At 37.4% G+C, this 72089-nt stretch overlaps 4 protein-coding genes across 7 annotated transcripts in view; 1 reads left to right on the forward strand and 3 right to left on the reverse strand.

Annotated features, from left to right (window-relative positions):
- The first annotated feature begins 14359 nt into the window (after window positions 1-14359).
- LOC141617669 (uncharacterized) lies at window positions 14360-17698 on the forward strand. Of its 4 annotated transcripts, none has more exons than XM_074434834.1 (2): window positions 14360-14572; window positions 16191-17698. In XM_074434834.1, exon 2 carries the CDS (start codon window positions 16214-16216, stop codon window positions 17375-17377), a length of 1164 nt encoding a protein of 387 aa, XP_074290935.1. In that variant the 5' UTR covers window positions 14360-14572; window positions 16191-16213; the 3' UTR covers window positions 17378-17698. The 4 variants fall into 4 exon arrangements, with proteins under 4 accessions (XP_074290935.1, XP_074290934.1, XP_074290936.1 ...); XM_074434833.1 differs by having other exon boundaries at window positions 14361-14553; XM_074434835.1 differs by lacking the exon at window positions 14360-14572 and adding an exon at window positions 14587-14911.
- Window positions 17699-18548: 850 nt separating this feature from the next.
- LOC141617668 (protein TORNADO 1) lies at window positions 18549-24739 on the reverse strand. Its single transcript, XM_074434832.1, has 4 exons — window positions 23191-24739; window positions 21375-22615; window positions 19818-20753; window positions 18549-19308 (listed from the first exon to the last, which is right to left on the reverse strand). Exons 1-4 carry the CDS (start codon window positions 24698-24700, stop codon window positions 18868-18870), a joined length of 4128 nt encoding a protein of 1375 aa, XP_074290933.1. The 5' UTR covers window positions 24701-24739; the 3' UTR covers window positions 18549-18867.
- Window positions 24740-62073: 37334 nt separating this feature from the next.
- LOC141621971 (replication protein A 70 kDa DNA-binding subunit B-like) lies at window positions 62074-67979 on the reverse strand. Its single transcript, XM_074438068.1, has 9 exons — window positions 67915-67979; window positions 65648-66163; window positions 65455-65557; window positions 65233-65360; window positions 65079-65157; window positions 64862-64973; window positions 64590-64768; window positions 64387-64507; window positions 62074-62840 (listed from the first exon to the last, which is right to left on the reverse strand). Exons 2-9 carry the CDS (start codon window positions 65904-65906, stop codon window positions 62370-62372), a joined length of 1452 nt encoding a protein of 483 aa, XP_074294169.1. The 5' UTR covers window positions 65907-66163; window positions 67915-67979; the 3' UTR covers window positions 62074-62369.
- Window positions 67980-70653: 2674 nt separating this feature from the next.
- Window positions 70654-72089, reverse strand: part of LOC141620583 (uncharacterized) — a 4313-nt gene continuing 2877 nt past the window's right edge. The window contains exons 2-4 of the mRNA XM_074437417.1: window positions 71918-72089; window positions 70936-70961; window positions 70654-70684 (exon numbers count right to left, since the gene is read on the reverse strand). The exon at window positions 71918-72089 is cut by the window's right edge and continues 2653 nt beyond it. Coding sequence (XP_074293518.1) covers window positions 70654-70684; window positions 70936-70961; window positions 71918-72089 — 229 coding nt within the window. The remainder of the gene's footprint in view (window positions 70685-70935; window positions 70962-71917) is intronic.

Here is a 72089-nt window from a genome sequence, read left to right on the forward strand (position 1 = left end):
TAGCTGAGCATTCATGACATCTCTGTTGTTATCATTGTTGTTGCTGTTGACAGACGAAGTTGAAGAAGGGGCCATGGCTCTGAGGCAGAAAAACGGCTCACATTACAACTCAATCTGACACGGTTCAAAGACTGAACGCAGAAAACACAAAGGACGAGACAAAGATCAGACTCAACAAGACGAGGATGACCGTGTGTGGTACCTCGGTGCTGACTCGATTTATGACGTGACGGTGTTGACCGAACCTTTGACACGTGTCCAACGTAGCGGCGTGACGCCATTGAACGAGTCTCGTGGTGAGACGACTCATAAGTAAAGACCCATAAGTACGTTTGCTTCGACTCGATAGACACGAGGCGGAATTGGAATGGTGGGCTGAAGTTTTCGAAAATAGAAATTTTCAAAAAGATTCATTTGTCGCTTTATGGTCGGCTTCCGAAGATAGAGATCCCCGCAAGTCGGTCAGTTGAAGGGGTTGTCTTAATTTTATTTGCAAAAGACGGTTTGAGTTTGAATCGGCTCGGAAAACAATGTACTGTTTCCCAAGACGATTTTTGAAATTCAAAATTGTATGTTTTGAAAATCGAGTTTGAAATGTTTGAAGAGGTCTCGGGGACGGTGCATGGTCCTCGGGATCTCGAAAGTGTCTTGAGAAAAGGGTGTGTGCTTTTCTCAGGTTTTAAAAGAGCCATTGTCGGCGCGAGACGGGTTAAAATCCGTGTCTAGATGCGGCGATTATAACGGCGTAAAAAGGTGATTTGAAATGGTTGTAAAAAACCGGGTTTGAAAATCGTCATTACGACGGCCTAGAAAGGCGTGTTGAAATGGTTATAAAAATCGGGTTTGAAAATCGTCATTACGACGGCCTAGAAAGGCGTGTTAAAATGGTTATAAAAACCGGGTTTGAAAATCGTCATTACGAAGGCCTATAAAGGCGTGTTGAAATGGTTATAAAAACCGGGTTTGAAAATCGTCATTACGACGGCCTAGAAAGGCGTGTTGAAATGGTTATAAAAACCGTGTTTGAAAATCATCATTACGATGGCCTAGAAAGGTGTGTTGAAATGGTTATAAAAACCGGGTTTGAAAATCGTCATTACGACGGCCTAGAAAGGCGTGTTGAAATGGTTATAAAAACCGGGTTTGAAAATCGTCATTACGACGGTCTAGAAAGGCGTGTTGGAATGGTTATAAAAACCGGGTTTGAAAATCGTCATTACGACGGCCTAGAAAGGCGTGCAACGGTCGGCAAAAGACCGAGGTTTTAAATGGCCATTATAACGGCGCAAAAGGGTGTTTTTGAAAGTTTGAAAATGACGCGGAAGGACTTATGATCAAGTAGCACATAAGCACTCACAGTTCATTATATTATGCATTATACTAACACAGGTTTTGGCTTAGAAGGGTGGGTTACACACCAAGCAATCAAACCCCGATTTGCGAGAGGGATACCAATCCAAACAAAATGTGTAAGGAGGGTGCCCTAGCCTCGTGCTCGAAAGTGATTAAAGCTCTTTGACGAAATAGAAATGTGTGACGTCAATGGTATGCTTGACTCAATCGGGATTCAAGACGCGGGGATGATAAAACTAACGCCGACGAGACGAGCTAATTGGTCGATGAAGGTTAGGTTGTGGGCCCGGACAAGGAACCCGACCGTGACCGTAATATCAATTAATGCATTCCAGCCAAGACCTCGTTCGAGTCTCACCATCTAGGGATCACAAAGACGTAAGTGTCCTAGTTCTCCCCAGCGGAGTCGCCAATCTATGGACATGGCCCACCTGTAAGCCCAGCCGATATGTGGACATACAGCGGTCTTTTGAAAGCCACGCTCGGTGGCGTAAAAGTGCTTTCGATCGGATCGTTTTAGATCGGTCGGTTTCGTCTCGGTAAGGGTCTCAAAACGATTAGAGATGTTCGGAGTCGCCACCAAGCATTTGTAGGATGCTTGGAACCCGTTCGAATCCACTTTATACCTCGATCAACCGAAGCACAAAGCAGTGTTTGACATAGGTACTAAAGATAAGGAATCGTCCCTCTTTAGCATCCTATCTCTAGAATGACTCTCGTACGCCCTGGATAAGGTCGTCCACTATTCAAAGTTTCTGAGTAAGAGGTGAAGGTACGTATTGGGAAGCCCTTTAATCAGACACCCAATCCCGCCCGCGGTAGGGGCCTCTACTGATCGATCTTGGTTGGTTGAATGCAAATGTTGATAAAACGGTTTAAATGCATGAATACGCATCCAATAATTTAAACCTAACATGTGAGAGCTTTCTAAGTCGGTGATTTAATCCAAGTATCAAGTGTAAGATGTCGAGTTGGATTAATGGTTGATTTGCATGCAAGACGGAAATTAAACATCCATTTACCGTATTAGGTTTATGGTGCATAACGTGATCCATTTGTCTTAATAAAGCATTTTGCAAATATGATCTTTGAATGAGCAAATAGTCATCTGATCCGTCCTATATTCGGGCTAACCGGAGCCGGGATCGTCCTAGACTAATGCTGGAAAGGGAACAGGCTCTGTGTCAGGCGGCCATATGAGGCGCGAGCATGCCGGCGATGTAAGGGGGCCTCCTCTGGTTTTGGAAATAAGAGAAAAGGGGCCTGCTTAGGCGCGGGTCAACCAACAGTTATATGCCGTGTTCTGACCATTTGGAAAACGTTTATAAAACGTATTGAAAAATGGGTATTTGACCCGATTTGGTTTGAAAGGGTCGTTTAGACCGCATTTGTTAATTTGAGGAACGAGACTCGAATAATCATCATTATTTTGATGATATTCGGTGTCGGGTTCGACTTGACAAGCTTGACATGAATATTTTTGAAAATAATTATGAACTAATTATTTTAAGTTCATTTGAATATAATTAGTCAATACTCATCATCGTACCCAGGTTAAAATCCGGCATGGAATGTGGAACCAAGGATGACTTTGTGTTGATGACTAATATGTTTATTTTGAAAATATAAAGAAATGATAAAAGGCTTTAAAATACCTCCCAAAATGTAAAGAAATGAAATAAAAGGTTTTAAAATACCTTTTAAATGTAATTAACCAAATATTATCACCGAAACACGGATTTAACCGTCATGGTATGAGGAACCAAGGGTGAAAAATGTTTTATAGTTAAAAACAAATAAACTAAAATAAAAAAAGTTTGAAAATATTTGAAATGGTAAAAACCGATTACAAATATGAAAATGAATTAAAGGGGAAAGATGAGAACAAACACGGTTGAGTTCTGACCTGGGCACCCCATTGAGGCGCGAGCCTTTGTGCACAATAAGGGGCTTCTGCCTCAGGCCAAAACTCAGTTTTGGCTCGTTTATCCCATGTTTTGGATCGTGTTATCCATGTTTTAGCATGTTATAGCCATAAAAAAAATGAAGACATGATAAAAGAAGGATTTTTACACCCTCATACTTACATGTTTGGTTATGGCGAGAAACCGACGTAAGTGTAACAACTCGTTTGGTCGGAAAAGATTCAGTTTAAAACCGTTTTGGTAAGTAAAAAGAGTGTTTTATTAAGATTAGTGACGATGTAGTGGTCGAAGTGGTCGGTCAAATGATTTAATGCATGATGACGGTACCAAACAATGTGTAAGGCTTGTATTTACGATCGGTAGGTCGTAAATACGCGTCGGATTGTGACTTAAGAAGTCGAGTCGAGAATTTTAAGGGAGAAAAAAGGGGGCGGACACTCGCGTAAGTTCTCAAATGGGGGCATTTGAGGGGTATTTATAGTAAAATGAGTGGTTGTGTGAGTTTGAGCGACGTGGCCACCTGGGCTGCTCAAAGAGGCGCGAGCCACGACGCGGGTCTTCGAGTTGTCCTGTCACTTTCACACAAGTGTAATCATGATTTTTTCTATCCTAGGATTTGTAGTCACATGTTTGGTACTTGACCATTCATGAATCCGGTAAATCTTAGTATAGAAGGCTTTGAATGTTTTGTTTTTGGTGGTTGATTCGGTTTGACTCGTTGTTGGAGTTGGGATTTGAATTTTTGAGTCGGTTTTTGGTTCGGTGTCGGTTTTGATTCTAGTTAGTGTCATTGCGACCCCGTCGTCGTGCATTAAACACTCCAGGTACTTTTCAAAAGTTTTGAAATGTTTTATTTTCGAAATCGTTTTAAGTTTTCCGACGTAAAGTTGTACACAAACTGTCGATCAAACGCCGCGATTCCAAAGCATGTTGTAGTCCGATAATCATCGGGTGTTTGTTGGAGTCTCAGCAGATACTGGGTATCTACACAATCGACCACGTAAGCTCAGATCATTCTGAGTTCCAGTCACGTTGTATGACCGACCAATTTGACCACTACACATCAATCAATTTAATCTAAATCCTCTAATGAGAGCACTTTCTACATACATTCGAGTCGAGCAATTACTCTACGTTAACTTAGTTAATCTCGTTTCGTCAAACATGTAAGTCTGAGGGTGTAAATCCCATCTTTTTATTGTATTTTATTTATTGTACTAATTAATGTAAGATTTACGTCGAAAGCATGCTTAAAACCGATTTCTAAAACCCTTTCATTGAACTGTTTTTACGGATTAACAGTGGGCAGATGTCGAGAAGAAACGCACCAACTGTTGCGCCTCTTCCAAGAGTCGCAGCATCTGCTGCGCCTCTTCCAGAGACTGCCGTAGTTCCTGCTTTTCTTCTTCCTCCTCGGTTCTCTGTTAGTTCATCCCTTTTGCTTCCTTTTCTTGTTTTCTTCCTTTTTCTTCATACATAATAATCTTTTAACATATTCTTAATAATTACCGTGTGTTATTTACGGTTTAAATCCCTTATAATAAATATTTACGGGTTTTCGCCATTACATCAAACCCGGATTTTTAGATACTCGATTTGTTCATATCAGGTTTCAGAGATTTGCCTTTGTACATATTTTTACCGTTTATTTCTAGTTTGTCACTCCTTTCGATTCGTTTCCGTCTTCATAATTTAACCTAGTTTGACATAATTCGTTTTAATTCGTTTTTTAATTCGTTTTAACCCATTTTAATTCGTTTGATTGCTTTTATGACGGTTTCACATGTTAATAATACACTAAAACACCTTCACTTGAGTATAATATCAATAATCAACCATTAAATTGCCAACGAACAATTAACAACCCGCAGTTCTGACTTCACAGCCAGAACTCGCCTCAGGAACAGACGCAGTGACCACTGCGCCTCTTCCAAGGGACGCAGCAATGTTGCGCCTGTTCCTGGGTGATTTCTGTCCCTGAACTTCCGTTCTTGCTTTGACCTTAATCCCTTAATTGTATAATTAATCGACTATTAGCTGTAATATCACCTTTAATCTATCTATATCTTATTTTCCTTTCATTTTCTCAATTTGTCCGTCTTAAGTATATTTTTGACGTAAATCAATCGGATCATTGTAATTTATTGTAACTTTTACTTATCGCAATTTACTCATTTATTTTATTTTATCATGGATGATTTATTTTCACATGTAATTAATTTTAAACCCTAATTCGACATTAATAAATGCTAATTATTTGTTCACCGACTTAGTTAATTTTCACATGTTAGGATCAAAACGTTGGATGTGGCATTGCATGCATATAATCGACAACATATCAAGTATGAATAACTTCCCTAATCATTAGTAGAGGTCGCTATCGAGGCGGGCGGGATTAGGTGTTCAGTAAAAGGACTTCCTAATACGTACCCTCACCCCTTACTCCAGATCTCTGTGAATATCCGTGTTCATTGGCATCCACGAGAGTCATTCTAGACATAGAATGCTAAGGGTAACGAGTTCTTAGTGTCTATGTTATTACTTTGTGTCTTGACATGACACGAGGTATTCGAACGGTTCCAATTTCCCACAAAAATTGGTGGCGACTCCACAAATGCAAACACTTGTTCCCAAGCGCCCCCGTGGCCCGTGTCTACAAGGATTGCATTAGAATTTAAATTCATGTAATATATTGTCACATATAGGTTCGCATTCATGTATTTGCATCGTACTTCAATTTTTGCATGTAGTTAAGATCATGCATTCCATCCATATTTAAAAACACACACAAAAGAAAATGTATTTAATTTCCGAAATTTTCTTTACACATTTATTTCCATTGAAAATTATGTAAATAAATAAGTGTGGGGAGGAAATTCTATTATTTAAAAATACAAAAACATATTTATTTTCAAATATTCAAAAATCCAAAAATATGTTCTTTTATTTCAAAAATTGCCTCTTAACCATACTTTATCCATCATCGGATGTTGTAAATATCAAGTGTGGGGAGGAGGCCCAAAAAAAAAGTTATTTTATTTTAAGAAAATTTTAAAAATAACAAAAACAAGTTTTTAATTTCAAGAAAATTTTCAAAAATACAAAAACATGTCTTTTATTTTTCCTATTTCTTCCCTACATTTAGTTCCATGGAGGACGATGTAAATTTTAAGTGTGGGGAGAAAAATATCTACCTTGCGTATATTTGTATATATTTACTTGTTAATTTGAGAAAAATTACAAAAAATGCCTAAAAATTACAAATTTTCAAATTTTTTGCATTGTTTATATTATATATATTGCTTTGTCCTAATCCATTTTGATAGGCAATGCACGCAATGCATCGGAGAAGACGCTTGGTAAAATTCTTCCAATCTTTTCTCCTTTATCCTTCCTTTTATTTTTGTATATATTAGCATGGAGGAGGACGAGATATTTGATGTGGGTGTTCCCTTTGGGAACCGTTTTGGATATGCGTGTGTTGTTAGGACTAGATATTATGTGCATTTAGAGTAGATATGTATATATGTGTTCACCCTTGCATTCACGTAGATTGTTCATATGTTTAGTTGCATCTCATACACGTTGCATCTTGTTTGTGAATAGTTGCATAGAGGGTCTAAAAATATGGAGGGTCCATGTAGCCAATGATGATAATTATTTTGTCTGTGTCATTCCCCTCTTGATAGCTTGTGCCTTTTAATGACACATGGTTAGGGTTCTTGCTTGCAAAAACCCGGAAGTCTAGCTTAACAATCAAGTTGCGACCACCTTGTGAGACCGTATTAGGCCAGAGACTCGACCTAGGACCTATTTAACTACTCAAATATGAGGATATGACCTCCATATGGCTGGTCCATCAAACCGGTCCCGTTAGGTATTTGTGAGTAGTTCTCCTTGCGTGGTGTGTCATGTCAAAACGCATAAGTATAGAGCTTGTTCCTTGATTCTGTAGAAGTGTTGATGTGCATATTGAGACAATTTTGTTCAAATAAAGTAAGCTCACATTTAGCCAAATTAGCCTATTTTTCACCTTTGAGTCGGGATTCCCTTTTGTTAACCCATTTTGAGCTTAGCCATGTCATTTCACTTGCCAACCAAAAACTACATTCCATAAACAACTCACCTTGGTTGAGTAGTTCGTCATTGTGGTTCTTTTGTGGAGTATATTTAGGTTGAAATTTTGACTCCCCTCGAGGTGTATGATCTTAATGCCACATGAGTGAAATTGTGCTTCAACTTTGACTACTTTTGCTTAATAATAGGTGAACAAGTCACGAAAAATGCAGGAAAGAAAAAAAAAGAAAAAAAAAAGAAAAAAGAAATGAAAAAGAAAAGAAAAGAAAAGAAGGAAAAATTCGCGTCTAATAAAGCTTGGAGTCATTTGCAATTGGGTCTTGATTTGGAAAGAATTGAGTTTTGAAAAATGGTGTCCATATTAACTAATTTGTGGAGAATTCTTTTGCTCTTGATGAAGTTAAGTGAATTGGCTAGATGTGGCGACTACTCGATCCTTAGCCCCACATGTCCTAAAATGGTGCTTGCACCAACCCCTTTTCACCTAACCCAAGCCCTGTTACAACCTGGTTGTCTCTCTTGTATGTGCATAATTTTGACATTTCTCTTGCGGATATTAGATAGAGTACCATATTAGAATGCAGGCATACTTCGCAAGTCGATTTAGGGGAGTGATTTTGGTTACTTTTGTCACAAAAATCACCCGGTTCTTCAATGAGTGACTAGTGAAACCCGTGAGAGTCAGACTTGGGTCTCCTTTGGTCAAGGATTTGATATGGAGTTGAATCTTGTGTGTGTCATGTCATTCTTGGGAGTATAGCAACGTACTTCCCCTTTCCCGCCTAGAATTTGTTTCTTAGGCACTCCATGTTGTCAATGTTGGCTACTTGAGCTAGAGTTAGGGGATATACACCTCGGTCAGAACTTGAGATGACATCCTCCACTAATGACCTTCTTTGTTCGATTTTTGAAATCCCGCTTAGATGAGAAAATTAAAGCGGCTCGACTTTTTGTGATGCATATTATATGTTGACTCGTGCTTAAATGTTATATGTGTCAAAAAAATTCCGCAAGCCCCCACTTGCCTTGCAAAGGAGTACATACCTCATTGTGTTCATTGTGAGTTGAAGGGACGAAGAAGGCCCGTTAATTGCCTTTCATCGGATATTATTAGCTTAAGTTAGGTAGATGGGTGAATATGAGTCAAAAATTTTGCTCACTTACTCGGGAAGAGTAAGACTTAAGTGTGGGGAATTTTGATATGTGTTTATTTGGTCATAATTCTCCCTTCTTTTCTATGCATTCAGATCAATTTTGAGACGGTTTTTATACCTATTACTTGCAATTTGTTTCCCTATTTTTCGATCTATGAATTTATGTCTCATGTTGTAGGATTTGAGACGGAAAGGAAGAAATGGGAGCGAGCTAGGTCATTTTGAAGATTGCATATGAAAGAAGAGGAGAAGAAGCTGAGAAGAGTGTCCCAGGCGGTGGCTGGCCGGCAGCCGCCGGTCTACCGGCTGGGCATCCACCCCAACGAGCCAAGGGAAGAAAAGAGAAGAAAAGAAGCAGGGGACTCTTAGCCGGTAGCCCGGCTGTGCACACCTGATGACTTCAAAGATTGAAGGAAAACTACATAAGACTCCCAGCCGGCCAGCCCACCGACAGCCGGCTCACCGACAACTGGCCCACTGACAGCCGACCCACCTGCTGGGAACATTTGATGACCAAGAAATTGAAGTGAAACTTATAGGGATCTCCCAGCCGGGTGGTCCACTAGCAGCCGGTCAGCCGGCTCAGACTCCTCGGCCGAATATTTCCTTCCTTTGTAATTTTTGACCTAAAATTTGGTGTAAACTATAAATACCCTCTCCCTAATTCATTTTAGACATTATACCCTAGATCTGAATTTCCTCCTAATTTTATGCAAGTTTCCTTAGTCTAAGTTTTAATCTTTCCCTAATCCTCTATTTACTAAGTGAATAGGTGATTCTACGTTTTTTCCCGCCTAAACAATATTAATTTCTAATTGGGCCTTTAATTTTGAATTCTACTAAACACGCTCTGGGCCAAATTTGCAAGCTCAAAAAATATAAATGTAAAAAGTAAGTATAACGTGAATCATTGCTATAATTATCTCATTAATTCATAATATATTAACAAGGCCAAATATGCAAACTCATACGACAATCATTGCTATATTTAAATTATCTCATCTCTCTTATACTAAAAGAATAAAGATTATAAAATGTTTTCCCTTCAAAAGCACTTCCTTAATTAAGGAAACAAATAAGATTGATTTTCTTCTATTAAACCATTATCCTTTTATCATATTTTTTTCTTTTCATCAAAGTATAATTTTGTTACTAAACTATAAAATATAACATTATTGATTGAAATAAAATAAATTTGATATAAACCCATAAATTAAAGTATTGCTAAATACTTCATTTGGAGCTATCATTAATGATTGGACACAAAATTATCTGTAGAAAATAAAACTATAAGCTCCTATTATTAGCTAATATGATGATTTTTTTTTTTTTGAGAAAATTTATAAATAGACATCATTAGTTTCGAGTTAAAAAAAAATCATTAAAACACACATTTAATTTTTTTTTCCTCAAATCAAAATACTTTGGCGTGAAATATGAAAATTAATAACATGTCGATTTAACCTATAACTAAACACACTAATAATAACTACCTTATTTATACCGCGTATGCATTGCGCGGGATTTAGGCTAGTTAAACCTTAATTACTTAGCAATTTAGCCTAGATATAGTTTACTTGAATAGTTTACATTTGGGTATTTGGCTTGTAATAGAAGATTGTTGAAGAACTTCTCCCAATTATTAATCAAAGACTCAATCTTTCCTCATTGTTGGTACAATTTCCTATCTTTTTAGTTTAATTCTCAATTGTTTACATTTTCGTTTCCTTTTTAGTTGTTGTTCCAATTAGTATCATGTTTATTACCGTGTCTGCATGTGTTTCTCCAATTGTTTACATTTGTCCATTAACTATGTGTGAGTAGACCCTTTTAGGGTTTAGGGGGATCTTGAGTAGGTTTCAGGTGATGATTATGGGTAGTTGACATTTAGGTTTTGGGTAAAGATTTGGGTTTCACATGTATGCACTTAAGGTGTTTGATAAAATGTGTGAGTGAAAGCTCATTCCTTTTGTTGATTTTTGCTTGATGTTTCCTTACATGAAAGTGATAGGAGATGTTGACAATGTATATGTAAAGGGTTGGAAGCAAAGTGAAGATTTTGTGGAGGATTCTTGGATGCTAAGAAATTGGCATCTAAACCTAGACCGAACCACTACCCAAGACCTAGTCAGCCCCAATTTCTCACCTATCCTACTCGGGTGAACCCAAAGACCCTGTTTTTCCCTTAATAGATTGCACATCCTTTGTTTGCTTTGCTCTAGTTTATCTTAGTTGTTAGCAAAAACCTCCACTTTTATTTACTTGGCTAAACTTCGACTTAAACAAATTAAGTACAAATCCACTCCATCCTCGTGGTTCGACCCCGATTATACTACTATAATTGGGAGTTTTATAAATTATTTTTAATTTGGAATTGACGACTAAATTCAAACATCAATTCCCTTTTAGCTATTAATGCGAAATGCTCAATAATTCTTAATTGTACCCCTGATATTGCTCATCAAGAGCAAATGACTCTTGTTGTACATGTGTGAATATGTCAACAAAAAAATTACAAATTGAGGAGTACTTTTTAGAGTTTTTGGAAGTGAATGATACATCGGGATTACGACTTTTTAATGTATTACAAAATGTTTTAAAGTCTCTTGATGTAACATTCCGTTTGATGTTTATGAGTGTCTTGATAGTGGATTTTCTAGTGGATAATAGGTTAGTGAAACGGAGCTAGCAGCGTTAGTGGACGGTAGTTGGTAGTGTATGGAGTTGGTGTCGGGAGAGTCTATGACGTAGTTGATACGATATCGTGAGCCATGTTGTGGAGGTAGGAATAGTTGGTGGAGTTGGTGTTGAGAGTTCATGTTTTATAGGTTGGGGTTTTGTTTTGAGTTCTTAGTTGCGTTGTTGTGTCTTGATCGAGTCAGTATGTTTGTTTTATGTATGGGTTGAACTTCGGGGACGAAGTTCTTTTTAAGGAGGGAAGACTGTAATACTACGGTTTTATGAGTCTCGGGGTACTCTATCGAGTAGGCCTTACTCTGTCGAATAAGGGTGAGTTGCGTTTTTAAAATAGTTTCTGACCTGTTGGGTACTCGATCGAGTAACTATGATACTCGATCGAGTAAGGGGGCACTCGATCGAGTACCTTAGCTACTCGATCGAGTAAGCAGGTTCTGGGAGTTATTTCTCGGGTTTCGTTAATTATGCGATTAAGGTATATAATCTTTTCCGTCATCATTCTAAACACTTTTCAAAACCTAATTTATTGTCAAAGAGAGAAAGCAAGTAAGTTCATCCCTTTAATCGCATTGTTAGCAAATCCGGAGTTTGGAAGGTCGGTTTTCATCGTTTGTTATACCGTTGAGATCCTTGCGTCGAGGGTAAGATCTATGTACCCTTTTTACTGTTTTTCCTTTAAGTTGGTTAAACCCTAATATGGGGATTTGAGGGTTTTTGTGTAGATTGTGACTTGGTAGTGTTTATATGTTATATGATAGGAGGAGGTTTTGTAGAAGAGGCTTTTTGATACAGCTGTAGAGACCGTCTGATAGTTGTGCTTTCCAGGTAAGATTTCCAACTCAGTATTAGTCCCATAATGGGATGATTGTTGATGTGTTGAGATTGATTGTTTAATATCGTAATTGTATTGTGATGACTGTGATTGTGATTGTGATTGTTTGTCTCTGGTTCTCGAGATGCGTTCTCGGCTGAGTGGAGTCACTTGCGGGAGTGGCTTCACGCCCTAGTTTCGCATCCTGTGGAACCCGCCACAGGAGGGATGTGCACATTAATGGGACAGGGTTATCGCTCGGTATGATGAGCGGGGCTTAGGTGGGAAGCAGCTCACGGTCCCCCCCGCGCGAGGATCGGTCCAAAGGGATGGACGATCTATGACGGAGATTGATTGGAGTGGGTGTGATTGTGTGTGTGACCGTTTGAGTTGTGTTGTTTGTTGTGTTGTTGGATTATATAAATTGTGTGATTAATCTTGACCCGTTTAAATGTTTTAAAACTGTGGTGATCCATTCGGGGGTGGTGGCGATTTTGACGGTATATCTTGGATACGCGTGGGATCTAGCAGGGGATGGAGTCATCACATATCAGAGTCTTTAGTCTTTCGCTGTGTTTGTTAAGACAGTTCCATTCAGTTGGTCTATAGTTTGAGAACAGTTGTATTTTGAGAACAGTTGGTTTTGTTATGTAATCACTTAAACTTATTTAATAAAGTACGTTTCTTTATTGTCTTATGATTATCATTGCCTCGGGTAACCGAGATGGTAGTATCCTTATACCTGAGTGGTCCTGGTAAGGCACTTGGAGTTTGGGGGTGTTACACTTGATCTTAATGTTGATGATATAAGGGGTTAAGGTTATGATAATGGTTCCAATATGAAAGGGAAACATCAAGATGCACTCAAGCGTCTACTAGAAGTAAATCCAAGCGCATTATATATGCCTTGTGCTTGTCAGAGTTTGAATCTTGATCTTAGTGACATGGCACACTCTTGCATAAGAGCTACTTCATTTTTTGGAATTGTTCAACGCTTATATACTTTGTTTTCTAGTTCTACAAAAAGATGGAAAATTTTGCATGCTAATGTCTCTGAACTTACTTTAAAATGTTTATCTAATACTCGTTGGGAGAGTCGGATTAAAATTGTAAAAGCTATTAGATTTCAAGCTTCACAATTAAGGTTGACTTTGTCTATTTTATATGATTCTTGTGCTAATGATGCAAAGTCAAAGAGTGAGGTTGAGTCTTTGTATAATGCACTTGGGAGTTTTGAATTTTTGCTTGGTATAGTTATTTGGTATGACATTTTGTTTGTTATAAATATGGCAAGCAAGAAATTGCAATCTAAGTCTATGTGTATTGACATCACCATAGAACAAATCGAAAGTATATTGTCATATTTTGAAAAGTTTTGAGATGAAGAATTCACTTCTAATATGAACATTGTTAAAAGTATTGCACTTGAGATGGATGTAGAGCCTACACTTCCGACAAAGCGTCGTGTTATTAGAAAAAAGACATTTTGATGAAACTAATCAAGACGATGAACAAAATCAGTCTCCCGAAGAGTTATTTAGACATGATTATTTTTTGTTGTTGTTGATATGACAATTAGTTCTTTTAAAAAACAGATTTGAGCAACTAAAAACCTTTGAAAGTATTTTTGGATTTTTGTTTGATTAAAACAAGTTAAAATCACTGGATGGAAATGAATTAAGAGGAAGTTGTGTTACTTTTCACTCTACTTACACGTTCGATGTTGATTTAAATGATCTTTACTCTGAATTGAAAGTGTTACAATCTACCTTGCCAAATAAATTAATGTCAGCCACTGAAATTCTTGAGTTTGTTATAAGTGCAGATTGTTATCCTAATGCTTCAATAGCTTATAGAATTTTTTTAACAGTTCCCGTGACAGTGGCTTCAGCGTAAAGAAGTTCTTCAAAGTTGAAATTGATTAAAACCTAGTTAAGCTCATCAATGTCACAAGAACAGTTGAATGGTCTTGCGATTTTGTCAATCGGGAAGGAGCTTTTGAAAGATTGATATTGATGTAATCATCAATGATTTTGCATATAAGAATGCTCATAGAACTCGTTTTCTATGATTGCAACGGAGTTTTAATAGAAGTATTATCGTATGTTTTAATATACATTGTTATTTTTTTTCACAGGGGTCCCAATTCTTGATTTTGCCTAGGGTCCCAAGAACCGGACCCGGTGGGCGGTGTGCGCGATGGGTGATGAGTTGTATTCAGTTTTGAGTGAGAGGATTAGTGAAAAGGACGAGGATAAAATTGTGAAAACCGTGTGTAAAAAAGAAAATTTTGTATGTGAAAAAGAACGACCCATTATTAAAAGTTATTCTCTATTTTATCGGGTCTTACCAGCATCTCTTGCCCCATACCTTCCTTCTCAATTTTCAATATTGAATTTTCTCCGACTCCATATTCTTGCGTAATTCATAGACACACAAAAATCTAACTTTGATATCAACTTTTTTCACCTCCAATTTTCTGGGTTGTTCAATATCCTTTCAGACTTTGACCTTTCCACGTAGCGGTAGAAAAAAGGCAAGAACTTTATTATACAGTTAATACTCCCCTCCTTTACATTTTTTCTAAGCATAATTAATTCTCTCTATAGTTAAATTTTGCATTCTTTATTATGAATTGAAGTGGGGTTTTGATCTCCTTATGTTTGTTTTCAATGGGTGATCTTGGATTCTGGTGTTAGTGCTTTTGAATTTAATTCAGTGGCGGAACCGATTTCTAGTTACGGGGATAGAATAAGATAAACTAGAAAAAGTTCCAAAGTTTTAACTGCAAGTTTCAAATTTTCCGCTGCTAACCCCCTTAGCTCCGCCACTGATTTAAACTGTTATTTGTGATGTTTGGTATTGTTAAACGTTGATTAGCTTAACATATTGTGGTATGCCAAATTACTTTTTGCCTTTTTTTCAATTGAATTTATTAGTACTGCTTATGTTGTTAGCTCTTTTGTAAGTTCATGATCAGATTATTTCATTGAGTTGTACTGTAAATTGAATAAGTGGGTTATTGATTTGGGTGAAGTTGTGATTTTTCGGGTTTAAAGAAGCCGAATTTTTAGTATACATTAGCTGAAGTGCTTAATGAAGGTTGTGTGTATTGCACTATTGCCTGATTAGGAATTTGTGGTTAAGGGTTTTGGTTGAGATTTAGTGTATGTATTTAAAAACAACATAATTTCGACAAGATTAGGCTGTGGGCCTGGCTTGATGTAAGCAATTAGGAAAGCACAAAATCTCATTGAAGACGGCACATATCCGTCACTTTGGAGTGACGGATACCATTTCCTCTCACAAATGACCCAAATAGAGGAGAGAGGGAAGCACATGAGGGTGCCCCACCTTGTCCCCCTATCCGTTTTGTGAGTGGCATTATCCGTCACTTGCTCCGACCCGTCTTCAGCAAGACTAACTAGAAAGCACAAAGTATTATGGATTTAAGCTGGATAATAATTGTAAGGAGTCAATAATTGAATTTTGGGTTAATGATGGATTAGGTGAGCATGTCACAGTTCTTCAAATAATAATTGATCATTAGTTAATAAATATTATCTTAATTTTTACCGCTATGCTTCTGGTTTGTGATCAGTGGAATCCTGCTTGTTGGTTTTGTCTGTTCTTCCGTCTTAAATTTTGTTAATCTTATTTATATGCTTGTGGGTCTGCTATCTTTGAAATTTGAAGAGCTTGTTTAGCTACTTGAGCATGTACTAGGTATGCCGTATCCATTCTCAAAATTGCAGCTTTGATCTTTCTAGAGTTCATTGAACCCAAAATTTGATTTTTAACCTAATCAGATCATTTGTGGCAGTCCGCAGTCTATCTGTCTCATTATATACCGAAAATGATGGGGAGTCTGAGGTGTTTTATTAGTCTTCTTAGATCTTCAGTTGACAGAGTCTTACAAACTTCATCTGAAACATTTTTTTTGGTCTTATAATATGGAACTTCTTGTTGCAATGTAATTATTTGTTTTGCCCTTTTGCCTCAAGTTTGGTGTAGATTTTTAAATTCATTGGTTGTGTGAGTCTCGTATAATTGAGTTTGCTTTTATGTAACAAGGCTTTTGTGGATTTGTTATGGATTCATCTGAGCTTTCTTTGTATGATCTCATGAATGTCTTATTTAGCTTGTCGTAATGCGTTTACTAATGATTTTCAGGTGTGAGTGTTGTAACTTACATAATGGACTCCCCACAATCTGTGGTTTCACCATTTAAGAACCTCGGTGTTAGTGGTATCAGCATCCCTAATGGAACGGAGAATCCAGAAGACTTCATTGGTGTCCTTGATGTCTACGTACATCAGGCTCGAGACATTAAAAACATATGTATTTACCATAAGCAAGACGTTTATGCCAAGCTTTGCCTGACAAGTCATCCCCAAACTACTGTATCTACTCACACCATCAATGGTGGTGGGCAAAATCCGGTCATCAATGACAATGTTCGCCTCGATGTGAGGTCTTCGGAGGGTTCGTTAAGATGTGAGATCTGGATGTTTAGTCGTGTCAAAAATTACCTTGAAGACCAGCTCCTTGGGTTTACTCTTGTGCCATTATCAGAAATCCTTTTCAAGAACGGGAAGGTTGAAAGGGAATTATCTCTCACTTCGACGGATCTCTTCCATTCTCCAGCTGGGTTTGTCCAATTGTCTCTTGCCTACTCCGGGTCTTTCCCTGAAATTGTGACAATCCCGAAGATCCCCTCTGAAACTGACAAAAATGTGGTAAAATCAGAAGCTGTGGGGTCCGACTTTGACAATATCGAGTTTCCTGACCCTAAACTCATGAACGAAAACGAAATGATGGTTTCTGAGTACACCGGCGTGGAGTGTAGCCTTGATTCTCAGACCACTGAGAGTTTAGTTTCATCAGATACTGAGAGTTATGAACTCGGTGTTCGTGTTGTGGAGAGCTTCTCACAAGCCGATTCTTCTCCTAGCAGTGTATTGACCAATGAGACGCCATCTATTTGCTTTCCTACTAGCTCTCAGTCCTCTGAAACCCAAGTTACTTCTGAATCTCCAAATCAGGAGCATATTTCCCCTGCAAAAGACATAAACAAAGACTCGGGAGAAGGAGAGGGTGAGTCCTACGATGGCCAAACACCTTCAAAGGAGACATTGCTAAAGCCACTTGTGACGGTGAATATTGAGCCTGAGAAGCAGATGGTGCAACAGGACATTGTGGATATGTACATGAAGAGCATGCAACAGTTTACTGATTCTTTGGCCAAAATGAAGCTACCAATGGATACTACTCCCAAACCAGCCAAGTCTGATCATACGTCCGAGACTCTGAAGAATAATGGATCACGGGTCTTTTATGGTAGCAGGGCGTTTTTCTAATGATCAACTGGCCGTGGAGAAAAATGTTACAGGTGACTTTTAGATTTTAGAATCAAAAGTCAATATAAATAGGAGATTGATGTATGCTGTATTACTTTACCCTTTTGGTATTATGTACATCATGAACTAAGGTTATGGCTGGGGAGAACGATAATTGACTCTCCTAGCTTCAATCTTTGTTCTGTAGCTTTCGTGTCAAATATATCAACGCAGTTGTTCTTGTATGAGTTGTATACTTGTATGCCTTCCAAAGTTCTATGCTTTGAGGTTGCATTAGTAAAAGAAATCTTGACCGCTTCAAAGAGACGGATTTCAGTTGAACCGTGGCAAAAATTATGGCACAAGGAATCGTTTGTTTCATGAAAAAGGAAGCGCTACGAGTTTCGACTTTTGAAAGAAAAGGAAAAAAAAATTTCCATGATTTAGTAAGTAGATGTGGCGCTGTAGAATCATGACTTTATTACTCCTTGTTATAGTGTTGCTTTCGTTTTGGATTTCAGCTTTCCTGATATCATGAGATCTAATACCAGTGTCCCACAAATTCATGCATTTTGGTCCTGTATTCGTAGGGAGTGACTTCGAGATTCACTTAACGTTTTAATTCTGTGATCATGGTTGGGGTTCTGTAATGGTATTTTATAATCGAGTTTATTTCATTATGTCAGTAACATACATAAGAAAAACAGGATATGCAGGTTCTGTCTTTTTTATCCCTTTTTTCTTAGCATTCATAATTGTAGCTGTTATATTAATGCAAGTTTTACATTCTGCACTGATTTATGTTGCAGCACAGTTTCTACTGTAATGATTATGACGCATTGTTATGGGCAGTAATTTTAGCAAGGCTAAAGGTAATGTAGAACAGAACATATCTCATATGGTGGTATGGCTGTTTTATGTTTACTATACAGCTTACAATTTCTTCCTGAAGATTTTGCCATCATATATCTGATTGCATGTATATGGCATTGAGTTATTGTGAGGATTCCATTTTAAAATAGCACCATATTTGATTTCAGTGGTCTTCGTCTCCTTCTTGCAGGCGTGGACACACGCATTTTATGAGGTTCACACATGGTAGCTAAAGCTCAGGCATACATTATGGTTAGGGCTAGGACTTTCAACCCTGACTAGTTCTGTCAAATATACAATATGGTTCCTGGGCGCTGGATTAAATTAGCACCAGCAAATGATATAGTCATTCAATGTCATTCATAGTAAAAAAAATAAAAATAAAAAATAATAATAATAATAGATCTACAGTAGTGTATAAGCGAAGATAACATGGATTTAATTCAGGAAAAGCAGTTGCAAATCTTGCAATACAAGCTACACTGATTACTTTCATTTGCTTGCAGTACCTGGTGTCCTTGTCCATCAGTGTTTGATGCTCGGTACTTGGACATGAGCACTTCACTTTGACACTCCTTTTAGCTAAAAACACGGGTCGGGTACATTTAATGCATTGAGCCATTGATTAAATAGTGGCTTTAGAAGGGTAACTGAACTACATCATTGGCTCTTAAACTCATGTGTCTTCTGCAAATCCATGCAACTTGACCATTATCTCTATACTTGACTCTCCACAGACCAAACTTTTCGGCAATATCTCTTCCAGTAGAGCATCCCCGATCCCTCATGAAATCCAGAAGCCATTGCTGTGCTGCGCCTTGATCCTGCTGGATGTCTCGGGACCTGTGTCTTGCCGTAGAGGCCCCTACCGCCATTACACCAAATGCCCCTACAGTTGCTGCGCCAGCTGCACCTGTCAAAGCTGAAGAGCCTAACAGATGCGCTACTTCCCTGCTCAAATCAGGTATCATTGCTCCCATTCCTGTTGCTAAATGGGCACCTATTTTCAGTGCAAATGTTATCAGTGTCATGAACTTTGTCATGTAGGGAGCCAAGCATTTGACAGCCACGTTGTCGACCTGCATTATGTCGTATCCCAAATTTTATGAATTAGTAAAGATAAGTGTCAAGTGTCAATATAAAATGTAAACACTAAGTGTCCCCATAGATGGTCCGTCATATTGTGAGACCAACCTAAATTCTCATTGATATTTATCCTGAAGTCATATGGGAAAATTGGTTTTGCCTTTACAAAAAGACAGTCTTATACAGGCTTCATCCCAACTTTATAGTACCCAACTTCGGTGGTCGAGTGATGTTAATTTCGAGAATAATTTCTTCAGGTATATGTGGAACAACAACATTACCCCAAAGTTGTAACTATTTTACATCAGGAGTAAATTTTGGTTAAAAAAATTGACATCATTCGACCACCAAAGCTAACTGAGGATAACATGGGAGTGATGGAGTACAAGCATTTGTGCAAGGTAAATTGCATTTTTTGGAAGATCAAGTAATTTTGTTTCTCTTTTATTTGGTGATCAGTTGACAATTGATAGTACTTAGTAATAAATAATACACCTCTAACCTGCATCATTTCAACACCCATTTGATCTTCAACAACGTGCATCTCCCTTCTGTACTCACATAGCATGTGCAGTCGCAGTGCTGTCATTCCTGTTATAATGTTGGTTACCAGTCTCCTAGAGTAGTTTTCTGTTCTGACAAAGAAGAACATGTTTGGTACTTTCCTTTCATCAATTTGGACATTGTAGTTTACCAAGTGGTCAACTTTTCGATGAAGTTCTATTAAGAGCCTGTGCTCATAGTATCGTAGCCCTTGGATCTCTTGCTTCAGATCTCTTATTTCTTGTTGAATGATTTTTAGCCTCTGTAGGACCTGCTCCACTCCCTTAGCTATCCCACCTAATGAAGCTTCTACCTGGGGATCGATTTCTTCATGGGTTGGTCCATTTGGGTTGGGATCATCTTCAGGCGGAACTTGAAGCTCACTGGCAAGGTTATACAGGTCGTGATATCTTCGTTCAAGTACCTCTTTGAAATCATCATCTGAAATAAGGTCTCTTGCAAAATCAAAACCTTGTTTTAGGACCGGCTTGCCTAGATCAGACACTGAACTCCATGTATGCTGATAATCATACATGCCATCAGCTGGGCCTGAGAGAAGGGCTTGTTTAAGATTCTGCAGTTTGAGATATTGGGTTTTTCTGTTCCTTGGTGGGATCAGGTTTCTGACACATTCTGGTCGAATGATGTTTTCAATCAGTACTGTGCCTTGGGAGAGGGTCTGGATTGTGGGGATTATGAGATGGTGGATAAGTCGGAGTGTTTCTGTTAGATTCTTGGTTGAGCAACACAAAATATCGATGTAATAGTTTAACTGTCCTCCGAGCTCAACTCTGATATCCATGCCATTGATGTTGATCGAGATCAGCTGCTTTTCAAGTCGGTAAGTTGCTCCATGCTGATCCTTTAGTGCCATGAATTTGTTGTGAAGATGAACCTAATTTACAAAATAACAGAGCAAGTTGTCATCTTTTGAATCATTGAATTCTGTCAAAGTAAAGTTAGTCTTGCATCCATGAAGATGTTGCCTTTTGTCCTTGTTCATATTTTCACAATATAAAAGGATGATTGAACATCCTCATTAACAACACAACAACAATAAAGCCTTCGTCCCAAAATGATTTGGGGTCGGTTAACACAAATCGTCTTTGAATAAAGAGAAAAGGGAAAACACCTGATATTCTAACGGATTTGTAACATGCATATATTTCCTAGAAACTACTTTGATATACAAACAAATGCAGATGTCAGTTGTGTTGCTGATAAAGTCATTGAGCAATGATACTCCCGAGTCATGACGTAGTCGAAACCCACTGACATTTAAGAGTTCTAATTTTGCATGACCAAGTACATGGAGAAGGAATTTGTGAAAATACATGTGGTTTTAGACAGGCTGACCTGTATTTAATTTTAGTTGAACTTCTGTAAACATTCTAGAATATTCTGTCCAGAAGATTATGGATTATGGCTAAATTTTTCAGACACCATTCTTCTAGTTGTGAAATATACTCCATATGTATTTTTCCTGCAGCAATACAAAAGAGGAGGCATATCTTACCTGCAGACGAGCAAAGAATCCTGGAGTCAAAATCACGCGGCCTGATTCCTCACATTCAAGATGTCGTCCTGCATACACACAGTCAGGGGAACTGAACTCCCACTTTTGTGGTTTTAACCTTCCGTCTTCAAGAAACGAAGGAACCAATAACTCAGAGTTTGAGTCAGATGGATCTTTCTCATAACCCAGTTCCAATTTGATCATCATCCTAACAAGGTCACTAACCTCTAAGCTCTCAAAAACTTTAGCCTTCACCCCTGGAATTTGATTATGTAAATTTCCATGCAAAATTTTCTCCAAGTCTTTCCTGCTAACAAGCCCGTTCTTTATTGAACCTTGCTTTCTGGGATTTAACCGTACTAACTGTCCAATAACTTCATCAAAGAACCATACAAAATCTAGGATAAAAAGTCCAGGGTCCTCAAAGTAAATGACCTCGCCTATTTGATGAAGGCAGCTAGCAATGACCCTTCTTCTCATGTCAGTCTTTTCCCTGTTTTCAGACCTTGATCTCACTCTCAGATGAGGAACCTTTAGTTGGCAAAGTTCACCGAACTCTTTCCATGTCATGACCGGCTTTTGATGGTTCTCGGATCTCCAGTCGGACAGGATTTGGACTAAATCATTGCAAATCTCATAAACCTGAGGTACCCTTTGTAGGGTTATCTTGCTTGTATTTTTTATATGTTGAGCTAATTTACTCACGGATACCGAGGATCTTGCATCTACTGTAAATACTGTTGGATAAAACTCAACAAACCCATGGAACTTATCTCTGAGTCTTTGGATTGTCTCCGCAACACACTGAAAATTCTGGGATGGCTGATTTACTTTGTCGAAGTGTGTTAGAACAATGGTGACATTAGGAAGAATACATTGCTGGAGAGCCCTTTTTGAGTTAGAAACTATGAACCTAAGCCAATATTGTAAGTCGTCTTCAACTTCAGATGGGTCTTTGCTCTCTTTGTTGTTAGGCTTCTTAAACAGACTCAATATGATGATGAAAATTGACGCGCTTCCATGGCCAGGGAACATGAGATCATGCAAGGAATAGAGCTCATGCTGTCCAGCCAGGTTCCATACTGAAATTTTTATTCCTTCGTCATTGAATGTTTTAATTTTCATTCCTTCTGGTCTAACTGCTTGCTCAATTGGGTTCACCAAAGTCCGGACATGGTTTATGTATGGCAGTTTGGGAGATGAAAAGTTATCAGCTATGGAACTGCAAATTGTGCTTTTACCTGCGTTTATGATCCGTTTAGACAATATGTGATGATTGAACTAATAACAGAAGATAGGATATACTCCGTACTCCGTAGTATAGTACTCCCTTCATGCCATATATATTGTCCCCGTTTAACTACAGTGGTCAACCACTGTCAACTTCGAGTGATATTCTCTCGCAATATAAAGTATGACTTTTTAAAACTACTCGTATTCGTAGTAGACTAGCAGTCATATGGAAATACCAGTTTTAATAGATCAGACTTAACTTCTCGTATTATTAATCTATCTACTCGACTACTCCCTTTGACCCAGTGAATAGTTTACGTTTGCTTTATTTTGTGAAGGGAAAATAAAGCAAATATAAACTATTGACTGGGACGAGAGAGTATATTTTTGGAGGAATTATTGGTTACAGTTGACATTGGTTGAATATCAAAGTCAGATGGAGACGATATAAATAAGATGAAAAAATAAACAAAATTCGGATAAGACTTTCTTATGGTAGGACGTCATTCACTTCGAATTGTTATCCCGTTCTACAATAAGACGGTCTTACCCAAGTTTTTGCCACTCTTTTTGAGTGTATTACCTGCATATTCTTGTCCACATATGAATACCCTGCAACTTTTGGGTGCTGTCATTGACATATCTTTGAAGTGATCTATATCTGGTTCAGCTGACCTTTCATTCTGACCTAATCTCTGATAAATTCCTTCTGTCATTCCTGCCTTCTCCAATGGTGTCCTATCAAGGTCAATTTCCTCAATCCAAGGGTTCACTTGCAAAGTCTCCAAAATGGCATTCAATACCATTTCTCCCTTCACTCCTTGACAACCCTGCAACGACAAACGCTTCAAGGAGGCATTTTTCTCCAAACTTCTAAAGATTATAACAATGTCTTCTGGCCCTAATCCGTGATCATTGTAGATCCCAAGACGCGTCACGCTCTGATTGGTCGTGATCATCCCCAGGATCGCCTCTAGCCCGCCTCTGCCTATCCTCATTCTCTGCCCTCCAAAGGTTAGATTTTTCAGTGTAATGTTTGCTTGGCATTGAAGTGATGTAAATCTGCTTAATGGGCATAACAAATGCTCTAAACCTGCTGGACCAAACCAATTTTCATCAAGTTCCAAACTTTCCAAGCTTTTGTTTTTAAACAATCCTGCTGATACATATACCACTCCTTTATCTTTAAGACAACATCTTGAAAGTTTCACCTCTTTAAGAGTTCTATTCTGCTCTAATACCCATCTAAATTCCCTCGCCCACCGTGATTTTAATCTCACTCCGGTCATATCGAGTGTTTTGACAGTAGTATTAAGCCCTAGAGCACAAACCACCCTGCAAGCACCTGATATGTTCATCCTGTAAATTCTGAGAATGTTGATTTCAGGCACAAATTCCACAACTTTTGAACTTCTTTCCCCTTTTTCCTTGCTCCAAATGTGCACTTCCATATCTCTATTCCTAGCTAAACAAGCTGAAATTAACGGGATTGCCGTTAACGAGCTTGAATCAAAGACAGTCAATAGCTTTAAAGATGTATTAACTTCAATCATCTTGGAAATCTCTTCTGCGCCTTTTAACCCGATTGAATCATCCCATATTTGAAGCTCTTCTAAATTATCATTCACCTTCAAAGCTTCAGATATCAGCTCAGCTCCTGTAGGTCCAATACTCGACTCGCAAAACACGATTTCCTTCACATTACAGTCCCTTTTCAGGATTTCTGAGAACTCTCTTAAACTATCCAAACCAAACCCATTTCTCCGAAACATAATGTGCTTAATACCCGGGTTGTTTTCGAGCAATGCACGAAGGCTCTGGAGATACTCAACTTCCCAATGCACTCTATGAAACTCCATGTTTCTTAAGGAACTGTTGTTATCTTTATACATTGTTGATAGTTGTGTTAGAAGGTATGAGAAGAAATCCTTGTTTTCCTTTGAAATGTGTATTTTAATGGAGCTTTCCGTCTCTTGGTAAAAGCTTGAAGCTGGTTGAGAGAGGATGAAGGAAACATTTTGAAGCTTTATGCTTCCTGACTCCAACCTCTGCAGAAGCCATTGCAGATCTTTGAGGTTTTCGTTGGATGCCATTTTTTTTTTTTGAAGAAAACCCTTTCACAAGATTACAAAAATACTTTCGGTTTCTTTTAGTAAAGTGTGTCATCTCGGCCTCATTATTACGGAGTATATAGTAATAACAAAACTACTTTCTTTGTAACGTAAAGGATTATTATAATGAAATAAGATTTTGCGTTAAAGATGAGCTTTTGGTTGAATTATCTAATTGTTTTGTTGTTTTATTGTTATTGGCTATGAATGAGTTTGACCATGTGGAGCTGGTTTGCAGGATAGCTGAAAAAAAAGGTTGAGTGGAGTTATTGAAAGTGTATGCTCCATATTCTTTGCTTTTGTACCAAGGGTCTCCTTTTCGGAAACCATGTTCCCACTTTGTAAGTTTTGATGTTGGATGGGTTTCTTTCCCCCGTAACTATTGTATAAGACAGTTTTATACTATGTGACGGTTTCATTGCATAAAAAGAAAACTCATTTATTAGCCGTAAATGAACAACCTTTTTTATAAAAATGGACTATGTCACAATGTAAGACCATCTTATACGATAATTTGTATTCTATGTATATTAGTGTAATCAATACTATATATTAAATCCAGAAATCAAGGGACTTCAATGTAATTAAAGAAAGCTATACAAATTAATTATACTATATAGTTTTAAATAACTAGCACCGTGTGACGGACCCGATTAAGGGATCTCAATGCAAATATTATATAGTTTGAGTTAAAATTTAATTATATAGAAGCTTGTTAATTTCCTAAACATTTGTAAGAGACTAAAACATGGTCAATTTCCTTAAAATAATGTAATTATTTAAGATGGTCAATTTCCTTAAAATAAAATAATTATTTAAGATGGTCAATTTTAAGGAGATTAAAAGAAAGAAGATGTTTGGTAATTTTCCTAAATATTTATAGAAGAGTAGAAGATGGTCAATTTCCTTAAAATAAAATAATTAATTAGTATAAACATCCGCACTTATGGTATTAATTATTATTATCATAAAATTATATATTAAATTTAAAATGTATGCAATTTTATTAAACTTTATAGTTTATTAGATGTATAGAGATGTTAATTATTTAACATACAAAAATATAATATAATTAAGTTATAAATAATTAAAGTTAGATTCCATAATATATAATATTGCATAATTCTTTCGATTTGATTTAATGCATATATGTAATATATTTATATAAATATATAATCATCTTAAAATTGCATGCATAAGTAGTAAAAGTAATTCCGTCAGTAAAGAAAATAATTGTAGTAACATTAGATATAGTTATATGATAGTAATTGATACCGTCGTCAGGTACCAAAAATAAATCCTAAGTACACTAACAGAAGCAAGCGGTAAGTAGGGTCGATCTCCACAGGGAGGCGGTCACTATCTACTTGTCAATTCTAGTCTGTCTATGGTCACAATTGGGGGTTTTAATTGTATAAACTAAACTAAGGGAGATTAAGGCAATAGAATTAAAGATAAGAGGGATTAACAAGAGAGAGAGAAAACTAGGATTGTCGGGTCATCAATGAATGTCAGTTAATTGCAGCTAAGGTCACAGATCAGTCGATGTGTCGGTCTAAGGGGCAACGAATATCTCCTTCCGGTATCAATTCGCTCTAAAGTACTATTAGCTTAGCTTCCGCTCTCACTCAAGCATCCTATTGTTCACTGCGGGTCTCACCCCTTCCAACCTTCCGGTCTAGGTCAAGGCTTACCAAGATTAAAATAGGCTAAATGCATCGATTCAAATAGCTGATTATAATTAATAGCAGTGATTAACAACATAGACATAGCAACAACGAGAGATCTGTAACCTAATTAGCAATTAACATCAGTTCATTGACTCCCCTAAATCCTAGGAGGGGAATTAGCTAGACATAATAAATAAAATAAAAGGAGAAGATGAAGAAGTAAATAACATTGCAAAATAAAGAGAGAATAGAGAAAGAATTACTAAATAAGATCTGGAAGGAAGGCAGTGTTCAACAGAGAGAAAGTGAAAAGATTAATGTATCGGGTCTTGTCAAAGTGTCTGTCGTCTTTCCTATTTATAGGAAAGACAAATTATTTGACCTAAAAACTTAATAAGACTGAAAAAACCCGAGCCCAATAGAAAACCACTCGATCGAGCAATTTAGAATCACTCGATCGAACAGATTCCTGACAAAACCTCTCGATCGAGTAGAAAACCTACTCGATCGAGGAACTCCAATTATGCACATTTCGATCGAACATAAATATTACTCGATCAAAGACTTCTTCTATCCAAAACTACTCGATCGACTACAAAAGCTTTCGATCGAATGACTTGGACTCAACCAGCTACTTGTTTCGTTGATTTCAGCTTTGACTTGGTGATTTAGCTTCCGAAATGACTTCACGCATCCCATAACAACAGTATTCTTGCTCCAAATCCACTCATCCTCCAAATGCATGCAAAACGGACGATAAAAGGCTTGATTCCACTACTTTCAAGTCTATTCCTGCAAATAAAGCAAAACAAACCAAAGTAGAATATTCGGGGCATTTCGTAGCATAAAACTACGAGGATAGCATAAAAATACGTGCATAAAGAGGTCTAAAAAGACTATATAAAATGCGCGTATAAGATCTCCCCAAACCGAACCTTTACTCGTCCTCGAGTAAACTAAATGCAAACTAATGGAACGGAAAAGAAAGCTCAGAGCTAGCTACAAATGCCCACTTAAACCAATTTAATGCAAGCAAACTAACACTTATAGCAAAACAGTCAAATGCAAACGAGTTATGAGATGTCTATAGTAAAACTGAACTGTCGACCTTGCAAGACCTTTAATTATGGACTCTCACGAGTCACTCTTCTCTCATGAAGCAAAGGATAAGCATATGAGTGTAAGAGAGAAAGAAATATAGTCGCTCACCTAGACTACGACCCACATAAACATGCATGCAGCTAATATGACAGACAATTCTAGCTACCATACATACATTCCAACCAAACAAGGTCCGTCACAGCCGAGGGCTTACAAAAATATGGTAAAATGAGGTAATGGGTAAGAAAAAGCAAAACATTTATGAGAATGTGGAGGTATAGGCGGTCAAGCTAGTACCTAAACAGAACCAAATAATAACATCCGATTCTTACTCAATTATAGAATTAAGCACATGTGCCTTTCATTTGGCACCAAAACTCACCAAACCAAACCAAACCAAACCAAACATACTCCTCAATAGATATAAATAAAGCATAAGAGTGAAACCGTCAACAACCAAACATACTTCTCTTTTTTTCTTTTCTTTTTCTTCTTTTTTCTTTTTCTTTTCTTCACGTTTTTTCATTTTTTTTTCAAATTCTATATTTTTTCAATTTTCTTTTCTGATCCTCCTTTTTCTTCATAAATTACCAACTCCAAATCATCAGATACAATCCAAACTTGGCACAATGAAATATATACCGCGAAACATACACTAAACTAGCTTGACAAGGCAGGCTAAATTTGGATGTAGCTAAAGGTCAACAGGCAAATTTGGCTAATGTGGAGTTAAATGGGTAAAAATGAAAGAAAAGGGAATGTAAGCGCCTCCCTGCATGTGACAGCAACCACTAACCCGAATGTATGTAGGCAAAAAGCAATTGAATTTCATATACGTGCAAATTAATGATACATGATATGCAAGGAGTACTACTCTCAATCCTACATGAAACTGGTCATGAATGTCACCAGTTTATAAGGCTCTAAATCTTAGAAATTATAAGTGGTTTGCCAAAATTTTCAGGTCAAGTCTATTTGTTCAGCTAAATTTTAACATTAACTCGTAGATATGCAAAAGACAAAGCTAAAAGATAATTAGTTTATGCAAGGCTTAAGCAAAAAGACAAATTATAGTGCAATTTCATCATTGAAATCCACCATTCCGACTCAACCTATATGCAAAAGTAAACGTGAATTTTTTTTTATAAATTTTTTAATTTTTATGAGATTTTTGAATTTTATAAAAATAAACAACAATGCATACAGAAATTAAACAACAATGCATACATAAATTTTTAATTTTTATGAGATTTTTAAATTTTATAAAAATAAACAACAATGCATACAAAAATTAAACAACAATGCATACAGAAATTAAACGTGATAGCAGAAATGCAATAAAAACATAAATGCAAACACAGATATGGATGCATAACCTCCCCAAACCAAACCAACAATGCCCTCATTGTACCTAAAATAGGGAAAGGAAATGCAAACTAAGGGGGCGTTTGGTACGGGAAAGGGTAAGAGAATGAAATCAAGAAAGGGTAAGAGAGGGAAATGAATGGGATCACCCATATTATAGTTGGGTGTTTGGTTGAAAATTAGAGAGAAAGGGAATTAAAAGCCAACATCCACCACCTCCACCACCATTACCCACCACCTGCCACCATTAGCTACACCGGCACCACCACAAGTAGCGGCGCCGCCGATCTTCCTCACGGTACCCCACGGCAAACCTAATCACCGCGCCTCACGCCTTCAACAAACACCACAATCCCGACCCCAAACACCTTATTCATTCTAAAAAATCCGCCATAACCCTCTTCGAAACCCCCCCACCCCTTAAAACACCAGATCTGGTGTGGCCGGCGTCGGGCGGTTTCAGTGGTGTGGCCAAGGAAGGTGTTGGTGGTGGTTGGTGGGAGTGGGAGAATTATTGAAGGTGTTGGTGTTGTGTTTAGTGGTTGAGGATATGGGGTAGCTTTGACAGGCGGCGTTGTTGGTGGTGGTTGTGTCGGCGTTGTTGGTGGTGGTTGTGTCGGTGTGGTGGGTGTAGGGTGTAGGTGGCACTGGTTGACGGTGTGGGAGGGTGTGGTGGGTGATACGTGCATTTTATATAGTTTTATTAGCCTATTTTATGCACGTATTTCTATGCTTTTATCGTGGTTTTATGCTACGAAATGCCCCGAATATGCTACTTTGGTGTATTTTGTCTTAATTGCAGGAATGGACCATAAAGTAGTAGATTCAAGCCTAAAACATGTCCCTACGCATGCATTTAGGAGATGAGTTGAGTCGGAGCTTGGAAAGTACTATTTTGAGATGCGCATTGGAATAAGGAAGTTAGGCGAGCCAAGAGAGTGCTTCAATTTGCTAGTTCCTGCTTGTAAGAGCCATATCTCTAGTTCTACAACAGATATTCAGGTGATTCCAATTGGAGATGAAAGTTTGTCCTTTTAGCTTTCCAATGCCACCGGAATCACCCTGTTTGACCAAGTAACGAAGAAATGGCAGCCGTTTGAAGTTCAGTGCGCGAAGCAGGAATTACGCGCTGAGAAGTGCTCGATCGAGAACTGTTTCTACTCGATCGAGAGCCCATTTGCTCGATCGAGAGCCACTTCTTCTCGATCGAGTGGTTTTAGGATGAATAAGTACTCGATCGACTATTTTTCCTTTCGATCGACCAGTTCCTTTTATGCCTTTGCTCGATCGAGTGATTTAGTTGCTCGATCGAGTGGATTTTTTTGTGGTGGGCTTTTGCTTTAATTCCATCATTAGGTTTAATTATACTCCTATTTTCTTATAAATAGGAGTTAGGTCGACATAATTGGGGAGCTTCTCCTCTTTTATCATTTTCACATACACTGTTACCTTTGTTCTACCTTGTTTTCCGGATCATTTATATCAGTAATTTCTTCTCTCCTTTCTCTCTTTTTATTTAATGTTTATTATTCTCTCTCCCTCTTTATTTATTGTTCTTATTAATTCCATGTCTAGCTAATTCCCCGTAGTATGTTAGGATTAGGGAAGCCGTGGTAGCGATGTTTTAATTGTATTAAATAGATTAGCCCTGCGATAAGAATTGTATTAGGCAATTTAACTGTTATCCGGTCGAATGAATGCATGCAGGAGACCATAAATTTAGTTAACCCCGACCTAGATCGAAAGATTGGAAGGGAAGGCTTGCTTAATTACAATAGGGTATTGCAGTGAGGGCGAAAGTTAAACTGTTTACGCTCTAGGGCGGTTTAAGGACCGAAAGGTGACGACCATAGCTCTTCTTATCAATAGTCTAATCGCCTTAGTATTCCTGATAGTATAAGATCTGATAGCTGCCACGGTAGACCGACTCCAGCATACTTCTTTCTCTTACTGTTAATTCTCTTATTCATTTCCCTCGCCTTAATCTCTAGTTTAGTTAAATCAATCAAAGCCCCCAATTGTGACAATTAGACAGATAAATAGACAAGTAGATAGTACACCGCCTCCCTGTGGAGATCGACCCTACTTACCGACTTCGTTAGTAGTACTTAGGTATTTATTTTTGGTACGAAACGAAGTACCAAATTTTGGCGCCGTTTCTTGGGAGGCAATCTATTTATTTATTTGTTTAATTTTATTGTTTTTTTAGCCTCGGGGGATTTTTCCCTTGAGGCCGTTTTAATCTTTTTCCTTGAGTCTTTGTTTTGATAGGCCTTACAGGTACTACCTAGACAGTTCTAGGTGAAAGACGGTCAAAGGGAAGGCTTGAGTACCTTTGACCCATCACCGATGTCCCATTATATGGAACAATGGTGATCTACTTGGGAGATGTGGTTCTGCCGAGCACAATGCATTTGTAGTTGTGACGCCACATCCACCCTATCAATGGCCGCCGCAACAAGATCCTCCTGATATACAAGAAGAAGAGATTGCGGAGCTGAAATCCTTATTGCAGACACTTGCATCTCAATTGCAAGATCGTGACCGAGAGAGGCAAGATCATGATAGACGCACTTCTTCGCGACTTGAAAAGCTCGAATCGACATTGCTCGGTTAGCGGTGAGATACAAGAAGAAGAGGTTGCGGCGAGGTCTTTAATGGAGATACTTGCGTCTCAAGTGCGGAATTATGATCGAGTGAGGCAAGAGAGTGATAGACGTGCGGATGCTCAAATCCTTGAGCTCGAGTCTCAGTAGTTGCTCGATTAGCGGTGAGATGCAAGAAGAAGAGGTATACCTTCTTTGAGAGCGGTTTCTCCCCCGAGAAAACCGTGTTACCCAATGTTGAGGATGGTCTCTATGACTCGGATGACGAGTTTCTATCATATTTCACCGCCCCCACACGAGGATTTTTGTACAGGGAGGAATCACTCGATCGAGTGACAATTATTGGTCGATCGAGTGATTTTCCAGGAGAAAGTGCTCGATCGAGTGGAATTTCTACTCGATCGAGTGGCACGCAGGAGGAAACTGCTCGATCGAATGACAATTCTTCTCGATCGAGTAGTCTGGCCATTGGGAGCTTTGGTTCGTCATTTGGGCTTGATTTTGATGACGATTTTGACGATGATAACGGTTATGGTGAATCCCCCTTATTCAAAGCCGAGTTAGATGCGCTTGAGGTGAGATTTCTGGGACGGGTTCCACCGAGGGCGACAAAAGGACAGTGAGTCGGTAATTACTCCTAGCACGGAAGAGGTAATGAATTCTTTTATCTATGATTCCGTCATTAAGAGTGATCAACTTGAGGTAGTAAACGGTAATTTCATTATTGTTTGTAATTTGCCTCGTCTTATTCATGCTTCCTTTTTCAAAGCTATACCCCCTCATATGTGGACACATAAACTAGCAATTTCTCACCATCCTTGTCATTTTAAAATTGTTAATCTAATTTGGAGCCCTAAATTATTGACAATCGCTCCCGCGCTCCTATATTTTGTGGATAAATTTAGGAGCGCCCATAGGAAATTTGTTAGACTTAAATGTTTACATATCTTTATTTCCTACTTTGCTATTCCACTTTGGTGCTACTTACTCTTCTGTGTAGCACATGCGCAGCTATTTGACAAAGTTCTTTGCGCGCTTTGATTTATTTTGATTGTGATTAACCAGAGAGGCTCGAAGAAAAAAGAAGGTCGAGCTGGGACCTGACTGAAGCTAGCGCTACCCGGGAGGCAACCCGGAGATTTTATTCTGTTTTTATTTCAATTTTAGTTTTAATAAATGGTTCTTATACCATAAAACTTTCTCAGTATGCTTGTCTTGTTAGTTTATGGGCTGTTTTTCATTCTGCAGGAACGCGCTGAGGATCACTCGATCGAGTGGTTTTCCACTCGATCGAGTACTTTTTCTGAGAAATCCTCTCGATCGAGCTACTATTCCTTTCGATCGAGTGCCTGCAGGAAGAAAACCACTCGATCGACCACTATTCCAGTCGATCGAGCAGTTTTTGAGCGCCCATGTTACTCGATCAGTTACTATCCCTCTTGATCGAGTGCTATTGACTTGGATTAGCTTCCTGAGACGGTTTTCCGGGCCCTTAGCAACCTCCCATTTCATGGTCGGTTTGGGGAGGTCCCCTTATTCGCGCATTTTGTGAGTTTTTCCGCTTTCACTCTCTTTCTCCTTCAGTTTGCATTTCCTTTCCATGTTTTGGTACAATGGGGGCATTGTACGGTTTGGTTTGGGGAGGTTATGCATCCATATCTGTGTCTGCATTTTGTTTTCATTGCATTTTGTTTTCATTGCATTTCAGTTATCACGTTTAATTTATGTTTGCATTGTTGTTTATTTTCGTTAAAATTCAAAAAAAAATTCAATAAAGATTTGAAAAATTGTTTATAAATTTCAAAAATTCAAAAATTTTCACGTTTACTTTAGCATATAGGTTGAGTCGGAACGGTAGATTTCCATGACGATATTGCACTTTAACTTGTCTTTTTACTTGAGCCTTGCACTTTATTGACAGTTATTAGCTGAGTCTTGCGCATATCTACGAGTTTTTGTTCAAATATAGCTGACCGTGTAGACTTGACCTGATAAATTGGCAACCTACTTATAAATTCTAAGGATTAGAGCCTTATAAACTGGTGTCATTTGTGACCGGTTTCATGTAGGATTGTGAGTAGTTACTCCTTGCATAACATGTTCATCAATTTGCACATATATGAAATTCAATTGCTTTTTGCCGTCATACATTCGGGTTAGTGGTTGGTGTCACATGCAGGGAGGTGCTTACATTTCCCTTTTCTTTCATTTTTACCCATAAACTCCACATTAGCCAAATTTGCCTGTTGACCCTTAGCTACATTCCAAATTTAGCCTGCCTTGTCAAGCTAGTTTAGATTGTTTCTGCGGTATACTGTCTATTGTATCGAGTTTGGCTCGTATTCTGTTGATTTGGAGTCGGTAGAAAGAAAGACGGAGGTTGATGAAAAGAAAAAAAAAAGGGTGTGAAAAAGAAAAAAAAAAAACCGAAAGAAAAAAAAACGAAGGAAAAAGAAAAAAAAAAAGAATTCGAAAAAATCAGAGAAAGAAACCGAAATAGAAAAAGAAAAGAAAATGAGAAAAAATGGTTGACGGTTTCTGCTCCTATGTTCTATCTTATATCATTTGAGGAGTAAGTTCAGTTTGGTTTGGTGAGTTTTGTGCCAAATGAAGGGCATGTATTTATTCTATAATTGAGTTGGAAATGGATATGTTTCATATGGTTTTGTTTAGGTACTAGCTTGATCACCTATACCTCCACATTCCCATAAATGTTTTGCCTTTTCTTACCCATTGCCTCACTTTACCATATTTTTGTAAGCCCTCGGCTGTGATGGACCTTGTTTGGTTGGAATGTATGTACGGTAGCTAGAATTGTCTATCATATTAGTTGCATGCATGTTTATGTGGGTCGTAGTCTAGGTGAGCGACTATTTTTCTTTCTCTCTTACATATATATGCTTACCCTTTGCTTCATGAGAGAAGAGTGACCCGTGAGAGTCCATTGTTAAAGGTCTTGCAAGGTCGACGGTTCAGCTTTATTATAAACATCTTATAACTCGTTTGCATTTGACTATTTGCTATAGGTGTTAGTTTGCTTGCATTAAATTGGCTTAAGTGGGCATTTGTAGCCAGCTCTGAGTTATCTTTTTCCGTTCCATTAGTTGCATTTTAGTTTACTCGAGGACGAGTAAAGGTTTGGTTTGGGGAGATTTGATACGTGCATTTTATATAGTTTTATTAGCCTATTTTATGCACGTATTTCTATGCTTTTATCGTGGTTTTATGCTACGAAATGCCCCGAATATGCTACTTTGGTGTATTTTGTCTTAATTGCAGGAATGGACCATAAAGTAGTAGATTCAAGCCTAAAACATGTCCCTACGCATGCATTTAGGAGATGAGTTGAGTCGGAGCTTGGAAAGTACTATTTTGAGATGCGCATTGGAATAAGGAAGTTAGGCGAGCCAAGAGAGTGCTTCAATTTGCTAGTTCCTGCTTGTAAGAGCCATATCTCGAGTTCTACAACAGATATTCAGGTGATTCCAATTGGAGATGAAAGTTTGTCCTTTTAGCTTTCCAATGCCACCGGAATCACCCTGTTTGACCAAGTAACGAAGAAATGGCAGCCGTTTGAAGTTCAGTGCGCGAAGCAGGAATTACATATTTGAGAAGTGCTCGATCGAGAACTGTTTCTACTCGATCGAGAGCCCATTTGCTCGATCGAGAGCCACTTCTTCTCGATCGAGTGGTTTTAGGATGAATAAGTACTCGATCGACTATTTTTCCTTTCGATCGACCAGTTCCTTTTATGCCTTTGCTCGATCGAGTGATTTAGTTGCTCGATCGAGTGGATTTTTTTGTGGTGGGCTTTTTGCTTTAATTCCATCATTAGGTTTAATTATACTCCTATTTTCTTATAAATAGGAGTTAGGTCGACATAATTGGGGAGCTTCTCCTCTTTTATCATTTTCACATACACTGTTACCTTTGTTCTACCTTGTTTTCCGGATCATTTATATCAGTAATTTCTTCTCTCCTTTCTCTCTTTTTATTTAATGTTTATTATTCTCTCTCCCTCTTTATTTATTGTTCTTATTAATTCCATGTCTAGCTAATTCCCCTAGTATGTTAGGATTAGGGAAGCCGTGGTAGCGATGTTTTAATTGTATTAAATAGATTAGCCCTGCGATAAGAATTGTATTAGGCAATTTAATCGTTATCCCGGTCGAATGAATGCATGCAGGAGACCATAAATTTAGTTAACCCCGACCTAGATCGAAAGATTGGAAGGGAAGGCTTGCTTAATTACAATAGGGTATTGCAGTGAGGGCGAAAGTTAAACTGTTTACGCTCTAGGGCGGTTTAAGGACCGAAAGGTGACGACCATAGCTCTTCTTATCAATAGTCTAATCGCCTTAGTATTCCTGATAGTATAAGATCTGATAGCTGCCACGGTAGACCGACTCCAGCATACTTCTTTCTCTTACTGTTAATTCTCTTATTCATTTCCCTCGCCTTAATCTCTAGTTTAGTTAAATCAATCAAAGCCCCCAATTGTGACAATTAGACAGATAAATAGACAAGTAGATAGTACACCGCCTCCCTGTGGAGATCGACCCTACTTACCGCTGACTTCTGTTAGTAGTACTTAGGTATTTATTTTTGGTACGAAACGACAGTACCAGTGGGTGTTGGTGGGAGTGGTGGAAATAGGGAGTAGGAGGAAGAAGGGGTTATGGGGTTATGGGCTTACCCAAGGAGGGGAGGGGTATGGATGAGAATGGTATTGGGGGTAAGGAGGGGTATGAGTTACCCTTTCTTTGTGTCAAACAAACAACAACAAAAGGAATCAACCATTTTTACTCTCTTTCCCTTTCCTTATTCCCCCCAACCAAACGCCCCCTAAAAAGGAGAGAGTGGATGCGGAAAACTCACAAGAATACGCGAATAATGACCTCCCCAAACCAGCCAGCAACATGAGAGGTCGCTAATAGCTGCAAAACAGCGTCGTAGGAAGCGAATCAAGTTAAATGCACTCGATCGAGGTGACAGAATAATCGATCGAGTGACTTGGGCATCTACAGCAGTTCGATCGAGGAAGAAGGGCGCTCGATCGAAAGATCCTCTTTGGCAGGCACTCGATCGAGAAGAAGATGTATTCGATCGAGTGAAATCAGCAGTAAAGTAGTTCGATCGAGTATATAAAATACTCGATCAAGCCATCCACAATAGATTCCTGCAAAGACGCAATAAAACAGCCCGTGAAACTAAAAAAACAAGCTTAACTGATCCAGCCTATGGTTTAAAAACCAATTATTACACACAGCTAAAATGTTTGAAAAGCAACTAAAAAATAAAAACTCCGGGTTGCCTCCCGGTAGCGCTAGTTTCAGACAGGTCCCAGCTCGACCTTCTTTTCTTCGAGCCTCTCTAATTTAGCCTAGTCAAAGCAACTCAAATCACGCAGCAACTGATCAAATAGTTGTGCATGCGCTACACAAAACTGTAAGTAGCACCATAGTACAATAGTATCATAGGAAAATAACATGTTTAATCGTTTAAGTCTAACAAATTTCCTATGACAGCTCCTAAATTTGTCCATAAAATAAAGGAGCTCAGGAGCAATTAGGAATAATCTAAGGTACCATTTTGGCTTAACGGATTTCTGACGACAAATATGGTGAAAATTTAGTAACTTTTTCGTCCATCCGGGAGAGGGTCGAGAATCAGAAGAAAAAATAGGAGTCATATGAGATAACGTATTAGTAATACCAACAATAATGCGATTATCGTTAACTACCTCAGTCTGGTTGCTCTCAACGTCGGAATCATTGATAAAAGAATGTATTACCTCTTCCGTGCCAGGAGCAATCACTGACTCAACTGTCTTCTCATTCCCCTCCTCTGTGGGTTCTATCCCGTAAATCGCAGCCTCCCAAGGCATCCAGCTCGGCTTTGAAAATGGGGGATTCACCATAACCATTGTCTTCGTCCATATCGTCATCCAAAGCGGACCAAAGTGACATGTCATTGCTCTCCATGGCCAAAGTACTCGATCGAGCAAAGATAGAACTCGATCGAGAGGTTTCCTCCTGAATATTACTCGATCGAACACATGAAACTGCTCGATCGATATCCTCCTCATAATAGCTGTTCGATCGAGTAGAATTTGCTGTTCGATCGAACTCTTCCTCAGGCATATCACTCGATCGAATGCTATAATCAGTTCGATCGAGCATTTGTTGCTGTATAGTGCAGAAATCCTTGTGTGAAGCTTCGTTTTCAGATAGACCGTCATACTCCCGAGTCATATATATCATCGTTATCGATAGGTAACTCGGGTCCTTCATGGGAAAGACCACTCTCTGCGTGCCTAAAGTTCGTCTCAGCAGCTAACTGAGCTATTTCAGACTCAAGCTCATTAATTTGAGCGTAATTAAATCTATCATGTTCCTGCAATTGGAGTACAAGCGCCTTCACCAAAGATTTCAGTTCAGCAATCTCTTCTTTCTGTTTATCAGGAGGAGGAGCTTGTTGTTGCGGTGGCCAGACAAATGGAGGCTTTTTATAGCCTCGTTGATAAAGCGGATGTGGCGGCACAATTGAAAAAGGTTGACTGGCTTGTCTACGCTGCTTAAACGCGCAAACTTCATCGTTCCCTGTCAAACAACAGTGGCATGCATTGTGCCCAGCAGCACCACATCTCTCACAGCAAACCACCTGCGCCATAGTATGGAACATAGGTGGAAGATCAAAGGTGCTCAAGCCTTCCCTTTGACGATCTTTTACCTAGAACTGTCTAGGTAGGACCTGTAGGACCTATCAAAACAACACTCAAGGAAAAAGATAAGAACTGCCTCAAGGAATAAATCCTTTGAGGTTAGAGACAGACAAAAATAAACAAGCAAATAAAATAGTTGCCTCCTCGGCAACGGCGCCAAAATTTGATACCGTCGTCAGGTACCAAAAATAAATCCTAAGTACACTAACAGAAGCTAGCAGTAAGTAGGGTCGATCTCCACAGGGAGGCGGTCATTATCTACTTGTCAATTCTAGTCTGTCTATGGTCACAATTGGGGGTTTTAATTGTATAAACTAAACTAAGGGAGATTAAGGCAAGAGAATTAAAGATAAGAGGGATTAACAAGAGAGAGAGAGAAAACTAGGATTGTCGGGTCATCAATGAATGTTAGTTAATTGCAGCTAAGGTCACAGATCAGTCGATGTGTCGGTCTAAGGGGCAACGAATATCTCCTTCCGGTATCAATTCGCCCTAAAATACTATTAGCTTAGCTTCCGCCCTCACTAACGCATCCTATTGTTCACTGCGGGTCTCACCCCTTCCAACCTTCCGGTCTAGGTCAAGGCTTACCAAGATTAAAATAGGCTAAATGCATCGATTCAAATAGCTGATTACAATTAATAGCAGTGATTAACAACATAGACATAGCAACAACAAGAGATCTGTAAACTAATTAGCAATTAACATCAGTTCATTGACTCCCCTAAATTCTAGCAGGGGAATTAGCTAGATATAATAAATAAAATAAAAGGAGAAGATGAAGAAGTAAATAACATTGCAAAATAAAGAGAGAATAGAGAACGAATTACTAAATAAGATCCGGAAGGAAGGCAGTGTTCAACAGAGAGAAAGTGAAAAGATTAATGTATCAGGTCTTGTCAAAGTGTCTGTCGTCTTTCCTATTTATAGGAAAGACAAATTATTTGACCTAAAACGAAATAAGACTGAAAAAGCCCGAGCCCAATAGAAAACCACTCGATCGAGCAATTTAGAATCACTCGATCGAACAGATTCCTGACAAAACCTCTCGATCGAGTAGAAAACCTACTTGATCGAGGAACTCCAATTATGCACATTTCGATCGAACATAAATATTACTCGATCGAAGACTTCTTCTATCCAAAACTACTCGATCGACCACAAAAGCTTTCGATCGAATGACTTGGACTCAACCAACTACTTGTTTCGTTGATTTCAGCTTTGACTTGGTGATTTAGCTTCCGAAATGACTTCACGCATCCCATAACAGCAGTATTCTTGCTCCAAATCCACTCATGCTCCAAGTGCATGCAAAACGGACGATAAAAGACTTGATTCCACTACTTTCAGGTCAATTCCTGCAAATAAAGCAAAACAAACCAAAGTAGAATATTCGGGGCATTTCGTAGCATAAAACTATGAGGATAGCATAGAAATACGTGCATAAAGAGGTCTAAAAAGACTATAGAAAATGCACGTATCAGTACTCACTCATTTGAATAGTAAAAGTAACAATATTATCAGCGAGATTAGTGAAAGTGGTAGAAAAAACAACGGGAGTAGTGAAATAATCAATATTAATGCGCCAATAGCGAAAGTAACAATAATTACGCGGGAGTAGTGAAATTATCCATATTAATGCGGCAATAGTGACAGTGACAGTGACAATAATTACGGCGGGAGTAGTGAAAGTAACAATGATTAGGGGGAAGTAGTAAAATGTTATTACTATTGTTTCATTAATAAGAGTAAAATATTAATAGCGGGAGTAATGAATTTGTCTCAAAATTTATTTCATCGTAATTTTAGGATATGTCATAGAAAAATATATTAATGATAAATTTATGGGTTATGCCACTTTAAGTAACTTTATTTAATGAAAAAAAAATTTAATGGTAAGTAGAGGTAGCCGAGCGAAGCCGGGCACCAATACTATGATTACATATGATGGGAATAATATCCATGTGTTGTCAACAATAATAATGTTACGATGAAAATCCGCGATTCACTGTATCTCCCTTTCTAAAGTCCAAATTTACCATACGAAAACTTTAGAGAGACGATTTCTCACTAACTTATTGAGAAATTACTTTTGTCGTGCCCGGTTATATACTTTTTCGTATCCCTTTTATTATTGATTATGGTTTAAAAAGTACATTTATTTGGTACATGTTTTCATAATTACCATGCCTATTTTATCGTATATTATAACCATTTCTATTAGTATCTTAGTTTATAGTATTCGTACTCACTTTATTGTTTTTTGTATCATTATTCCATCAATTTGTAAATTGTCTCTCTGTAGTAAATATAGCAATTCGTAAGTCAGATGGCTCATCAAGTCGAATCATTCGAGTTAATTAGTTTTGTAAAAAATAAGAATATATACTTTTAATTTTTTCATTGTCTAATTAATTGGAACCCGCCGCCACATGACATTACTTGTAATGAGAATCTACATAGTATAAAAATCAGGTTTTTTAAAGGCTTCTGATTGGTCGTTAAAATTCAGAAAATTGGTTTTGTATGGGTCCCTCCATATTTTACATCTCATTTAATTACCCTATCTCCTCTCTAATAAATTCCTACTCCTATTCTGATTATTCAATTGTCAATTCTTAATTACTCAAATTCAATAATTAGTGATAATAATTGTAAACCAGTTATCACTCTCCAACCCACTTTAAATAATCTTCTTGACTTTAATTTCAACAAATCACTGGTTACATAAAAAAACAAATTAAAAGAAAAATAGTTTCATGTTCAAAGAAAATGATGTTTAAAAAAGAAGTACGGAGTATATTAAATAAATATAAATTCCTTAAAAAATAATATCTTAATAAAAAAAGTACCAGCTATCTAAAAATATTATGTATAATTGTTTTGCGGAAATAAATCTTAATCATTGGGAATCATTTATCGACTTATTTAAAAAAATTAAATCACCATAATAGTTATAATTATACTACCAAATCTTTTAAAAACTGTAGATTTGAAGGTTTTCGAAAAAAGATATTGATAAATCTTTTAAAATGAAAAAAAAAATAAGAGTAACAATTGATGTAGAAGTGAAGATTTTCGGGGAAAAAAAGCAAAAAAAAAAAAAATATTTACGAATAATCCTTTAAAAGAAACATAAAAAAACACCTTAATGAATATACTAAAATATAACAAATAAGAAATAGTCAAATAAGGAGCATATTAGATCTAAAAAAATCTTGGAAAAAACATATTGACAAAATTTTAAAAATCGAAAAAAAAACATGCACTTTGAAATGGACCAAGCGAATAAAAGAACCCAGATAGTATAATTTTTGGATCATACTTACATGAATTTCTTCTACTTATACTCTTTAATTAACTCCAATATTGACATTAAATTTATTAAATTCGAATCTAAAAGACATTAAAGATTAAAGAATACGTATATTGATGTAAATTGTCCATGAGACGGAAAATTAGAGGAAAATTTATCTTTGTTTTTTCTGTTAGAATGAAAACCCGATACAGATCGGAATAAGAGGTGAAAAGTGTGAGGGGGATACTTAAAAATGGGTAGGATCACAAAAAGGAGAAAGATGATGATGAACAAAGATTGGTTTAAAGGATCTTAAAGTATAAGAGGTGACTGATGAGGAGTGCGGCGGAACTTTAAGATAGGGTTAAAGAGCCATATGAAATGGGACGAGGGGGTAAAAATGTAAAATGAGTGAGTAGGTGTAACACCCCGTGTTTTTAATCGCATATTTACATAATTAATCCCGATATTATAATCTTAGAAGAGAAACTTGAAATTTCATTCAATAACTTTTTAGTCTTCGAAAGTCGAAACAATCATTATAAGTTGCGACTTTTCATTCGCGCGTAACTTTAATCCATCTTCGTATTTTGGCTCCTAATTGCTCATCCGGACTCCGATTGAGGCGAAACAAAAGCCTAAATTTATTATTTTTCCGAGCCCGATGCAATGGTAAAATTTTATTTTGCCATTAACAATTTTAAAATCTCGAACCTGCTCGGTTGTGCAAAGAGTCTTCATAAAATCATGGTGTTTATAATTAATTCCCTGATGACCTTGCAAACAAACAAGAATTTGTTTTTACCTCCCCTATTTAAGAAGGACAGCAGCTTGTGACTCTTTCTCCTACCCCAATACATCCATTCTTATAAGGAGTCTAATCTTCCATTAGCTTTTGTTTCTTTCTTCATTCTTGTGCATGGACTAGACCTTTCACTCTTACACAAAACATGACCATTGTCTTTTGTGATGATTTCCAGTTGCATGAAAATGATCCGTGAACTTAAACACATGGAGTGAGTAGATTTATATCGTAGTTAAAGCACCTAAGTTCACTTATTTCACACCTTGCTTTACTTGCTCAAAACTCCTTACGATATTTGCATACTCACATCTTCCATCTTCCACAAAGCCCAAGTTAAAACTTGTATACTTTTCATTCCCTTTTCTTTTCCTAACTCTTCCTTGATTATAATTACTAGATTAATTAAGTAGATAATTTATTACTAACTTGTTTGTTATTTTATTGTTATCATGGAATCAAATTAGAGGAGGAAGAGGAAGAGCCTGTTGAACTAAGCATCTTTGATTACATTCAAGACCCGGATAACCTTTAAGGTAACCTAACCTAACCCTCTGCCTCGTAATTGTAGAATACTAGTAATCTAGTCAGGAGGCAAATAGACATATCCTGATAGTATAGGTCTTTCTAACTAGTGTCATATATGTATTTTAGTGCAACATAATATTACTTGTTACATGCATGTTATTGCCCACCTTGAATAAATCACTTAAACAAATTATTATGTGGAAAATTGACAATGTGCCAATCATGTCTATAAGCTTAATAATTGTATTATCATCTCACATGAAAAATATACCTTTGAATAAATTATTTACTATGCACTCACATGTTAGACCCACTAAAACAAAGTCAAAATGAAAATTTGTATGTATACGCTAACTTTTATGAAAAATGATGAAACTTATTATTTGAACTCATTTTGTTTCATGCATGATATGGAGTTGAAATTTATATGTATTACCTTCTGATTTATAGGATTTTTGGGCGCAGATCTTGTATCAATACGATTTTTATTCTATTTTATAAAATTCCTACAAGGCTGAATAATGTACGAAATTCAATAAATTATGTACCCTTTTACAAATCATAAAAAAATTACAGGAGTTCACTTATATTATGAGGAACTACCTGGTAAAATTTTGTAAGAAAATACTTATTTTAGACCCCTTTTCGAAAATAAACAAAAAGGCCGCTTTATAATCTAATCCGATTTTAATACCTTAAATTTATTTGATGAAGTTACTTTATAAAAATAAAACTTTATTCAAGTGTAATACAGCAAGGAGAATGTACAAAGACCTTATTAAAAACAATTATATTAAATTATTCTTTTTAAACTAAAACCACCTTACTTAGTTATTTTAATAATTTTTTAAGACTTAAGTAAATTTTATTCTAAGAACCGTTTTAGAAACAACCTTTAAAGATCTTAACAAGTGTAAACGTGATTCTTAGCAATTTTGATGAAATTATTAAATTTTAGACTCAAATGCCTTTGAATGTTTATTTTAAAATACTCGTCTTCACCTTTAAATTTTGAGTAAATCAATATAATAATTATAAGGACCTTATTTGAATATTAAATAAAAACTTAAGGACTTGTATCTAGTCATGCCTTGACTAATTAAAATATTAGTTAAGCTGTGAGTTGACTATGACGACCTTGGTTAACCATCGACTAATTAAATTAGTCAAGAGTTACTAAGTCAAAGTAATTTATACTTAAAAATAATGTATCAAGCAATTTTAATCCTTGAATAACGAATTAGAAGTAACGAATACCTTTCTAATATATTACTTGAATAAGATGTTCCAAATCTACGAACACTACTCGGTTAAGATTAATACCCATGAAATTCTCATGGAGTAAAATCTTTTCCCACAACTTGGACTAGGGCCTGCGGGAGTCTGTAAGTCCGGGATCATCCTACCGCTCTGTTATCCTAGCTGCCGAACATGCCACTTAAATGGGACCTCTGAATCGGTATGCTATTTCCGGTTATCTTGGGTATGCCCCTTGAATGAGACCTATGAGCCAAGTGCTGTTGTATTGTCGATATGTTGGGATGGTCCGCATATCGATGTATCATCATCTCTATGAGACATCTGTGAGTCTTTCGTGCTATATGTTGGGCGCTACCTTGGTAAGTTTTAGGGATCGACGTATCGGAAGAATGCTTAGAGAGCTTATGCTATACAAGTACGCACATCACATCCAGAAGCTACGTGTGGAGGGATTGTTGTTAGGATAGTAGTCGACCAGCTGCCACTGAGGAGCTGCGTGTTCTAAGAAGTTATGGAGTGGGTATATGCGCATATATTGACAGGAGCTTGATCAGCTTTACTACCTTTCAGATATCTTGGCAATTATTATTTCACGGATGCTGATGCGTGTCTATTATATGATGTTTTGCACCTCATCTTACACGCATTTCAGAGCTCAATTGAGTAGTTTATGCTACTATTTCCCTTGTTTCGTGCATTTCTTCCTTTTCTTGCGATTTTGTAGGAATATGAAGATTTCAGCGGGAAATAAGCCGAATCCGTCCCTAAGTACTTAGCATTGCATTTGACATGGAGTATTGACTCGAGGAATGAGCTTGGTGCGCGTTTTAAGGCCTAAAGATAGCAAAAGCAAGGGTGCGTACGAGTTTAAGAAGTAAAGAAGCACTTCTCGACATTGCAGGCTGCTTCAGATGGCTATATCTCGAGTTCTAGAGCAGATAATCGATTGATTCCAATTGGAGGTGAAAGCTTATCCTCTTAGCTTTCCAACGCCGCGTAGAACGCCTAATTTGACCAAGTAACGAAGAAATAGCAGCTGTTTTAAGATCGGTGCGCGCTGCAGGAATCGTCAGAATGCAATCTGACAAAGACCCTTGGTCGATCGTTGATGACCTTGGTCGATCGACTGGAGCACGATTATCAGAAGCTACTGTACAGCGGAGGTTGGTCGATCGACTGACCTGTGTGGTCTATCGACTGCTATTTTAATCTGACGCACATTAAAGACGAGATTAGAAGCCCAATTGTAATTAGGTTTTCGAGTAGGGTTTTACGTGACTCTCTTATTTAAACGTAACCCCTGCCTACCTTTTAATTATCATTCATTAGCTTAGAATATACAGTTCCTATTATACATTCATTATTCATAGTTTAGAATAAAGCTCGCATCTTATTTACCTTCGGATTCATCTTGTTTCCTTGCCTCGGTAATTCTACTCTTTAATTCCAGTATTGTTTTTATTCGTTTGATAGTATTAATTCTTGCTAGATAGAATCCCAAAGCCAATTTAACGTTTCATGTTTATTGTTTGTTTAGTTATTTTAATTATGAAATCATTTGCTTATTTCGTCAATTCTCTTTTGTTGTTGTTATCACCGTTATGTCTAGCTAAATCAACCCCGCTAAGATGTAGGGGATCTATGGCGTAGATGGCATTAGAATAGGTAACCCCGCATTAGGGCTTGGTCGATCGACTGGCTTAACTAGTCGACCGACTGAGCCGGTTGGTCGATCGACTGGGGTAGTTGGTCGATCGGTGACTCAGCGTCTGGTTTTGCTTTGTTTGTTTCGTTAAGTGCTTTACCTTTCAATGAGACCGAGAGGAGATTTGATAGATGCTTAAACTTGACCATCCCGTAGATCGAGAGATAGGAATGGACAATAATTAACGAACTAAAATGACTAAATTGCTAAGATCGAGAGATAACGTGATTTAGTTTGCATTAGGAATCATTAATCAAGAACGAGAGTTAGTATTAATGAGACTTAGGGATTAGTAGCATAGGCCGAGAGGTAGCTACTATTTAACATGGACCGAGAGGACTTGTTTTCCCCATCCTTCGCGACCATATTTCGAGACTTACCTAGACTTATGTGCCATCGAAGCTGTAGTGAACCGACCGTCTTAGCATTTCTTTTATCATTGTTTACCATCCTTATTTACTTTTACTTGTTTATTTTATGTTATTAGATTTAGTTATAATTTGCATCAAAACCCCCACAACTGTTACTCTTAGACTAAAATTAGGAACAACTATTATCTCCCTACCTCCCTGCGGATCGACCCTTACTACCGCTTGCTAGTTGTAGTTTGGTATTATAAATATTATTTTTGGTACTCACTTTGACAGGTATCAAATTTTGGCGCCGTTGCCGGGGAGGCAGCGCTAGTTTTAGTTGTTCTTTATTTTAGTCTGTTTTTCGCCTCAAGGGAAGACGAGTACCTTGAGGCGTTCTTACCTTCTTCTTTAGTGTTGTTTATTTGCAAAGACTTGGAAGGATCCACACATGTTCCATTCTCGGGAGCAAAGCGGGTTCCATTTTGTGGGAGATGCGGCGGATCGGGACACACATCCGAGGCATGCGCAGGCATCCTAAGGAGAAGATGTTTGCTTTTCATCAACTTCAGCTCGACAATTCATATAATTGCGCTCCTAGTTCACCGCATCAACCATATGAGCCTCCAAATGAAGCCCCACCACCATCCACTCCGTCACAAAGAAGAGTTGAAAAACGAAGTTGCGAGTTGACGAGTCTAGTCTGTTGCTTATGGTGGAGGTACGAGAAAAGCAATGCGGCGAATCGGGTCTTAATCGCGAAGGCGATATCTCATATTGCAACATTGGATCAAAATGCATTTGAGATACCAAGTCGGTTTCACTCTCGAATCAGCGTATTGAGACCGTACATGCGATGACGCCGAGGAGCGGGTCCGCTCTCGATGAACCCGAGAAAGTCTGAAAAAAAGGGAAGAAGAAAAAGGCGCGAAAAAGACGATCAAGATAATCATGGTCGATCGACCGACATACCCAGTCGATCGACCAGTCCGCGACAAACAGCAGCTACTGTTCCTGTAGAAGTCAGTCGATCGACTGACATACATGGTCGATCGACTGACTACGCTGCTGTAGGTGAGTCTTTTCGTCCTCCAATGCCAGACAATTTGAGGGATCACTTGTTTCGGGGAACGACAACTCCGAACATATTAAGGCAAGACCCGAGTCTTTGATGGGTCGATCCGGTTCGAAATATGACCCGATGACGATTAATGGTTGGTTTTAAGACGGTCGAAGAAGGGTCAAGCTTCAACAAAGAGAAAGTGGTGGATCTTCAGCCTAAGTCCACCGATGCCGGTGTGAGAGACCTAGAGGAGAGGGCTAAGCTACTTCTGACAGCCCCATATCCAGAGAGGCTAGTACCAACGAAGGATGAGGTATATTTTGAAAAATTTAAAAATGTCATTCATGGTCTTAATGTGCAAGTACCTTTTCTTGAGTTGGTAAATCAAGTTCCCGCTTACATGAAATTCATGAAGCAGCTTTTAAATAAAAAGCGGAAACTTGATAGGGTCGAGTCTGTTAATTTAACTGAAGAATCTAGCTCTTATTTGACTCACACTGCCCCACACAAGTTAGCTGACCCGGGTAGTTTTTCAGTCCTTTGTAATATTGGTACCTTCTCAATTGAGAAGGCATTATGTGATTTAGGGGCTAGTATTAGTGTCATGCCTTTGAGTCTTGCTAGGAGATTAGGATTGACTAGATTTGCGGTCACTAATATGACAGTGCAAATGGTGATCGTTCGCGGTCCGGCCGTAGGAGTCCTAGAGGATATTCCTGTGCAAATAGGAAAATTCTTCTTCCCAATTGACTTTATTGTGTTGGACATACCCGAGGATACCCATATCCCTATCATTTTGGGTAGACCCTTTCTGCACACTGCTGGTGCAGTTATTGATGTTGGCTCAGGGACACTAACCTTTAAGGTGGGGAAGCAGTCCATTAGTTTTGCCCAGACTTATAGGAAGAAAGATGCTATGTGTCCTGTCACTTGTAATGCGATTTCTACTCGTAAGTCTTATGTTGTAATTACTGACACTCCTCCTTCATTACCTGTGCCTATTCCTGTTATGACACCTCCGCCCCAGATTGGGAGCAATATGGAGGACAATTCTCTTGTTTTAGATATTGCAGGAACCGGTTTGGGGAAGGAAGAATCGCTGATCGCTCCAGCTATGAAGGAGCCCATTGTTCAGAGAGGCGGTTTGGGATGTCTGAGCTATGCAACTGACGAGGAGCCAGATGAGGAGCCCAAGAAGGAGGAGCCAGTTAAAATTTCGGAGTCGGATCTTGAGTGTGAGGAGCTAGAAGATGATGGCCATGCTTGGGAAGATGCTAGAGATGACCCATTGAGCATCCCAGTCGGAGTAGAATGGAGTCCAGCTTCTGAGATGAGCACTGCGGAAGCTACTTCATGTAGACAGAAGCCTTGGTCGGAAATTTTCCGCAGTTTCCGTTGATTCGTTTCTTAGACCTTTTTAAGACTATTTTATTGCTTTTAGACTGTTTATCGTTTTTCGTGTGCGCGAGACTTCGCTCTTTAATTTGGTTTGCTTAGGATTTTTATAAACTTTAGACTGTTACTTTGGGTTTTGCGCGATCTTGGGCGCATTATTATGTGCTTTTGCAGGTTGAAGACCATATTAGCTCAAGTTATTGGGCTAATTCGAAGAAAATCAGAAGTTACAGCAGGTTTTTCAGTCGATCGACTGGCCTGTGTGGTCGATCGACTGAGCTGCGCATCTCAGAAGTTTCTGGTCCTGTTCACTTCAGTCGATCGACTGGGTGATGTGGTCGATCGACCACTGCCGCTGCTGTACCTATTTTCGATCACTCCCCTGCTGTGTTTGGTCGATTTGCGGAATTAAGGGAGTTTTCTACTCTACTTTATTTTCCGTCATATATCTGATTTCTTCCATTTTCTTAACCTTGCACATAATTACTGTCCCAATTTTGCTTTCTTGGTTTTATACGCGGTTTTAATTGCCTTTTCAGGTCTTCGTTGGTAGCACTGCTGGCTACTGAAACCTCCTAGCTCACGCTGGTTTGGGGAGGTTTCCTTTTTGCTGTGCTTAAAGTCTTGTGAGTTCCCGATTTCCACTTCATGTCATACTTATTTATTTCATTTAACGCAAATTCCCGTTTTCCAATTTTATTTCATTACATGATTTTGCACAATGGGGACATTGTGTGATTTGGTTTGGGGAAGGGTTTTGCGTTGCATTTCATTTGCTTGCATTCACGTTTACATTTCAGTTTGCATTTGTTTATTTCATTTCCCTTATATATATACAAAATCCAAAAAAAAAAAAAAAAATGAAAAATTTTCAAAAATTCAAACAAAAATGCACGTTTACTTTGGCATATAGATCGAGTCGGAACGGTAATATTTCAATGATGACATTGCATTCGCAGCTGTTTATGCCTAAGCCTTGCTAATTGACATGTTATTAGTAGAATCACATATGCATAATCTACGAGTTTTCGTTAAATTTCTTGCTGGACTTGAGACTTGACTTAGATTTTTGGCAACCTACATCATATTTCTGAGTTTTAGAGCCTATAACTGGTGACATTCATGACCAGTTTATCTAGGAATGTGAGTAGTACTCCTTATGAGACATGTTTCCTTAATTTGCATAATTATGAATTTGATCTACTTAATACCTGTATGCATTCGGTTTGTGGTTTGTTGACACATGTGGTAGAGGTTTCCCTTTTCTCATTTTGCCCATGAACCCCTCATAGCCAAATTTAGCCTCTTTTGTCCCATAAACTACAGTCTAAAATTAGCCTACCTTATCCGAGCTAGTACTTGTATTTGTGGGAATGTTTTATTGCAAATTTGGTTATATGCTCATTTTGAGATGATGTTGGGAAGATGAAAGAAAAAGGAAGGAAAGAAAGAAGAAAAAAATAGAAAAGAAAAAAAAGAGAAGGAAAAAAATGATTCGAAAAAGAAAGAAAAGAAAAAAAAAAGAGTCTTTGAGAAGGTGGTCGATCGATTTTGCTCCCTATGGTCGATCGATCGCAGCCCGAGAAAAAGAAAGTTCGAAAAATCACATGTTGTAATTATTCTGATTTGGTGATTTTCACTCCCATGTTATCATCTATATTCTTTGGGGGTTGACTTTTATGGAAGTTGCGAGATTTGTGCTTGATAATTAGCACCCGGTTTTATTGTTGTTTTTGAGCAGGAAGTTGGATGTTGTCATATGGTTTTGTTTAGGTACTAGCTTGGCCGCCTATACCTCCACATTCCCATAATTGTTTTGCCTCTTCTTACCCATTACCTCACATATCCATATTTACCTCGGCATGTGTCATGGTCATTTGTTGGTTGGAATGCGTATGTACGGTTGTAGAGATTATTTTCATATTATATTGCTGGCATGTTTTCATAGGTCGTAGTTAGGTGAGTGTCACTACAAAATGAATTCTTTCTATCTTTACATTATTCACCTGTGCTTATGTGTGATTCGAGCGACCCGTGAGAGTCCAATTTGATAAGTCTCTATAGTTGACGGTTCAGCAGTTTTTAACGACTACATAACTCGTTTGCATGATTCACATTGCTAATTGATTGTTGGTTATTGCATTAAATTGGTTTAGGCTTGACAAGTTGCATTTCGCTCTGAGATTGAACTCGTTCCATTAGGTTTTAGGACCGAGTCTAGTTCTTGCTTGGGGACAAGCAAGGGTTTGGTTTGGGGAAGTTTGATGCGTGTCTATTATATGATGTTTTGCACCTCATCTTACACGCATTTCAGAGCTCAATTGAGTAGTTTATGCTACTATTTCCCTTGTCTCGTGCATTTCTTCCTTTTCTTGCGATTTTGTAGGAATATGAAGATTTCAGCGGAAAATAAGCCGAATCCGTCCCTAAGTACTTAGCATTGCATTTGACATGGAGTATTGACTCGAGGAATGAGCTTGGTGCGCGTTTTAAGGCCTAAAGATAGCAAAAGCAAGGGTGCGTACGAGTTTAAGAAGTAAAGAAGCACTTCTCGACATTGCAGGCTGCTTCAGATGGCTATATCTCGAGTTCTAGAGCAGATAATCGATTGATTCCAATTGGAGGTGAAAGCTTATCCTCTTAGCTTTCCAACGCCGCGTAGAACGCCTAATTTGACCAAGTAACGAAGAAATAGCAGCTGTTTTAAGATCGGTGCGCGCTGCAGGAATCGTCAGAATGCAATCCTGTACAGCACCCTTGGTCGATCGACTGATGAACTTGGTCGATCGACTGGAGCACGATTATCAGAAGCTACTGTACAGCGGAGGTTGGTCGATCGACTGACCTGTGTGGTCTATCGACTGCTATTTTAATCTGACGCACATTAAAGACGAGATTAGAAGCCCAATTGTAATTAGGTTTTCGAGTAGGGTTTTACGTGACTCTCTTATTTAAACGTAACCCCTGCCTACCTTTTAATTATCATTCATTAGCTTAGAATATACAGTTCCTATTATACATTCATTATTCATAGTTTAGAATAAAGCTCGCATCTTATTTACCTTCGGATTCATCTTGTTTCCTTGCCTCGGTAATTCTACTCTTTAATTCCAGTATTGTTTTTATTCGTTTCAGTAGTATTAATTCTTGCTAGATAGAATCCCAAAGCCAATTTAACGTTTCATGTTTATTGTTTGTTTAGTTATTTTAATTATGAAATCATTTGCTTATTTCGTCAATTCTACTGTTGTTGTTATCACCGTTATGTCTAGCTAAATCAACCCCGCTAAGATGTAGGGGATCTATGGCGTAGATGGCATTAGAATAGGTAACCCCGCATTAGGGATTGGTCGATCGATCGGGCTTAACTAGTCGAATGATCGAGCAGAATGATCGATCGATCGATCAGGGTAGTGGTCGATCGTGACTTCAGCGTCTGGTTTTGCTTTGTTTGTTTCGTTAAGTGCTTTACCTTTCAATGAGACCGAGAGGAGATTTGATAGATGCTTAAACTTGACCATCCCGTAGATCGAGAGATAGGAATGGACAATAATTAACGAACTAAAATGACTAAATTGCTAAGATCGAGAGATAACGTGATTTAGTTTGCATTAGGAATCATTAATCAAGAACGAGAGTTAGTATTAATGAGACTTAGGGATTAGTAGCATAGGCCGAGAGGTAGCTACTATTTAACATGGACCGAGAGGACTTGTTTTCCCCATCCTTCGCGACCGTATTTCGAGACTTACCTAGACTTATGTGCCATCGAAGCTGTAGTGAACCGACCGTCTTAGCATTTCTTTTATCATTGTTTACCATCCTTATTTACTTTTACTTGTTTATTTTATGTTATTAGATTTAGTTATAATTTGCATCAAAACCCCCACAACTGTTACTCTTAGACTAAAATTAGGAACAACTATTATCTCCCTACCTCCCTGCGGATCGACCCTTACTACCGCTTGCTAGTTGTAGTTTGGTATTATAAATATTATTTTTGGTACTCACTTCGACAGGTATCAGATGCGATCGTGTGCAGACCTTGACAGTTACGATTATCTTGGTGCCTCGAAGTGTATGGAACATGTCAATTAAATGGGACCTCTAAGTCCATTCATTATCCGTCTGTTCTTCCCCACGATTTTGGTTGCTAAACCAAGTCAATTTAGTTGTCCGGTCCTATTGAGTACTAGGGGTGAGATGTAAACCTCCTAGTATCGATATGATCGACGTGATTGATGCTCCCACTCGTACTCAAGGTGAGATGCAAGCCGTGAGTATACGTGTGACATTAGTAGTCATGTCCCGTGCTTTTTGTGAAGAAAATAAATATTTTAAAAAGAAATGACTACGAGTTTTTATCCGCATAACGTCTACTTGGATTTACCATATGCTGATTGATATAATATGTTGTTGAATAATGTCGTTATATTCACATGTTTATTATGTCATATGCCAATATGAACCAATGTGTTACTTCATGTACATATCACATGTGTGCACGTCGATGTTGTAATGTGACTGAAGTTGTATGTTTGACCGCCTAATTGCATTACTAATATCCTCCATGATAAGAGGCCATTGATAGAGGATGGTTAGGTTACTCCCACTAAGTGGGGCAGTTTTATTTTAATGATGTTTCAGGTAACATGGATCTTGAAGACTTGGACTTAGGAGGGGACTGTCGAGAGAATAAAACATCTTATGTTGATCTTTCATGAGTTTATGTAGCAAACTTTTATTAAAGTCGGACCTTGCTTTAATTTGTAATTTGGATATTAAACCTTGTTTTATGTTCTAAACATCCAGTTTTATGAAGCAGCTCGTTACGAGTTGACGGTTTTAAATTTTACTGATTTTATGACTTATCTTTCTTTCCGCTTTCGTTAATTAAGTCATTAGAGAAACTGGGTTGTTACAGTTGGTATCAGAGCGACCTTGAGATCGTGAATAGTAATTGTGCGATACCTTATTATTTCACCTATCGAGGAAGCATCCGGGACTCATGACTTTAGGGTCAAATAAAATGTAATAACTAGAACTCTTAGATCACTAAAATGGGAGAATCACTAGCTAACCTTTACGACAAATAATGAACAAGAGTATATGTTTGGGAGGGTAGAATTACTTGAAAGATCCTAACCGTCATAGGGATCAATCTTTGTGCTACCTTCTGCATGCTATGTGTTGATTACTTGCTAGAATTGTCTGGTTAACTATCTAACTTAGTATGTATACTCGCTATCCCTATCAACTTAGAATGGACCACAACCTAGGAATACCGCCGTTTAGAACCTGACTTAAATTTCATCCAGATGGTGAGATCAAGTAAGAGACCCATTGAAATGATCACGGAAGAAGTTACAGAAGTAGAAAGGAAGAAGAGATTCAAGAAGTAGCTTAGGGATCACCCTAACAAGATAACAAGGATTAAATCGACACACCAAAATCGGACTATTGACTGGGAATACGAGGCCAATAATTTTCACTTCACCCGCCGGGAGAGGAACCCCAAGCTAGAAGCTGCTACAAAGAAAAAGGATAATGCCAGAGCAAACTTCTGAGGCAATGGCCCAATTTTCTTCTTCGAGAGGCCAGACTACCCAAACTTTATCAGAGTTTATGAGTGTATATTTAAGGAATTTAATGTACCACCCAGCTGGAAGGTAGAGTTCGCCACCACCAAGCTGATAGGGAAGGCGGAATTATGGTGGAACCGCATCTTAGCCAGAGGAGGCCAAGAGAACCATTACTATGATTGGTATGAGTTCAAGTTAGCACTCAATGCCTGTGCCAGAGCAATCGAGAAAGGAGCAAGATTTCTGTAGTAGATAGAGACTAGGAAACCTAAACCCTAGCTCAGTCTACCGTAGGATTAACTGCGTTCTTTTATGCTAGTTATAGATTTCATTGTAACCTCCACCTAATGAAGCTACTTAGTGTTAGCTTGTAATAAGGAAGTTAACAATGAATTCGTTCTTGTTCTTCTTGTTTTGTTCTACTTTTGTCTCACTTCTGGTTTGTGCATGTATTTTGTTTTATTTGTGCCGATGATACCACACCTCGAGCAGATGACAATAACGAGAAGCAACGGGAATGGAAACAGAAATCCCCAAGAGGACTTACGGAGACAAGGATATGAGGAGGCTATGACTCAGATGGCTGCTCAACTAGCTGCATCACAAGTAACAATCACACAGCTATTCAACAACCAGAACCAGAACCAGAACCAGAACCAGAACCAGAACCAGAACCAGAACAAGAACCAACACCATCCCTCCGCTTTCGATAATTTCTCGAAACATCGACCTCCATCTTACCATGGCTCCAACGATCCTAATGATCTTGCAAAGTGGCTAGCGGAAATGGAGAAACTGCTGAGGCTAAGCCACACTCCCGAAGAGGAAAAGATTGAGATAATATCCTACTACCTCAAGGGAGCAGCGAACAATTGGTGGACAATCGCTAAAGATGCTTTTAAGACAACCCCTGGATACGGATGGAACGAGTTCAGAACCAGCCTCGAGAAGAAATACTATCCTCCAGCCATGAAGCATTAGAAGGAACAAGATTTCCACAACCTAGAGATGGGAGCTATGACTCTTACTGAGTACACTCGCAAGTTTGATGAACTCTCCAAATTCGCCAAGAGACTGGTACTAGATGAGGAGACGCGCATCAATCAGTATGTGCGTCAAATGGAGCCCAGTTTGAACCGGTTGATGGTGGGACATGACTTCCCAACTTTCCAAGCTGCCTACGAGAAAGCCATGGCCATTTTTGCTGCCATCCAGAATGTGGACAAGAAGAAGAAGAAAACCTTTACCCCTACAGTGTCCCATAACAGTTTCATTCAGAAACCCCTTTACCAAAAACCTCACTATCAGAAACCCCTTTACCAGAAACCTCGTCATCAAAAACCTTTTCACCAAAAGTCAAAACCTTTTGCCAGGAAATTTCAGGCCAACTTGTCGAACAAGATCTTCCCCAAGGGCGAGAATACTGGTAATGAAAACACCCAGGGCTCGACTTCGAGATGTTACCTATGCAAACAGGCTCCGCACCTTGGCAAACAGTGCAATGGGAAACCCATCATCTGCTTTTTATGTAAAGAGGAAGGTCACAAGTCTTACGTCTATCCCAAGAAGACGGGAACCCCACTAATTCAGGGAAGGGCTTACATGATGATCGATGGTGGAGAAGAGGAACAAGCTGATACAATCACTGGTAAATTTCTGGTTAATTCTTGTATGGCTTACATTTTGTTCGACACAGGAGCATCTCTATCACACGTATCACCAACCTTCGTAGCTAAGGCTAAACTTCGAAATTCCGAAGCAATCCCTGCATCCATTGCGATTCCTAACGGTCAGACCTTAAACTGCAAAGCGAGGTACCGAGGCATTCCTGTTATCATCTTTGGTTCGACCTTTCCGGCTAACCTCATCAGCCTCGACTTGCCTGGTTTCGACATCATTTTGGAAATGGATTGGCTAGCAAAGTACCTCGCTAAGTTTGAGTGAAGAGACCAAAAAATCTCACTAAGGAGCCCGCTCGGAGGAAGAGTAACTTATAGAGGTTACATACCAAACACCCGAGTTAAGGTCATCAACGCCATGAAGCTAGTAAGCCAGATGCGTAAAGGAGAACATACCTTCCTGTGCAACATAAATTCCATAGGAGAGGAAAAGCTCAGGATCAAGGACATACCCGTTGTCCGGGAATTTCCTGAGGTATTTCCCGAGGAATTACCAGGAATACCACCAGAGTGTGATGTTGAGTTCTGAATCGACCTAGTGCCAGGCACTGCCCCGATTTCAAAGTCACCATATCGTATGGCCCCAAAAGAGTTGCAAGAGTTGAAGATTCAACTAGAGAAACTCATCGAGAAGGGTTTCATCCGACCAAGTGCATCACCATGGGGAGCACCAGTGCTATTTGTGAAGAAGAAAGATGAGAGTATGAGGATGTGTATCGATTATCGCGACTTGAACAAGGTCAACATTAAGAACCGATACCCTTGACCACGTATCGATGATCTTTTCGACCAACTAAAAGGAGCGGGAGTATTCTCCAAGATCGATCTTAGATCTGGTTATCATCAAATTCCAGTAAGAGAAGAGGATATTCCGAAGACAGCTTTCAGAACCAGATATGGTCACTATGAGTTTAACGTAATGCCTTTTGGTTTGACCAACGCACCCGCAGTGTTCATGGATCAGATGAATCGCACGTTTAGAGAGTACCTAGATAAGTGTGTCGTTGTCTTTATTGATGTCATCTTAATATAATCTAAAACTGTGTTCGAACACGAGGTTCACCTTCGCGCAGTTCTCGACAAGCTACGACAACAAAAGTGGTATGCAAAACTATCCAAGTGTGAGTTTTGGTTGAAGGAAGTGGCATTTCTGGGACATATGATAACAGATCAGGGAGTCAAAGTAGACCCCGCCAAGATCAAGGCCGTGGAAGAATGGCAATCCCCAAAGAATGTCTCTGAAGTCCGAAGTTTATTAGGTTTAGCAGGCTACTACCGAAGATTTGTCCAAGACTTTTCAAAGATCGCGAGACCTATGACCAAACTTTTGCAGAAGGAGTCTAAGTACATTTGGACCGAAGAGTGTGAGAAGGCCTTCCAGGAGCTAAAGACCCGACTCACCTCAGCCCCAATCCTAACTTTACCAACCGACGGAGAAGAGTACTGTTAGAAGAAGTGGAGCAAAATATTACCGTAACTAATATTATAACATAAATATAATAATATAAATGATAAATTGAATAAATAAATTAACAATAATATAAAAGAGTGTAGAGAGTAAAAAGATGTAGCCTGGGTCGAATCGTGCTAGGCGCTTTTCTAAGAGAGATAGCGTTCCTCTCCCACGATACGACAACCCATTGGACTCCTTCGGTAGCAGTAAGAGGAGCCCCCGAACCGATAATCGCCCAATGCTCAATAATAATTTATAAAACAAGATAACTTTTTCACTTATAGTGTGGGGATTGAATACAAGTACGATTGTTAATAAAGCAATACCAAAGCCGTATATCTTCGGTAGAAAACACAAACCAAATGTTTCCATAAGTTGCTCATTATCTTTTATCTACACACAACTCCTTATGCTTTGGTGTTATATATAATGATCATTACATAAATGATCCACCCAAGTGTAAAAAAGGTCAAAGCAATAATGGCAGAATATTCATTCTCTAAAACTTTGCAAATCAACATTAAACGGCTAAACATTTGTCCATATACTAAATGTAAATAATGATAGTAAAGACCCATTAAACCATTAGAATGAATGTCATAATAAAAAACATTAATCATCCTACTAAATGACATTGACCAAGAATAAGTCTCCTCATAACTCCACAAGATATGGAATAAAAAACTTATTAAATTAAATATGAATTACATGGTCAAATAAATAAAACTTATAAAATAAGATAATTCTTAAATCACAATATTTTCCAACAATCCCCCACATGATTTAAGAATTCAAAAATATCTTAAAATAATAAATAATATATAGTATTTCAAAATAAAATAAAAAAAACTTTATAAAAATAATAATAGTGAGCATATATATAATACCGCGTAATAGGTGTAGGTACCTTTCGGGTTTGAACCAACACTTAGTATAAGTGAGCTTGCACTCGAAAGAACCATAATAGTATAAATACTTTGAACTAGGTCCCTTAGATCAAGCTTGGACTCACCATACACACGATATGGGCAATCGATCAGGTTCTATCAGTGGTGCGCGTTAATGGTCATGCGCAGGTATCTTGTATCATGAGTACATCTAGGGAGTTCCCCACGTCCCATAGTAGCGACCACACTACGAACACTCACTAGGTGAATCCTCCAAGGGTAGGTGTGACATCCACCCCGCAAAAAATTATGCCTTCGGATTCATTAAGAGTCAATACTCAACCTCAAATCGTCACAACCAAAAACAATGAGAGCACCTCATAAAACACAAATATCACACTTCGCCATATGAATGAGACGCGAACAAAAATAAAATATCCGCCAAATAAATGGTGCTCTCCTTAATTAGCCCACCCACAGCTTCGTTATTACCCGTTGAATTTCTTTCATGGGATATCCAATCTTTGAAGACGGGTTTCCACTGCGATGGCTATCACAAGGGCAATAAGTCGCATTCCCCTCGACGATTCAATTCTCATAATTCAAGTACGTACTTGCAGGCCAGCTTTTCATAAAAGGATCCGTGATATCACTTTCTGAATATTCAAATTAGACCACCATCATGATAGAAAAACACGTGTCTCAAAGACCACGTCTTAAATATCTCAATTTTTCATGGAATAGGACGGATAAGCGGTTCGAATAATATAAGTATATAGAATATATCATAACCCTTCGATCATTTCGCTTCCATGCTCGTGGTGTCCAATAATAATAATAATATAATAATAATAATAATAATAATAATAATAATAATAATAATAATAATAATAATAATAATAATAATAATAATAATAATAATAATAATAATAATAATTGTTGGCTTCGGAGATCTTCATAATATCACTCCTCCAAGAAATAAAAATAGCCATGACATCGAACCTTCGTAAAATAAAAATAAATAGTCATTGAAAAGGTCATCCACCATATAAAAATAAATATAATATATAACCATGGTGGCCTTTGGTCTCAAAAATAAATGACCATCTCCCTTTAACATCCCTTCAAGTAAAGAAAGAAAAAACAATTAGTGAGATATATTATAAACATCTAATAAATAATATATGTCCCAAATTCTACACTTTCACCATATTAAAACTGTACATGTGATAGAATCTCATGAATATATGTTACCAATTTAATAGTGGTCAAAAAACACACACCAAATCAAAGCTAAATAAACATGGTGATAAGATTAATATTATAACAAACATTACTCTTTTAGCATTTACAAAATATTCATTGATGATAGACAATGATAAAACCATTAGCAAGTCACCCAAAGCATACGTATGGTACATGTATAGTTTGTCACCATTATCACCTCATAAATCATAGCTAGTCAAGTATAAAACATAATAACTTTCGACATTAACCAAACATCATATGGAGTAGTATTGTACTAAACAAATATAACAACATACTTAGCTTTTATTTAAGGCTCAAATTAAACGAGAACAAAACAAATTCATTGGTAAAAGTACTCCCACCATAATATTTTGGAGACAAATAAATATGGTCAACAATTCTATTAGAAAAAAAAAACGATTTGCACAAACGCAAATAACTCATAACATAATTCTCATCACCCAAAAAAACAAAAATTATATTTTTTCCTCAAACTTGAATTTTTGTGCCCAAATTAATCCGCTAAACACTAAAACTAAAGACTATAAAAATTTGTAGGTCGAAAACAACCCCCACATTTACCAAGTCCATACTCCATAAGTCCATATGCTAAAACTGTAAAAGAATACCATGCCAATATATACGGCTAATACCCATGAGCACTTAGATCAACTGGCAAGGGATTGTTCTAGCTTAACCAGAGGTCTCGTGTTCGAGCCCTGGGAACGCAGCAGTGTTAAAACTCATAAGAGAGAGCTTTACCGCCCTAGTGGTCCTACCAGGCTCGAATCCGGATTAAACCGGATGGTTTACACCAAAAAATATATCCGGCTAATAAACAATGTAGGTTTCACCGCAATATATAAATTATATAGTGATGACTAAAACAATTAAAAATAATTAACAACAAACAACAAGTCATTTCTCCAATTGTACCGCACTACCAATACATCTATATAATACTCTTAATAAAAGCACATGCAACACCATTACTAAAAACAATAATGAATCAATATACTTAGGCTCCGTTTGACACGACACTTCAGGTAGCTTATTTGACTAAAGTAGCTTATTTGACCAAAATTTCAGCTACCTGATTTTTTTGCAAGTGTTTGGCAAGTAACTTATTTGGTCAAATAAGGTACCTGAAATGAAATGCTACATCAGGTAGCATTTGAGAAATCAGGTACCTGAAATGACTTATTTTCCATTTTTTACCCCTTTATTCTATAATATTAAATAATTTTCATATCCGTTTACGTCATTTTACCAAAATCAGCTATCTTTTCAGCTAGTTTGCCAAACACATTTTTATATAATCAGTTACCTTATCAGTTCCTAATTTTCAGCTACCTTATTAGTTACCTTTTCAGGTTTCAGTTACCTTTTCAGTTTTCAGTAACTTTTCAGGTTTCAGCTACCTTTTTAGGTAATTTTGCCAAACAGAGCCTTAGTGAGGCCAGTTTTACACTTATTCTTGTAAGACAATATGCACAGAACAACGAAGTGATATATTAACGATAAATAAAAAATCTTGTTGGAGTATGGTGTTGTTCCAAACTAAAATGTGATCATATTGTCCCACATAGGATGAATAGTGGGGGAGTATTATCCTTATATATGAATGTTTACTATCAAGTGACACGTGACACATGAGCGTTGTGCGGTATACCCCTTTTGCTTTTGGTCTAAATATTTTTCCTCGGATTCTAGCTATTGGAATTTTAGTCATTAAAGCATAATCACACAATAATATATGTTCTTAATTTTTGGTTTTATTACCATTCATTGCCGGTTTAATGGCCATTAACTTGGTGATTTTTTGGCATCTCTATGTGGTTGTTGGAGCCTTTTATTCACTATAAAAGCTTTCATTCTACAATAACTTTATACACACAAAAATACAGAAACATTATCTCTATATCTTTTATAAACTTTATTCTGAGAACAGTTCCCACTTCCGTGTTTGGTGTGCAACAATGTGCGGAAGGAGCCATTAACCCTGGAATCGATGACCACGGAACCCATGGAGCACCTGTGTGGGGGTCTAACTGATTTAGGGTAGTGTCTTACACGGCGTCTTGATTAAGGTTACATCGATCAGATAAGTTCATATTTCCTACAATCTAAATCAGTTATTCGAACTTTCTGATCTTTGTTGTGTTTGCTATTTTCGTTTATTTTTCAACATTTGAGAAACGAAATTTTGTCACTATTATTGTTGTTGTGTTAACATTCTTGTCATTGGAGATTATTTCTATAGGCAAAATTATTGTGTTTTCGTGTCTAAAATTATGTCCGCAGAAGATGAGACAACTCTTCGGTATTTTGGCCATAACTCGATCCCCAGACCTTCGTTTGAGGCGTGTAATATGGCGTTGGAAAGCTAATAAGAAGGGCTACAACTTTGTAGTTGGATTCAGGAGCACATTAAGTCATCTACCATTCTTAAAATGAGCTGCAATGTCATGGTTGTGATAGAAAATTTATAAAAGAATGGTATAAAACTATTTCGCAAGGTAAGGTCTTACCCTTTATCTTACTAGTTGTTGCACCGCGCCCTATCGGGCGCGGTGCCCCAATTTGGTTGAATCGTTTGGCTAAGCGTGTTGGTCTTTGTCCGTTGACGCAATACTTTAGTAAAACATTTCCATTTATATATAAAAGTGTGCGTATAGCACATACAAAAGAAAAAGCGTGTTGCTTTTGAACGTTACATTTAGCTTTGTAAGCATGGTTTTTTTGTTGTCTTACATTACACATAGCTACGACATGGTGCATATCGCACATACAAAAGCAAAAGCATATTGCTTTTGAATGGAACACCCGGCTTAGTAAGCATGCATGTTCCCAAAATACTGCAGCGTTATATAGGTATTATATAGATATTATTTTACATAGTTATTATTCAGCATCGTCTTCGTTACTGATATTATGCTGCTGAACTTCCTGGATTAGGTGTCAAGGTATTGTCTTGCAGTGGTATGGTTGTTTGCTTTGTTCCTTTGTCTGGTGTTTTTCCCTTTGATCCTTCAATTTTAACTTGGATAAGCTTTGACACTTGAACCGGTGTTTGTGCAGTGGAGTTATCTGGTTCTTTTTCTATGTTGACATTCTCTGGTGTTGAAGTGGTGTTGTCAGATGCTGTAGTGAAGGTAGTTTCTACATTGTCTTTGTCTGAAGTTTCTATGGAACTGGCCTGTCCGCAAGAAGAAGGGTTTGCATTCGGGTTTGTTGCTGAAGTAGTTGGTGATTGTGGCAGTTCTTCAGTTATATCAGCAACTTTTTTTAACACCCAATGCAATACATTGTTCATCGACAACATAGTGTTTGGGGCTACTTCAATTGATATTGGCGAAGTCTGGAGTTGGTTTTTGAGCAACGCGAATCTTGTCAAGTCCTCCTGTTTTCCAGCAATGAAACTAATTAAAGATTGAATAAACAACCTAGAGCTCTATAAGAAAGTATATTGCATCCATCATCATAAAGCGAAAACATTTGGCAGTATTCTTTGGTACAAGTATGCATGATTCAAGTTTATTTAGCAAATTATATCTATTTGCTTATGTTTCGTGAAATGCAGTTTAGCACTCAACCAATAGTAAATTTACCCCAATACTCAGTGCTTCTTCGTCTGACAAATAGTTTGCCGACATACACACCCTTACCCCCAGTATAGTTAACCTAATGGTTTTGTTTTTAGGAAGCAAGCTGACAACAAGCCAATAATCAAATCTACCAACGGTCACGGATTCCTACAAAAGATCAAATTGTTGCCACTTGCAAAAGGCAGAGCTCACAATTTTGAAGGGTGCACGAGTATCCTTAATCATCATACCTCCCCCTGCAACATCTAATCATAATGACTGATTATGTGTGTTACTTCATTCGACTTCCAAAACTTGATACGGGTAGCATGAAGCTCCAGCATACCTATGGCCACTAAGACACTTCTATTGAACCATATACATGTGAAAACTCCCGAAATTGGAATCTGTAGGTCTTGCAGACAACCAATATCCAATGCTTAAAACTCAAGTAAAACTAAACAAGATAAGACACCAGTCACACCACTAAACTTTTCAATTCTGAAAATTTGAAGGGCACTCGAGTATACTTATTAATCACAACTCCCCCAGCAACTTCTAAGCATAATAACTGATTATGTGCCTTACTTCAATTAAATTCCGAAACTCCTGATGGGTAACTCAAAATAGAAAGAAGATAACAAGTCGCTGATGCCAATAGATTGCATCATAGTACTGTAGTTTAATAATCAATCGGATTACTGGCAGAAAGATACATGCAAAAAATATGGAAGACACTGTCATGACCTATATTCAATATTATGTAGAAATAAACGCACTATCCCTTTGGTTGTATCTATCAATTTGTACAAAATGATTGAAAACTAATCATGGACTCACATATCAGGGTGTGCTATTAAAAAGCTAAAAACATAATCTTGTTTTTTTTTTCTTGTACATTATGATATTTTAAAATTAAAATGGCTGTACTATTGTTCAAAACAGTCTCACTTGTATTGTCACAATATATAATACTCAAGAATTGCTTGTACGAATATACTCCTCGCAAAAAATTTCAATACTAACTTGTAACTTTCTCACTTGAAAAAAAAGCCTTCAGCTAGACTATTCACCAATTAACAGCAGCTTACAAACTCATTCACCAAAGAAACAATTGCTAGCAGCACTACCAAGACCTACTTACTACTTTTTTAATTGGAAATATACCATATCGAAAAAAGTAAAAAGGTTTTAGGGAGGTGGATGAAGGAGACGGTTAATAGCAACAAGCGCAAATGTTTTTGAGTTAAGAACAATTGTTAATAGTTACATGAATAGAAACGCTGGACCACCTAACTATGTTATTGAACTACATGCTTATATATGATAGCTGAATTGTGAGAATAAAGTGGAAAGATGTACCGAATGTTTCATTCTGAAAATATCTGGGGCAGCCATGTTAAAGATTTTCTCACAATCGGTAGTGAAAGCTGTTATTGGTAGTATGCCAGTTCCATCAGAAACTTCACAGTTAAATGTCACCCTGCAAGGCGTGGATTTAAATTGTGTTTTCAGTGTGTATTTTAGTCCATATGTGCATATATACATGTAAGAAAGGTTTGTACCTTGGAACGGATTTTGTTCCTGGTTTTGAACATTGTGGACAGGTCATAGATTTTCCAACAGGAGTGTCTGTGCGTTTGTTGCAGCTTGAACAACCTAAGTATGCATTAATTTTCTGAAAATCTGGTTCTGGGATTGTTACTTGCAATGTATATTTTTCATCTTGCAGAGTAGTATGTGCCTGCACATTAGATAACCGTATGACAATTTTATATTACAAGTGCTACATAAATGGTACATAAGTGATTGTTTTGAAATTAAAAGTAGATATTACCTTCTTCATGCGCAGTGCAGCGATTGTTATGCTTTGCTGGTTTCCCATTAAGCCTTTTAGTGTTAAAATTCGTGCTTGGATGTGACATAGTTTGGTTTTGTGGTTAGCAGTCCTGCGTGATTAGAAAAAGATATTAGGAATCGACATTTCTTTAACATATAAACGAGGCAACTTAAGCATCTTGGTAGTAAATGTTTTGGTAGGGTGAGTAGGTTACCAGTCTTCCAGAGCACGTGGCTTATCACCGTCCGCTGAATGCACAATTGTTGTAGACATTGTTGTTGTCATAGAGAAGCCTGTAAATGTCTGTATATTAAACATTTGAAAGTTGTATATGCAATGTAAAATTGGAAGATGGGATATGAGAGTACCTCTGTGCGGTGAGACCTTAAGTGCAGTGAAACCAACTACTTGAAGTTGCTCTGCTTTTTGTAGTAACAAATCACATTCATCCTCAGCTAAGTCGTTCCAAGCGGAAATAAGTAATGGTTGTTCAGTGCTGGTGTTTTGTACATTAAAAACATTTTTATATTAATAAGTAACTTATATATGCAAACATTGTTTTCAAGCAAGTTTTCAAGCAAGTTAATTACCTGTGATCAATTACCATAATTTCCCGAACACTTATTACTCGGCTTTCATCTCTGGGGATTCTACGTGCTTCTGCTTCTACAAAGAGAACTACAGCAACAATATCTAGACATTTATGTTAAGGTGTTAGATACAACGGTTATAGATCGTAAGTAAAGCAGTATGTATATGCAGTAGGCCTTTTCAGGTTCTTACCATATTTGTCGTTCGGGTCAGCTGTTTTAGGGATTTGTGCAATGTTTCTATATTCGGGCATGATGATGCCTTGGCTACTGTCAACTGGTTCTACAATGGCTGGTTTTCCAAACTGCATTTGGTAATTTAAATCTGATGCAGATACTTTCCATTTCTCGTCGCAAGGTTTGATAGGTGCGTTAGCAATTTCATATTCACCATTGTACATTAAAACGTTCTTATACCCGTCAATTTGTTCTCCAAAAAGGGTGCCGCGCATTATTGTTCCCTAAAGTTGCCATAGTTATTGTTAGAATAGAATCTTATTATAAATAAAATTGACCTGTAAATTATTGCTAACTCACAATAGTATTAAAAAGTAATCATACCTTTTCATCTTCTAAAAGCAAGGTCTGGTAAAGCGTACCCTTTATAGGGGAACGTTTAGGACGACCTTTTTCAATTACGTGTACCTTAGCTTTGTAATTCTTGCTTGACGTTGTTAATTGATTAAGATATACTTTATTCGGCTTCATCCTGCATGTATTGGAAATTAATTTTAGTTAAACATGTGTTATTATTAACAACCAGCAATATCTTTTCTATCAGTAGAATAACACATAACATCTATCAGGGTCATCCATGTTAAGTGCAATAAAATAAAATTTAAATAATAAAGGAGATACTAAGAATGACCTGAGTCCATGGGATACTTTGCGTAAACAGGATGACAACCAAGGTGAAATAAAGAAAAGATGAGTAGACCATACTACAGTAGGAAATAGGCAAAAAATACGATGAAGAAACTACTCTTTTATGAAGAAAATCAGATCTGAAAACGCAGAAATATATAGCACATATAGGCAGGCAGTAACTGAGGCAATCAGAAAGACATTCAACTGTTTTACAGTCTTTTTGCATTTATAGTTTAGCTAAATTGCTATAGACTTAGAAGAAGAGCCAAGGCCACAGTTTCAAGTCAAAAACCAGGTTATACATATAAATATAAACCAGGAGCAACATTTTCAGCATATGTACTTCCTGTGAGTAGAGAAAAAAGGGTCACAAGAACGAGATTTTTTTGTTAAACACAATCTACTCAAAAGTTCTTAAATAAAACTATTAAAAAAAAACTGATACAAAATAAAGGGAAAAGATGATTGGTAAAACAGCCAAATGACATTTAGTAGATGCTCATCTCAAAATGAGAGAATGCATAATTTGCAAGGTGTGACTATACAGCTTTTTAAAGAGTTATCACCGTAATGTCTTTATTAACAAGGAGATTGTAGAAATTTCCAATCAGCTAGATCGATTTGAATGAAATAAAAGAGATTCACTTTCAAACATTTATTTTTAATAAGCTTCAAACCAACTGTATTTAAGGACTAATTTCAAGAATGTCTGAAATCAGAAGATCCGACAATTTGGCAGAACTCGAAGTAGCAATACGGAAGAAGTCTGCTATTCAGTTATGCTAGACGAAATCAGCTATGCGTCATGATAAATGATAAAACAGGGGTAATTGCATGCATAACCCATAAACTCGTTTTTATATTTTATGAACATTCGATATCAATACCATCAAATCTCACACACATATTCAAAATTAGAAGATAAATAAAAAAAAGTAAACGATTAACTTTCCCCTTCAAAATTTCTACTCTAAAAGTCATTAGTAGCAGTAGAAAATGATTAAGCAATCAACAATCTATCCACCAAAGACACCCTTTGAAAGTTTGAATCAATGGGAGTCACAACACTTGCATGCAACATGACCCGAATTAGACAAAACATCAAACACTTGGAGTGCATCCCCTAAAAACGAAGACAAAATGATTGAACAGTAAATCGAACATGTAAAGAGCAAAATTTAGATCACAAAAAAAATTATATAAGATACACACAAACAATTCAATTTAGCATCAAATAAAGTACATGCATACATACTGCAAGATTGATGAACATGCAAATATAAAGACCATAATATTTTCTGGAAATATATACATGCAAACTGAATTAATTATATTTTGACAATGTGCATGCATTGGATGAATGAACAAATTGTTAAAAGAAACGCATTTGCCATAAAAATCAAGAAATAAAGATTAAAGAATTGAAGTACATGCAAAAATCAAGAATCTGAACAATAGGAATGAAGAATATGTACCTACAAAGAAGGACGAAAAGATGTAGTAGAGGAGATCATATGCATGCAATTAGATCTACACTATAAAAATTTGATGTATAATAATAAGGAAATAAAAGTTACAGATGAGTAGACATACCTTTTAAGCTGAAATTCTTAGTTGTTTGTGCTTATCAGAATGTGGATGTTGGTTTTGATTCACTTGTCATTATGTGTAGTGTGGCTCTCCTTTTATAAATGGTAAAAGGTTAGGTAGAAAATGCATTGCCTTTTAAAAGGTACAAGAAAAGTAATGTAAATAAATAATGCATTTACTTATGGAAAAATGTCTTATTCTAGTATAAATTACTATTATTTGTGGTATGATAATGAAATATTTTTGAAAGTAATATCTCTGATTTGTGTGAATTTGTTTGTATTGATTTTTTTTATGTGTAAATAATTTGACGATGTAATGTAGCTAGTGAGTTGGGCTTTTTTTTTTGGGATTTTTGCTTGTGAAAGAAATCTCCGTCCATTATAGTAAAAATTAATATGATATATCGGAAACAGACTGTCTAAAGATGTTGAAAACCCAATTAAAGGGGAGCATGGCTACACAGCAGAAAGTGACGGTACCTACTCTATTGATGAATCGTCCATTTGCACTAATAGACAATCTACAATTAGCCATTTAAACGGATACTCTTATTCTAAACCTAAAAGGTTAGTAAGATTGTTGGCTAATCCACGACAAAATTTTACGAGTATTTAAATATTTGCGCCATTAATAGCCAAGTTGTCGAGCTAGCACATTTTTTTGACATAGGACCTTGTAGTATTTAATGTGAAAGATTGAAATCCATCATCCAAAATCGTACATCAAATTTGATATAGAAACTTCATTTATTGCCGAGATCAAGAACATAGAAATCTAGCGTTATAAGTTTACATAGCCTTCATTTAAGTTAATGTAAACCATAAAGATGTATATAATAAAAATAAGAAACATATATATTTTGCCCACGGAAATAGATAAACAAAATTAGAAGTATGAATAGAAAGACTTTTGTGTGTTCATCAAAATGCCAGGTCCTTTTTCTATTATAGTAATATGCACAATATACCAACTTTTTTTTTTTTGCGAGGATTTTTGGTCCAAAACTTTAGCTAGGACTTGTTCTGGCTGCGAGGACAATTGCATTTCTGTTGATCAAAAAGCTACAAAACAGAAATATAAAGCGTACATCAGTATAAACCTTAGTTTTACAGGTTTGGTAAAATTATTTAACGACAAAGAAACAAAAAGGATGATAATAAGTTACCAGTGGAAAATAAGAAAGGCGCAACGAATAATTTATCGGTAAAGTAGAAAAGACTTTGCACGATGAAAGAGGTGAAGGTCGATCTGAAAATGAAGAAATTAAAGGAGAAATTAGGGGGCAAAATGGAGAGTAAAAGGCCAAATCAGGAGATACAAAATGAAAGGAGAAAGTGTATTAGGAAAGGCAAATACATTGAATGACATTGGCAGAGTAGTATGGTTGTAGACTTTAGTTGGGAGCAACTAAAGTAAACATTAACAAGACGCACAAAAACCGATGGTCACAGGTTTCAATATCCTGTAGCTACGAATAAAGAAAAGGAGTTTTTGGGATATAAGTACTGCTCATAGCCCCTCTGTCACAGTTGTAAGCGAAAGACAGACCTAATTCCTCAACACTTCATTTTAATCGTAAAACATGAAAAATTTTCCACAAATAGCTGCATCGAATACTCAGCACTGTCCCAAGTCCACATTTGCAGTCAAGTAGAATGTCAAGTTCACATAAAAAGCCAAAAATCCTCTGAAATTATAAGATGTACTGAAAGAAAATATCAAGACTATGTTTTTTATATTATCAAGAACACACTCCAATTTTCATGAGAATCTAAACTTAAGCCTAAAAATAAGATTTGGATGCTAAAACTCTAGTAATTGTGTGTTTAAATGGCTTACAAACAAGAACTCCTTACAAGAAACATGCTAAAAACAAAGTTCCAAGACAACTTTAAGGTCGTACATGACCTTAACCTAGAATTGAAAGACTGTCATTAGACATCAGGTGAATGTTTATTATGAGTACTACACATAGTTTTAGAATCAGGTCTTAGAAGCTTGAGAAATAAGGGCATGGGTGTGACAACACATTTTCATAGACATTTGAAATATTTAGAGCTATAATGAAAAGTTAAAGACTTCCTTTAGACGAGGCCTAAAACCATTATAATAGAAAAGGATACCATGTTGATCTTATCCTTTACATAGGCAAGTGTCTACTATGAACTCTATACCCATAGCCTCGAGTGTCATATCTGAGAAGGGTATGACCTCAAAATTAAAGAGTCGAAGTTACAGACGTGGTTAGAGGTTTAGGGACATTATTGTCTGAGAGTGGCAGGGAATGTCATCATAAAAATGGAAAGTGTTTTTATGGTTGGCTGATATGTAGGGAAAAGATTACAAATTAAGAATAAAGATCTAGGAAAGTAGGTATGAGATTAAAAATGAAGAATAGAATAACCATCCATTTTTGCTATTTACATGTGATTTATAATTATACAAAGTAAGCGAGTTAAAAATGCTTCAGTGGTTACCATTACTGCATTTTAAAGCAGCATATATTTATCGCACAATGACTGATATCTAGTCACAACGGGTGATTGTAAGGATTTACTACTCTACTGACTCTTTAAAAGATACGTTAGCCATCCAAAAAAAGCTTTCTACCTTAAGAGGAGTTTAAGAGCAAAGGAGCATAAATTGTGCTTATCCCCGATCTCATGGCAAGTAAAACCGAAAAATACACACTTAAGAAAATAGAAAGAAAGAAATGAACCTTAAATGGGACGTTACAACTTATAGTTTTCCACTTGTAGAGCTTGATCTCCTGTACATAAATACAATACTATTAGCTTTCAGATAAAGTCAATTAGCCTTTAAATTTGGTATATATATATATATATATATATATATATATATATATATATATATATATATATATATATATATATATATATATATAAATAATGTACAAAAGGTCCAAAGTAAAAGGGTCAAGAGTAATTTGCGGTGTTTCAATCGTTAGAAGTAATTTACAAAAAACTGGCTGTTACTGATCAATAAGAGAGAATAAATTACCTTGCAAAAGCACAAATCTGATATACCTGGCACAAAATAGAAGAACTTTGATTACATAATCCTTAGAAGTTATAACCCATTAGTAATACTGAGAATCTTCTTGATGCAAAGCCCTGGTTCAAAAGGTTGGCCGCTAGATTTAGATTAAAAATCGGCATATAAAACTCCAAATCATCTCTGGTTGGAAAAAAAGAGTAAGATTGTAGAGAATAAAAGAACTTACGTTTTTGGTTTCATTTGGGCACCCATCTTTCAAAAAACAGAAGAAAAGAAGTCGAATGAAGAAATAACGACTTTTGTTGCTTGGTAGGCATGAAGCTATATCTCTGGAATTGTAGTTACTTCTTAACTGGTAAGATTAACAGGCAAAAAAGACAAGTCATTTAACTTCTTCAATATATACATACATATATAAGAATCTTTATGTTTGTTTGATGGAAACTTACAAACTGTATTCGCTATATAATGATATTGGCAAGCCGAAGAACTGTGAAGGATACCACATTTTTTACGTATGTATCTGCTGTAGAATTGGGCTTCTTGTTTGACACAACTGTAATTTGCTTGGATGTCCTAGCACGGGATAGAGCTACGTACAACTGTCCATGTGAGAAGCAAGGCTTAGGGAGGTACACAACCACTTGGCTCAGAGTCTGACCTTGTGATTTGTTTATTGTCATTGCAAAGCTAAGCTTCAAAGCTAAGCTTCAATGGAAACTGATTCCTCTGGAATTGAAATGGATAGTTGTCTGACGTTGATGGCCGCAACTTTACCCGTGGAATGAAAACATGCTCCCCTTTATGATGGCCAACTGTTATGATGCATTCAATTAAGTTAGGGAAGAAACGCTTGCAAAGTAGTCGTGTTCCGTTACAGAGGCCAAATGATGGGAGTATGTTAAAATAAAGATAACCGACAAGGACAATTCTCCTTTAAGACAAGCTCGTGCGGACTCATGCCTCCCGGACAAAGTTTGTTAACAAATTCAGCAGGATATATATTACACTTGTCGTCTAGGACTGTGTCATAGCTCTTGTACGTCACAACTTCTCCTGGAAATTTGTTTATCAACACGGAGTTGATTGCATCGACATCGTCATTGATTGGTGTAAGGATTGCGCGAGTCGTAAAAATGTCTGAATTAAATTCAGTG

Source organism: Silene latifolia, chromosome X (genome assembly GCF_048544455.1).
Source record: "Silene latifolia isolate original U9 population chromosome X, ASM4854445v1, whole genome shotgun sequence".
NCBI classification, from domain to species: Eukaryota; Viridiplantae; Streptophyta; class Magnoliopsida; order Caryophyllales; family Caryophyllaceae; genus Silene; species Silene latifolia.

Bases quoted from the DNA above. Each gene is read 5' to 3' on its own strand.
- LOC141617668 (XM_074434832.1), bottom strand. From the start codon at position 24,700: ATGGCATCCAACGAAAACCTCAAAGATCTGCAATGGCTTCTGCAGAGG. The intron at 20,754-21,374 runs GTAAGATATGCC...TTTGTAAATTAG, and splicing joins GATTCTTTGCTCGTCTGCAG to GTTCATCTTCACAACAAATT. The intron at 19,309-19,817 runs GTTAGAGGTGTA...GACATAATGCAG, and splicing joins TGGGTGTTGAAATGATGCAG to GTCGACAACGTGGCTGTCAA.
- LOC141621971 (XM_074438068.1), bottom strand. From the start codon at position 65,906: ATGCGCGGCACCCTTTTTGGAGAACAAATTGACGGGTATAAGAACGTT. The intron at 65,361-65,454 runs GTAATTAACTTG...ACAAAACACCAG, and splicing joins ATTATGGTAATTGATCACAG to CACTGAACAACCATTACTTA. The intron at 65,158-65,232 runs GTACTCTCATAT...AGACATTTACAG, and splicing joins TAAGGTCTCACCGCACAGAG to GCTTCTCTATGACAACAACA.
- LOC141617669 (XM_074434834.1), top strand. From the start codon at position 16,214: ATGGACTCCCCACAATCTGTGGTTTCACCATTTAAGAACCTCGGTGTT.